The sequence below is a fragment of the Pristiophorus japonicus genome, chromosome 11 (genome assembly GCF_044704955.1).
Source record: "Pristiophorus japonicus isolate sPriJap1 chromosome 11, sPriJap1.hap1, whole genome shotgun sequence".
Taxonomy (NCBI): domain Eukaryota; kingdom Metazoa; phylum Chordata; class Chondrichthyes; family Pristiophoridae; genus Pristiophorus; species Pristiophorus japonicus.
In genome coordinates, this window is record NC_091987.1 from 15,288,317 (window position 1) to 15,360,405 (window position 72,089).

The following is a 72,089-nucleotide window of genomic DNA, read 5'->3' on the forward strand; positions in this document are numbered from 1 at the left end:
GGATCAACTGGGCTTGTATTCACTGGAGTTCAGAAGAATGAGAGGGGATCTCATAGAAACGTTTAAAATTCTGACGGGTTTCGACAGGTTCGATGCAGGAAGAATGTTCCCAATGTTGGGGAAGTCCAGAACCAGGGGTCACAGTCTAAGGCTAAGGGGTATGCCATTTAGGACCGAGATGAGGAGAAACTTCTTCACCCAGAGAGTGGTGAACCTGTGGAATTCTCTACCACAGAAAGTTGTTGAGGCCAATTCACTAAATATATTCAAAAAGGAGTTAGATGTAGTCCTTATTACTAGGGGGATCAAGGGGTATGGCGAGAAAGCAGGAATGGGGTATTGAAGTTGCATGTTCAGACATGAATTCATTGAATGGCGGTGCAGGCTCGAAGGGCCGAATGGCCTACTCCTGCACCTATTTTCTATGTCTATGTTTCTATTACACTTTGACCCTTTAGAATTTTGCTGTACAGTGGCCCTTTTTGTTTTTTGCCTTGGGTTTCTCTGCCCTCCACTTTTACTCATCATCTCCTTTCTGTCTTTTGCTTTTGTCTCCATTTTGTTTCCCTCTGTCTCCCTGCATTGGTTCCCATCCCCCTGCCATATTAGTTTAACTCCTCCACAACAGCAGTAGCAAACACTCCCCCTCGGACATTGGTTCCGGTCCTGCCCACTGGCGAGTTATGTCGCCGAGCTAAGACGCCTTACAGGACATTGCGAATTTGAAGGACATTTGGAGCACATGCTCGGAGACTTGGCATTGGCCACGAAACCATACTTCACTAACTTTTGACTTCGAGACCCCAACCTTGAGTAAGGCCATAGTGATAGCCGAGGCGTTCATTGCCACCAGTGACAATACGAAGCAAATCTCACAGCACACAAGTGCTGCTACAAGTACTGTGAACAAAGTGATGTTGTTTTTGAATTGTAACGTACAGGGCAGGTCACACATACCTGCAGCTACACATCCGCAGATGTCTCAGGGGCCACCATCAAGAGTGATGAATGCAAGGCCATTAACACCTTGTTGGCACTGCAGTGGTGATCATCGTTTCCATTCATGCCGATTCAAAGAGTACATTTGCAAGGGCTGTGGAACAATGGGACACCTCTAACGAGTGTGTAGGCGAGCTGCAAAGCCCGTTAAACCTGCAAACCACCATGTTGCAGAGGAGGACAGATCCACGGAGGATCACGACGAACCAGAGCCTCAGAACGAGGAGGCAGAGGTACATGGGGTACACACATTCACCACGAATTTTCCCCTGATAATGCTGAATCTTGAACTAAATGGACTCCCAGTGTCAATGGAGCTGGACACGGTGCGAGCCAGTTCATCATGAGCAAAAAGACTTTCGAAAGGTTGTGGTGCAACAAGGCCTCAAGGCCAGTCTTAACTCCAGTTTGCACGAAACTAAAAACTTACACAAAAGAACTGATTCCTGTAATCGGCAGTGCTATCGTAAAGGTCTCCTACGATGGAGCGGTGCACAAGCTACCACTCTGGGTGGTATCGGGGAATGGTCCCACACTGCTCGGCAGGAGCTGGCTGGGAAAGATACGCTGGAACTGGGCCGATGTCTGAACGCTGTCGCCCACTGACGACACTTCGTGTGCCTAGGTCTTAAACAAATTTCCTTCGCTGTTCGAACCAGGCATCGGAAAATTCCAAGGAGCAAAAGTGCAGATTCACCTAATTCCGGGGGCGCGACCCATCCATCACAAGGCGAGAGCAGTGCCGTACATGATGAGAGAAAGGATAGAGATCAAGCTAGACCGGCTGCAAAGAGAGGGCATCATTTCCCCGATCGAGTTCAACAAGTGGAACATGGAAAGTTTACTGAAGTCGGTCCCGCACACCGTGGTCTTCCAGGATGACATCTTGGTCACAGGTCGGAACACAGTCAAGCATCTGCAGAACCTGGAGGAGGTTCTTAGTCGACTCAACTGTGTGGGGCTCAGGTTAAAATGCTCAAAGTGCGTTTTCCTGGCGTCTGAAGTGGAGTTCCTGGGAAGGAGGATTGCGGCAGATGGCATCAGGTCCACCAACATGAAGATGGAGGCAATCGAGAACGCATCGAGGCCAAAAAACGTGACGGAGCTGTGGTCGTTTCTGGGACTCCTGAATTACTTTGGTAACATCTTACCAAGTCTCAGCACACTGTTAGAACCACTACATGTCTTACTACAAAAAGGGGACGAATGGGTTTGGGGCAAAAGCCCAGAAAATGCCTTTGTAAAAGCGAGAAAATTGTTATGCTCAAACAAATTGCTTGTATTGTATGATCCATGTAAGCGTTTGGTACTAGCATGTGATACGTCGTCATATGGCGTCGGGTGTGTATTGCAACAAGCTAATGATTTCGGGAAACTGCAATCAGTTGCTTACGCATCCAGGAGTCTGTCTACGGCTGAGCGAGCCTACAGCATGATTGAGAAAGAAGCATTAACGTGTATCTATGGGGTTAAAAAAATTCATCGATACCTGTTTGGGCTAAAATTTGAATATATCCCTGTTCTCCGAGAGTAAAGGGATAAATACCAATGCATCGACCCGCATCCAGAGATGGGAGCTCACGTTGTCCGCATACAACTACGCCATCCGCCACAGGCCAGGCACAGAAAACTGCGCCGATGCTCTCAATAGATTGCCATTGCCCACCACGGGGGTGGAAATGGCTCAGCCTGCAGATCTAGCCATGGTTATGGAAGCATTTGAGAGTGAGCAGTCACCCGTCACTGCCCAGCAAATCAAAACCTGGGCAAGCCAGGACCCCTTATTATCTCTAGTCAAAAGCTGTGTGCTTCATGGAAGCTGGTCCAGTGTCCCAGTGGAAATGCAGGAAGAGATAAAGCCGTTCCAGTGGCGTAAAGATGAAATGTCTATACAGGCAGACTGCCTTCTGTGGGGCAATCGAGTAGTGGTCCCCAAGAAGGGCAGAGACACCCTCATGAATGATCTCCACAGTACGCACCCAGGCATCGTAACGATGAAAGCGATAGTCAGATCTCACGGGTGGTGGCCTGGTATCAATGCGGACTTAAAGTCCTGCATTCACAGATGTAATACATGCTCGCAGTTAAGCAATGTACCCAGGGAGGCGCTGCTAAGTTTATAGTCTTGGCCCTCCAAACTGTGGTCTAGGGTACATGTCGACTATGCAGGCCCGTTCTTGGGTAAAATGTTCCTTGTGGTTGTAGACGCGTACTCCAAGTGGATTGAATGTGAGATAATGTCGGCTAGCACGTCCGCTGCCACTACTGAAAGCCTGCGGGCCATGTTTGCCACACATGGCCTACCCGATGTCCTGGTGAGCGACATCGGGCCATGTTTTACCAATGCTGAGTTCAAAGAATTCATGACCCATAACAGGATCAAACATGTCACAGCTGCCCCGTTTAAACCAGCATCCAATGGTCAGGCAGAGAGAGCAGTGCAACCATCCAGCAAGGCTTGAAGAGGTCACTGCAGACTCGCTTATCCCGAGTCCTGCTTTGCTACCGCACGAGACCCCACTCACTCACTGGGATCCCACCTGCTGAACTGATCATGAAATGAGCACTTAAGACAAGGCTCTCGTAAGTTCACCCTGATCTACATGAACAGGTAGATAGCAGGCGGCTTCAACAAAGTGCATACCATGATAGCGCAAATGTGTCAAGTGAGATTGAAATCAATGATCCTATATTTGTATTAAATTATGGACAAGGTCCCAAGTGGCTTCCCGGCACTGTCGTGGCCAAAGATGGGAGCAGTGTGTTTTGAGTCAAACTTTCAAATGGACTCGTTGACCAGAAACAATTGGACCAAATCAAATTCAGATTCACGGACTATCCTGAGCAACCCACCTTGGACTCTATCTTTTTTAATCCCCCAACATACACACCAGTGGCTACCGACACCACGGTTGACCATGAAGCAGAACACATCATCCACAGCAGCCCTGCAGGGCCCAACACACCAGGCAGCCCAGCAAGGTCAGCTGCACAGCAGCCCAGCGAGGGCCCAACAAATGATTCAACAACACCAGCTTTCACACCGAGATGATCAACCAGGGCAAGAAGGGCCCCAGATTGACTCACATTGTAAACACTATTGACTTTGGCAGGGGGGGCGGGGAGTGTTGTTATATATGTAAACTTGTATTTACTCTGTACAGCCACCAGAGGGCTCATCCCCTGGAGTCCCAAGGGATCCCATAATCCCTTGGGAGCACAGGTATTTAAGGAAGCTTCACAGGTTGGAGAGACACTCTGGAGACCTGCAATAAAAGACTAAGGTCACACTTTACTTTGAGCTCATAGTGTTCAGTCTGACTCTTTCTCATACACTACAATATGCTCACCCTGATTGCCCGTTGTTTTGCTTGCAGCTTCTTTCTGTACGTCTCACTCCTGGTTCCATACTGCCGACGCAGTATTCAAGTACCAGTTTGAGTCAAGGTCCATTGGTGAGGGTTGAAGAGCAGCGTTCAGCTTCTGGGGGTGTTTCATTGAAATGAAGAGAGCTTTGAACTTGAGCTTGAACTTCAACTTGCACGAGCTTCCACTTGAGCTTTTTCCTGAGCTGGAGATTGTTGCAAAGCAGCTCCTTATATCCTCACAACCCATCACCTTTCCTCCCGCCAACATTGACCGATGGAGTGACTTAGGTGATCTGTCTGGACCCACCCCCCGTGCCCTGGAGTGGCTTGTAGCCTTTGAAATCTTTGTGAAAAATTATATTTCGTTTTCCCGCTCCCAGGCCTTGCATCTGGAGAGACAATGGGTGCTGATTACTGGACGTCTGTCGTTTCCTGTGTTGATGGCCCCTATTAGCAATTAATGGGTTTCGATCTCAAACCAAGCTTGCTTAACTGGTTTATCTCCTGGCCCCCCATTCATCAAGATGCATGGTGCGACCCTGGACAACGTGGACCATTTCCCAGCCTATCAGTGTGAAATGTCTGTTTGCATATCAATGCAGTGATTGTGACCATTTTTTAAAAAGGGGACATGTCCGACTGCGGCAACTACAGGGGAATCTCCCTGCTATCAGCCACTGGGAAAGTTGTCGCTCGAATTCTCCTTAATCGTCTTCTCCCTGTGGCCGAGGAGCGCCTCCCGGAATCACAATGCGGATTTCGTCCCCTACGGGGTACAACAGATATGATCTTTGCAGCGCGACAGTTGCAGGAAAAATGCAGGGAGCAGCGCCAGCCCTTTTACATGGCCTTTTTCGATTTTACAAAGGCCTTTGCCACTGTCAACCGTCAGGGTCTATGGAGCGTCCTCCTCCGTTTCAGATGCCCCCAAAAGTTTGTCAACATCCTTTGTCTGCTTCACGATGACATGCAGGCCGTGATCCTTACCAGCGGATCCATTACAGACCCAATCCACGTCTGAACCGGGGTCAAACAGGACTGTGTTATCGCTCCAACCCCCTTCTCAATCTTCCTCGCTGCCATGATCCACCTCACAATCAACAATCTTCCTGCTGGAATGGAACTAAACTACAGAACCAGTGGGAAGCTGTTTAATCTATGCTGCCTCCAGGCCAGGTCCAAGATCACCCCAACCTCTGTCGTTGAGCTGCAGTATGTGGACGATGCCTGCGTCTGTGCACATTCAGAGGCTGAACTCCAGGATATAGTCACTGTATTCACTGAGGCTTATGAATGCATTGGGCCTTACGTTTAACATCCGTAAGACAAAGGTCCTCCACCAGCCTGTCACCGCCGCACAGCACTGCCCTCCAATCATCAAGATCCACGGCGCGGCCCTGGACAACGTGGACCATTTCCCAATCTCGGAAGCCTCTTATCAACAAAGGCAGACATTGATGTGGAGATTCAGCATTGCCTCCAGTGTGCCAGTGCAGCCTTCGGCTGTCTGAGGAAAAGAGTGTTTGAAGACCAGGCCCTCAAATCTATCACCAAGCTCATGGTCTACAGGGCTGTAGTAATACCCGTCCTCCTGAGGCATGGACGATGTATAGAGGGCACCTCAAGTCGTTGGAGATATATCACCAACGATATTTCCGCAAGATCCTGCAAATTCCCTGGGAGGACAGGCGCACCAACATCAGTGACCTCGACCAGGCTAACATCCCCAGTATTGAAGCACTGACCACACTCGATCAGCTTCGCTGGGCAGGCCACATAGTACGCATGCCAGATACGAGACTCCCTAAGCAAATGCTTTATGCGGAGTTCCTTCATGGTAAACGAGCCAAAGGAGGACAACGGAAATGTTATAAGGACACCCTCAAAGACTCCCTGGTAAAGTGCGACATCACCACTGACACCTGGGAGACCCTGGCCGCAGACCACCCGAGGTGGAGAAAGTGCATCTGGGAGGCCGTTGAGCTCTTCGAGTCTCAACGCAAAGAGCATGAAGAGGCCAAGCGCAGGCAGCGGAAGGAGCGCACGGCAAACCAGCCCCACCAACCCCTTCCCCCGACGAATGTCTGTCCCACCTGTGACAGGGTCTGTGGCTCTCGTATCGGACTGTTCAGCCATCAAAGGACTCACTTTGGGAGTGGAAGCAGGTCCTCCTCGATTCCGAGGGACTGCCTATAATGCACCTTAGTGCCACCACCACAAACTTGCCAAACAGTACAGTTCTTTCTTGGAGGTTTTGCATTTGAGAATTCAAAGTATTGTTCATAAAAATGGCCAGAGAGCTGCAGAATGCAGTGCAGGGTTACCAGAATGTTACCCAGACTCCAAGGATTAAGTTACGAGGAGAGATTACACAAATTAGGGTCGTATTCCCAAAGATTTAGAAGATTACCGAGTGATCGGGTCAAAGTTTTCAAGATATTAAGGGGAATAGATAGGGTAGATAACAACTATTTCCGCTGATTGGAGATTCTCAGACTAGGGGGCATCCTCTAAAAATTAGAGCCAGACCTTTCAGGAGTGAAATTAGGAAACACTTCTACACACAAAGGGTTCTAGAATTTTGGAACTCTCAGTTTGGCAGTGTCAGCTGTGGCTCAGTGGGTAAGCACACTCACTTCTGAGTTTGAAGGTTGTGGGTTCAATGTCCCACTCCAGGGAATTGAGTACATAAATCTAGGCTGACACTCCAGTGCAGTGCTGAGGGAGTACTGTACTGTCAGAGGAGCCATCATTTGGATGAGATGTTAAACCGAGGCCCTGTCTGCCCTCTCAGATGGATGTAAAAGATCCCATGGCACTATTTCAAAGAAGAGCAACAGGAGTTATCCCTGGTGTCCTGGGCTAATATGTCAGTTTAATCATAGGCAGTCTCTCGAAACGAGGATGACTTACTTCCACACCAAAAAAGGATGAGTTCACAGGTGTTTCAATGAAGGACCCGAACTACATCCTCAAGATGCCTGTGTGTGGATTTTTTTTAACGTGTGGTGGCCGTTGTACACCAGCCACCACGCGGGCTTGACAGAGCTAGGTCTTGGTCCATGGCAAGGATTATCCAAGATGGCTGGAGACCTGCTCTGTTGCATGGACCTATCGCAGTGTGGGCTGGCCCATGCTGCCCCTGGCCCTGAACTCACACCTTTCCTGGGCCCCGATCATGTCCCTCCACAGTCTCGCCCCGACCTCGCCGCTCCTGCTGTATCTGCCCACGCTCCAATCACCGACCTGGACCTTGATAATGTCACTCTTCACTTAATCAACCCTTAATCAACATAACAAAAACAGATTATCTGGTCATTATCACATTGCTGTTTGTGGGAGTTTGCTGTGTGCAAGTTGGCTGCTGCATTTCCCACATTACAACAGTGACTATGCTCCAAAAGTACTTCATTGGCTGTAAAACGCTTAGAGACATCCAGAGGTCGTGAATAACACTATATAAATCCAAGTCTTCCTTTTTTTCTTTCGCAAACGACAATTGATGATAAATGAATTGTTAATTTTAAATCAGAGATTGTTAACCAAAGGTATTAAGGGATATGGGCCAATGATGGGTATATGGAGTTAAGTCACAGATCAGCAATGATCTCATTGAATGCCGGTATTGGCTCGAGGGCCTACTCCTGTTCCTATGTTCCTATATTTATCGTTGTAGATTTTATTAATGATAGCATCATAGATGACATTCAGTGTGTGAAAAGGGTGGTCACACCCCAAGAAATGAATGTCTGGTATGTTAAAACTTGTTTACTCTTTTGCCTCTAGCTTTGTGTTCGTATACCATTTGTAGTTAGACGTAATGGAGCCCTGTATGTAGGTTCAAGAAGGCGGCTCACCAGCACCTTCTGAAGGGCAATTGGGGATGGGCAATAAATGCTGGACCTGCCAGCAATATTCCGTGAATGAATAAATTAAAAAATACTGGAGGCCTGATATTTGCTGCCTTTGTTTATTTATCAGAGTGACTATTTTTACCGTCCGTTTTCTGTGCTTCTACCCCTGCATCCTCTGGACTCCATCAGTGACGCCTCCCGCACGAAACCAGAACCGGAAGTAGGGCCCCGCAATTGGCCACATTGTTCCTCTGAGCCTGCGGGAGGCGGGCGGCGAGGAGAGAGGTGGGCGGGGTGGGGAGAGAGGCAGGCGGGGCGGGAAAAGAGGCGGGCGGGATGGGAAAAGAGGTGGGCGGGGCGGGGAGAGAGGTGGGTGGGGCGGGGAGAGAGGTGGGTGGGGCAGGGATAGAGATGGGTGGGGCGGGGAGAGAGATGGTGGGGAGAGAAATGGGCGGGGCAGAGAGAGAGGTGGGTGGGGAGAGAGGTGGGCGGAGCGGAGAGAGAGGCGGGTGGGGCGGGGAGAGAGGCGGGCGGGAGAGGGGTGGGTGGTGAGAGAGGTGGGTGGGGTGGGGAGAGCGCTGGTGGGGAGAGAAATGGGCGGGGCGGAGAGAGAGGTGGGTGGGGCGGAGAGAGAGGTGGGTGGGGAGAGAGGTGGGCGGGGTGGGGAGAGAGGTGGGTGGGGCGGGGAGAGAGGCGGGCGGGGCGGGGAGAGAGGTGGGTGGGGCGGGGAGAGAGGCGGGCGGGAGAGGGGTGGGTGGTGAGAGAGGTGGGTGGGGTGGGGAGAGCGCTGGTGGGGAGAGAAATGGGCGGGGCGGAGAGAGAGGTGGGTGGGGCGGAGAGAGAGGTGGGTGGGGAGAGAGGTGGGCGGGGTGGGTAGAGCCAGTGGGGATAGAGACGGGCGGGGCGGGCAGAGAGGTGGGTGGGGTGGGGAGAGAGGAGGCGGGCAGCGGGAAGTGAGGTGGGTGGGGAGGGGAGAGAGGCGGGCAGGGTGGGGAGAGAGGTGGGTGGGGTGGAGAGGGAGGTGGGCGGGGTGGGGAGGGAGATGGGTGCCAGGGAAAGAGGCCGCCGGCGGGGAGCGAGGCGGGAGGTTGGGAGAGAGATGGGCGGGGCAGAGAGAGGCAGCGGGCATTGGGGAAAGTTCGGTGCGTGTGTTACAAGGGACATTGTTGGAGTGGATGAAATCCAGAAGTCACGACACTGTCACTATTCACTTCATACCCAATAAACCTGTTAACATTCCGTGACCCACACACAATGCCCCATCTATGGCTACTTCGGCTGGGGAAGGTGTACACGCGCTGGGGTAAGGGACTTTGGCTGGGGGAGGCATGTACTTGGGCTGGGGTAAGGGACTTCGGCTGGAACTTGGGAGGCTTTTGCTGAGTTGGTGGAGATCTACCCTCTCTAGCTTCTGAAGTCAGAATGGATTGAATTACATTTTGCAAAGTCAGTCAGAACTTTGGCTGGTCGGTTCCAGTTACACATTCCAGAGAAACTTCTGGGTGTGGCTTATCCTCCAAGGGGACCAATCAACAATCAGGTCATGTGATAATGGAGAGCCAATCAGAGACAATGCGGTCATTTTGACAGTACAAATAACTACGTCCTTTATTTATTGAGTACAGTTGAAAAATGTCTGCCCCAAGGTGGCAGACCTGTGGTTTAAATTGCAGCTAGAAGCATTACAGAGCAGAATTTATTCTTGGATTCACTGTGTGATACACAATAAAATGGATTATAAGCAATGGAAGGAACTATATCAAGACTGGGGCAAATTAATGGTTACCATGACAGCCTCTCACTGTAACAAGCTCCAGTGTTGACGTCGCAATCTTGAAGGAGGTTTGTTGTAGGCCTCAGACCCAGATAGAGTCACATTGTCCACCAGATGTCATTCAGTCTACCAGCTGTGTGCAACCAGTTTAGGTAGATTTTGCCTGTGCCAACTGTTAGTTAACCAGTTTGAACATAATTACTAGCAGCAGATGTCCTTTCAATGAGGGGTCGTCACCCCACCAGTGGTACTCTCACTGACCCACTGCTCTGTGCTCAGTTGTTAATTGTCTCGAGAGGTGCACTTTACTGCCACAGACAGAACGATCCGATTGCTTGTGAGAATTGTGCTGACGCAAACGGATTTACAATTCATACCCAACGTGAGTCGGGTCCCTCTCTCCCTCCCCCAACAATCTTACCCCTTCCTCCCTTGAAGGTGGCGACTTGAGCTCGAGCCAATTGCACGAGCTCTGGCTGTTGCCCCATGTGAGAGGGCAACAATGACAGTTCCTCCTGATTGGCCGTAGACCCTGGGGGCCACGATTTCTTCACAGGCAGCGAGATTGGAGCGGCCAGGGTCGAAAGAGATTGGAAAACGTGCTCCTGACTCAAGCCCCACCCTGTGGGCTTCCCAGCCAATTAAGACGAAACCGGTCTGATCCTGTCATTTGATGACGTGTCATCAGCCGGTTTTCATAAAGGGACCACGCCCACATTTACTTTGACAGTTGTGCTGTCAGTGTTCTGCAGTATTAAGTTGCGGCAAACACTGACCAGCACTGCACAGAGGGGCACGGCTGCACCCAGACTCTCACAGCACGCAGGAGGTTCTCTTCCCTTCCCATGGGCGGAAGGGACCTCCCCAGGACATCAACACAGCCTGGTTACACATAGTACAGGAGGACAGAAGCAAGGATGTTGTCAGGAAGGTCAGGCTGCAGTAGCCCAAACCTTTCAATGATCTCAGTCGATCACGAAACCTTGCTGCAAAACCACACTTAACCTCATCCTACTGTGCCATTCATCAAATCCCCATCACACTGCCTTCCCTACCCTACTCCTGCACATCCTTTCTCACACCAATTTACCTTGCACCTCCACCCATCCCTCTCTCTCAATCTACTTTATCGGTTCCCCATTTCACTAGCCACCCCTCACACTCATCCTCATCCTTGTCCAATTTTACCAACTAACAAAATGCAAGGCACTTGCGTGTTTTTGCCAATGCTTCTGTATAGTTAATGTTGATGTGTTGTCAAACATTGAAATCTTTATTTTCAGCATTTTGCGTTCTTGGACAGATTTGTGAGCACCTTTGGAAGTGGTTTCATGAGTTGCAGTGAATGGTGAGACAAGGGTACCCTGCGCAATGGTGATGAGTGTGAAAGGAATGGCTTGGGCATTGCAGGGATGGTTTATGGTCCTGGTGAGGGGTGGTGCCAACCAGACGCATCATGTGGCAGCCAGGGTGTACAGCATCAAGTGAAGTAAATCTGGCCATGGTGAGGCCATTCCTGGTCTCCCAGGCAGCAATGTGGTTGGGTGCTGATGCTGTGTCCTGTGCAGCATCAGGTGATTGCGGAGAAGGTTGGTGGTTATGTTGGTGATTCTGGTGTATTTAGTGATGTTGTTGGGGCTGATCATGGTGGGGTTCTGAGGACCAAGGTGAGATTTTGTCAAGGACACCGATGCTGCTGGAATAGATGGCAGCTGAGGTTGAGATGACAGAAGCGATCTGTCAATGGTGAGAGAAGTTACTCCAAGGAATGACAGTGAAGAGAGAGTTTCCTGCAAACACTTCCCAATTGCATACAGCTCAAAAGTTTCTTCCAAATCCTGAAGGCTTCATCTTCTGACATTGGAACGTGAACGACTGTAAAATGGTAGCTTTTATATCACTTCTGCAGCTGTCAACTTGCCACTGAGTACCCGACTCCACTTACCTAGTGTGTTCCTCGAGGGTTGGCAAACCCCTCAAAAAGTTGGTCAAATTGTAAGTGCCTGCTTTTAACCCTCTTAACTAGCATTAAAGTAATTTTTAATGATGTTAATTACCTGTCCCACCGCTTGGTGTCGGGTCTGCGATCTGAACGCTGACCTGAGGTCAGAAACTCAAACGGAGGCGGGTTCAGAGCGGAATACCGACCCGCTGTCAATCAAGGCCATTCATTCATTCATTCATGCATTCATTCATTCATTCATTCATTCATGCATTCATTCATTTGGAGGCTTGCCTCCAAACCCGCACTCGCAGGTCTAGGAAGATTCCAGCCTGGATGTTGGCAGAATATTCGACTGTGGGAAACCTCAACCGATCCTCGGTTCAGCCAGGAATTATCACGGGGCCTCTCTCTATAGTTAAACAGAGAATTGGGGGAAGTCCTGTTTACATGTTTCATCTGGGGGTTTCTGTCAAAGTTAGGCTGACCAATGAAGAGAGCCCCCAGGGAAATTCCCAGCGCTAACGTACACATGTCGAGTTCCGTAGCATTGATCACTGGATGGTGAACAGGGGTGGGAAGTGTGGCTCTCTAGCTCAGGGACACTGAAGTACTACCATTAGCCAATAGTAGTAGTACCACTGAGCCACACCTGACCAAGACAGTTAACGTCGCACGGATGAAAGGAGAGAAGCGAGGACCTTCCTGGCCAGGATCTCTCAATCCCACATGGGGCACTACATCTCCACACTGCCATAGGAAGATGTGTAGATCACATCTACATCAGAGAGCAATGTTTCTGTTACTGGACTAATCAGTTCCTTCAAGATGGTGAATATATGACAGTGGGTTCCAATCATTCACCTACCAAATGCAGAGAAAGTGATTACAAAACTTTACCAATTTAAGATCTCTGGAAAATGCAGGTTTACCTTTCACTCTCCTTACTGGGCTTTTAGCAATATCAAGCTAACGAGTAAAAGCAACACATTCTATGATTTAGGTGCAGCAAGGGGGGCTGGGTCCAAAGAATGGGCTCGTTCACCCGTTACAAGTTGCATTCACGCAGAAAATTGGCAAGGTTTCTGCTCTTGCATTTTTTCTTCCAGCCATACCTGCAAAAGAAAAGAGAGTCAGACATAAGAGAACATTGGCAATGACTAGAGAGATTCAGAAAACATCCATATTTCTTTAGTGGTATCAGCGGGGTGGGGGATGCTAAGGGCATTTTATGCCCAAGGTTTGTGCCTCCTCTCCTGAAGGGATTGAACCAGGCTTGGGGTGAAGTTCTGTTGATGCTGACAGATCTTCAGCACTTCACTCAAGCAATCCCGTGAGAATCTGATTAAGTGTACATATCTGAAACATCATGTCTTTTCCACTGATGCTGACTCTCCTGTTACCCGTTTCAAGTGTTTTCTATTTATTTCAGATTTTCTTAACTTTTTTTTAATAAACCAGTCAGTTTTTATTGTTCATCTGTCTTCTTCGCTTTGGATGTGTCCTGTCCTTGTACTTCAGCTGCATTTCGCAAGAAAAAAAAGTGATCTGTAAAGTCACTGCTGGAGTTAGCACATTTTTAAGAATTGTGGGTGAACCAAGTCAGTGAGTGTGAGGGGTCATTTCACTATGAGTCGATCTCTGCTCATGACGGCAGAACTGCCCTTACTTGGTTCAATTTTTATCTATCGAATCGTTGCCCAAGAATCACCTGCAATGGCTTCTCTTCACACTCCCACACCGTTACCTCTGGAGGCCCAAAAGATCTGTCTTTGGCCCCCTCCTATTTCTCATCTACCTGCTGCCCCTCAGTGGCATCATCCAAAACTGCGACATCAGGTTCCACATGTACGCTGACGACACCTAGCTCTACCTCACCACCACCTCTCTGGACATCTCCACTGTCTCTGATTTTTCACAATGCTCGTCAGATATCCAATATTAGCTGAGCAGAAATTTCCTCCAAATATTAGGAAGACTGAAACCATTGTCTTTTGTCCCCGTCACAAACTGCGTTCCCTGGCCACTGACTCCACCCCTCTCCCTGGTCACTATCTGAGGCTGAACCATACCCTTCGCAACCTTGGTGTCATATTTGACCCTGAGATAAGCTTCCGACCACATATTCGTACCATTACTAAGACCGCCTATTTCCACCTCCGGAACATCACCCGACTCCGCCCCTGCCTCAACTCATTTGCTGCCGAAAAGTTCATCCATGCCTTTGTTACTTCTAGACTTGACTATTCCAGTGCTCTCCTGGCCGGCCTCCCATCTTCCACTCTACATAAACTTGTGCTCATCCAAAACTCTGCTGCCTGTATCTTAAATCACCCTGAGCCTTGTTCGCCCATCACCCCAGTGCTTGCTGACAATGACAGTCTCCAGCCCTACAACCCTCCAAGATCTCTGCGCTCCTCCAATTCTGGCCTCTTGCCCACCCTCGATTTTAATTGTTTCACCACTGGTGACTGTGCCTTCAGCTGCCTAGGCCCTAAGCTCTGGAATTCCCTCCCTAAACCTCTGCTTCTTCACCTCTCTCCCTCCTTCTTTAAAACACTCCTTAAAAGCTACCTCTTTCACCAAGCTTTTGGTCATCTGTCCTGATATCGCCTTCTGTGGCTCAGTGTCAAAAATTATATTTATATCACTCTTGTTAAGCGCCTTGGGACATTTTACGATTTAAATGTGTTTATTTAAATGTAAGTTGTTGTTGTTATAAGACTCAACACTCCAGTAACTGCAGGTGAAGAATTCACTATCGACAGACCAGTTTGAATCAGATAAGTGAGAGCCAGCGCTAAATTGGGAAAGCAAATAGGCTGAGCAACGTTGTCTGTATCACAGTAATTGGACCACACATTGAATGCTCCAATGCTCTCCCACCATGTTCCACCCTACATAAACTTCATCTCATCTAAAACTCTACAATATCCTACCCCATACCAAGTCCCACTCTAATATCACACATATCCTCTGATCCACATTGGCTTCCAGTGCCAACGCCTCAAATTTAACGTTGTTGTCCAGGATCTCACCCATCCCTATCTCAATAACCTCCTCCAGTGCAACATCGGCACACTGTCCGAACACTCCATTTCACTGACTGCACAATCTGTGCCCACTATTGGCGGCTGTGCCTTCAGCCAACTTGGCCACAGATCCAAAATTCTCATATCCATATCCCATCCAGCTCTCCATTTCATTCTCCACCTTCAAGACCTCACTTCATACCCATTTCTTTGACCAAGCTTGTGGTTGTTGTGTTCCTAACACAGGTGAGACTGCACATAGGGAGGTTAAAATAACAGTGACCTCAGTCTTTATTAAGACACTCCAGAGTGAATAACAGGCCTTAGGGGCCGGCTTTTATACAGTGCTCCCAAGGGATGCTGGGATCCCTTGGGACTTCAGGGGATGCGCTCCCTGGTGGCGGAACATGAGAGTGCATGCTTTACAGATACACAACATCACTCCCCACCCCCCACCCCCAAAGTCAAAGTGAAAACTATTTACAAGGTGAGGCGGTCGGGAGCCTTTCTTTCCCTGGTGGACCACCTCGGTACAAATGTCTGTTGTGGTGTGTTGGCTGTGCCCTCGCTGGGCTGGCGTGTTGTTAGCCCTGCAGGCTGATGGGTGAGCCTGGCCTTGCTGGGCTGTTGGGCATGATGGGTTCGATTTCCTGGTCCGGCGTGATGTCGTTGATCCTTTGGGTGTGTGTTGTGGGCTCGAAAAAGGTGGTGTCTGATGTAGGTTGTTCAGGGCAGTCTGTGAACCGCAGCCTCGTTTGATCCAGGTGCTTTCTGCAAATTTGTCCATTGTCTAGTTTGACTACAAACAGCCTACTCCCTTCTTTAGCTCTTACCATGCCCATGATCCACTTGGGACCATGTCCATATTTTAGCACACATACAGGGTCATTCAGATCAATTTCCTGTGACACAGTGGCGCGATCATTGTTTACATTTCGTTGCTGCCGCCTGCTCTCTACCTGATCATGCAGGTTGGGGTGAACCAGCGAGAGTCTGGTTTTAAGTGTCCTTTTCATGAGTAGCTCAGCCGGGGGCACCCCTGTGAGCGAGTGAGGTCTCGTGCGATAGCTGAGCAGTACGCGGGACAGGCGGGTTTGGAATGAGCCTTCTGTGACTCGTTTGAGGCTCTGTTTTATTGTTTGTACTGCCCGCTCTGCCTGCCCATTGGAGGCTGGTTTAAACGGGACCGAGGTGACATGTTTGATCCCACTGGTGAAACATGGCCCGTTGTCACTGACCAGTATGACAGGTAGGCTGTGGGTGACAAACATGGCCCTCAGGCTTTCAATGGTGGCGGTGGCTCCCGACATTATTTCACATTCAATCCATTTTGAAAAAGCATCCACCACCACCAGGATCATTTTACTGAGAAATGGACCCGCATAGTTGACATGGATCCTCGACCATGGTCTGGAGGGCCAGGACCACAAACTCAGTGGTGCCTCTCTGGGCGCATAGCTCAACTGAGCACACACGCTGCATTGCCTAACACAGGACTCTAAGTCAGAGTCGATACCAGGCCACCACACGTGGGATCTGGCTATCGCTTTCATCATTACTATACCCGGGTGTGTGCTGTGGAGATCCGAGATGAATGTCTCCCTGCCCTTTTTTGGTAGCACTACATGGTTACCCCACAACAGGCAGTCTGCCTGAATGGACAGCTCATCCTTTCGCTGCTGGAACGGCTTGATTAGCTCTTGCATTTCAACGGGGATGCTGGCCCAGCTCCCATGCAGTACACAGTTTTTTACTGGGGACAGCAGAGGATCTTGGCTGGTCCAAGTCCTAATCTGGCGGGCCGTGACAGGTGATTTATCATTTTCAAATGCTTCCATGACCATCAACAAGTCTGCGGGCTGTGCCACTATCAACAAGTTTGTAGGCTGTGCCATTTCCACCCCCGTGGTGGGCAATGGTAGCCGACTGAGAGCATCCGCACAGTTCTTGGTGCCTGGCCTGTGGTGGATGGTATAGTTATACATTGATAGTGCGAGTGCCCACCTTTGTATGCAGGCTGAGGCATCAGTATTTATCCCCTTGATTTCAGCGAACAGGGATATGAGGGGCTTGTGATCGGTTTCCAGCTCAAATTTGAGGCCAAACAGGTACTGATGCATTTTCTTTACTCCGAACACACATGCTAATGCCTCTTTCTCAATCATGCTGTAGGCCCTCTCAGCCTTAGACAAGCACCTAGAGGCATAGACGACAGGTTGCAACTTCCCCGCAATGTTAGCTTGTTGTAATACACACCCGACTCTGTACGACGACGCATCACATGCTAGCACAAGTCTTTTACACGGGTTATACAATGCAAGCAGCTTGTTGGAGCATAAAATGTTTCTGGCTTTCTCAAAAGCAATTACTTGTTTTTTTTCCCCATACCCAGTTCTCACCTTTGCGCAATAACACATGTAGGGGCTCTAAAAGGGTGCTTAACCCCAGTAGGAAGTTACCAAAATAGTTGAGCAGTCCCAGGAACGACCGCAGCTCCGTGACGTTCTATGGCCTGGGCGCGTTCCTGATAGCCTCTGTCTTGGCGTCTGTGGGCCGAATGCCATCCGCTGTGATCTTTCACCCCAAAAGCTCCACTTCTGTTGCCATGAAGACGCATTTCGACCTCTTCAGCCGCAGCCCTACGCGATCCAGTCGCTGGAGGACCTCCTCCAGGTTTTGTAGGTGCTCGACGGTGTCCCGACCCATGACCAACATGTCCTCCTGAAAAACCACCATGCGTGGTACTGACTTGAGTAGGCTCTCCATGTTTCTCTGGAAGATCGCTGCAGCTGACCGAAATGGGCATCTGTTGTAGATGAACAGTCCCTTGGGCGTGTTGATGCAGGTGAGGCCCTTCGAAGACTCCTCCAGCTCCTGCGTCATGTAGGCCGAAGTCAGGTCCAGCTTGGTGAACGTCTTGCCTCCTGCCAGTGTCGCAAATAGGTCATCTGCCTTAGGTAACGGGTATTGGTCCTGTAGCAAGAAACGATTAATAGTTATTTTATAATCGCCACAAATCCTGACCGTGCCATCACTTTTGAGTACTAGAACAATCGGGCTGACCCACTCACTGAACTCCACTGGGGAGATGATGCCCTCGCATTGCAGCCTGTCCAGCTCGATTTCCACTCTCTCCCTTATCATGTGAGGTATCGCTCGTGCCTTGTGGTGAATGGGTCGTGCCTCTGGGACCAAGTGGATCCGCACCTTCACCCTGGAAAAGTTTCCAATGCTTGGCTCAAAAAGGGAAAGAAATTTATTTAGAACCTGGGTACATGAGGTCTCATCGACATGTGATTGCGCTCAGATGTCACCCCAGTTTCAGCGGATTTTTCCCAGCCAGCTCCTTCCAAGCAGTGTGGGGCCATCGCCCGGGACAATCCAGAGTGGCAGTTCGTGCACCGTGCCCTCGTAGGTGACCTTGACCATGGCGCTGCCCAGGACAGTGATAAGCTCTTTGGTGTACGTTCTCAGTTTCGTGTGGATGGGGCTCAGGGCTGGTCTGAGTGCCTTGTTGCACCACAGTCTCTCAAACATCTTTTTACTCATGGTGGATTGGCTAGCACCAGTGTCCAATAACATGGCTATGGGTAAGACATTCAAGTTTACGTTTAGCATTATAGGTGGACATTTCATCAAAAATATGTGCACCCCGTGTACTTCAGCATCTGCCTCCTCTCTCTGAGGCTCGAAATTGCTTTGATCCACGTTGGACCGATCTTCCTCTGCCACGTGGTGGTTAGCAGGTTTTGCAGCACTTGCAGCTTGTCTGCAAGCTCGTTGGAGGTGCCCCATTGTTCCACAGCTCTTGCAAACATACCCTTTGAAGCAGCATGAATAGGCTGAATGGAAGCCTCCACAATGCCAACAAGGTGTGAATTGCCTTGCATTCATCCTTTGTTGCGGATTCTGAATCATCTGGGTTACCTGAGGCCTGCTGGCAGTTGCAGACTCATGATTTCTGCCCTGTACATTTCTGCTCGCAAACACAGTTCCAGTTAATTTATGAACATTGCTAGCACTTGTGTGCTGATAGATTTGTTTGGTGTTATCACTGGTGGACATAAACGCTTGTGCTATCGCAATGGCCTTGCTGAGGGTCGGTGTCTCTACAGTCTAAAGTTTTTGTAGGATGGTCTCGTGGCCAATGCCCAGTACAAAAAAGTCTCTGAGCATTTGCTCCAGGTAGCCATCAAACTCACATTGTCCTGCAAGTCGCCTTAGCTCGGCGACGTAGCTCACCACTTCCTGACCTTCAGATTGCTGGTACGTGTAGAACCGATACCTCGCCATCAGCACGCTCTCCCTCGGGTTAAGATGCTCTTGAACCAGTGTACACAGCTCCTCATATGATTTATCTGTGGGTTTCACCGAAGCCAGAAGATTCTTCATGAGGCTGTAGGTCGGTGCCCCGCAGACCGTGAGGAGGACCGCTCTCCTTTTTGCAGCACTTCCTTCTTCGTCCGGCTCGTTGGCTACAAAGTACTGGTCTAGCCGTTCAACATAGGCTTCCCAGTCCTCACCCTCCGAGAACTTCTCCAGGATGCCCACAGTTTGCTGCATCTTTGTGTTGGATTCATGTACTCGCCACCAGTTGTTGTGTTCCTAACACAGATGAGACTGCACACAGGGAGGTTAAAGTAACAGTGACCTCAGTCTTTATTAAGACACTCCAGAGTGAGGAACAGGCCTTAGGGGCCGGCTTATATACAGTGCTCCCAAGGGATGCTGGGATCCCTTGGGACTTTCAGGGGATGCGCTCCCTGGTGGCGGAACATGGGAGTGCGTGCTTTACAGATACACAACAGTGGTCATCCCTCCTAATACCTCCCTCTTTGTTTCAAAGTTCACTATTATCTATTGCCTCTGCAGGACATTTGCAGCTGGTGTAAGGTTCTGTCTGTGGTCCCCAATAATCAATCAATAACCCATTGCTATCAATACTCAATAACCTAGAAATCCAAGTCTATTTTTTCTTTTTATTGCCACCACCCCCCTTGGGTATAGCTGAGTTCCTGCTCGCTTGACAGCTGGGATGACGGGGGCAGGGGCGATGTGGAATCTCATTGGCTCCACCTCTGGAGAGGTTGGTTGTGGCGTGCACCTATTTTGTAATATTCAGGGATGGTTAATCCTGAACATGAGCAGCCTTCATCCTTTTGCCCTGTTTCCTTTTTTTGACGTGAATTAATCACTCACTGCAAGAAGTAGTGCTCTCAAGAACCGGCTGAGAACTGAAAGCAAGCATGGCAAGCAAGGCATTCGATAAGGTGGCAGATAAAAGCTTACTGCACAAGGTAAAAGCACACGGAGTTGGGGGTAATACATTCGCATGGATGGAGGATTGGCTAACTAACAAAAAACAGACAGTCGGGATAAATGGGTCATTTTCCGGTTGGGAAACAGTGACTAGTGGGGTGTCACAGGGATCAGTGCTGGGTCCTCAACTATTTACAATCTATATTAATGACTTGTATGAAGGGACCGAGTGTAATGTAGCCAAGTTTGCTGATGATACAAAGCTGGGTGGGAAAGCAAATTGTGCGGAGGACACAAAAAATCTGCAAAGGGGTATAGACAGGCTAAGTGAGTGCGCAAAAAATTGGCAGTTGGAGTATAATGTGGGAAAATGTGAGGTTATAAACTTTGGCAGAAATAATAGAAAAGCAAATTATAATTTAAATGGAGAAAAATTGCAAAGTGTTGCAGTACAGAGAGACTGGGGGGTCCTTGTGCATGAAACACAAAAAGTAAGTATGCAGGTACAGCAAGCAATCAGGAAGGCAAATGGAATGTTAGCCTTTATTGCAAGGGGGATATAGTATAAAAGCAGAGAAGCCCTGCTACAACGGTACAGGGCATTGGTGAGGCCACACCTAGAGTACCGCGTACAGTTTTGGTCTCCTTATTTAAGGAAGGATATACCTGCATTGGAGGCTGTTCAGAGAAGGTTCACTAGGTTGATTCGGGAGATGAGGGAGTTGACTTATGAGGATAGGTTGAGTAGGTTGGGCCTATTTGAGTTCAGAAGAATGAGAGGTGATCTTATTGAAACTTAAAAGATAATGAGGGGGCTCGACAAGGTGGATGCAGAGTGGATATTTCCACTCATAGGGGAAACTAAAACTAGAAACATAGAAACATAGAAACATAGAAAATAGGTGCAGGAGTAGGCCATTCGGCCCTTCGAGCCTGCACCACCATTCAATAAGATCATGGCTGATCATTCCCTCAGTACCCCTTTCCTCTTTTCTCTCCAGACCATTTGATCCCTTTAGCCGTAAGGGCCATACCTAACTCCCTCTTGAATATATCCAATGAACTGGCATCAACAGGGAATTCCACAGGTTAACAACTCTCTGAGTGAAGAAGTTTCTCCTCAACTCAGTCCTAAATGGCTTGCCCCTTATGGACTGCATCCCAGAGTACTTAAGGAGGTGGCCTTGGAAATAGCGGATGCATTGACAGTCATTTTCCAACATTCCATAGACTCTGGATCAGTTCCTATGGAGTGGAGGGTAACCAATGTAACCCCCTTTTTAAAAAAGGAGGGAGAGAGAAAACAGTGAATTATAGACCGGTCAGCCTGACATCGGTAGTGGGTAAAATGATGGAATCAATTATTAAGGATGTCATAGCAGCGCATTTGGTAAGAGGTGACATGATAGGTCCAAGTCAACATGGATTTGTGAAAGGGAAATTATGCTTGACTAATCTTCTTGAATTTTTTGAGGATGTTTTCAGTAGAGTGGACAAGGGAGAACTAGTTGATGTGGTGTATTTGGACTTTCAGAAGGCTTTCGACAAGGTCCCACACATGTGATTAATGTGCAAAGTTAAAGCACATGGGATTGGGGGTAGTGTGCTGATGTGGATTGAGAACTGGTTGTCAGACAGGAAGCAAAAAGTAGGAGTAAATGGGTACTTTTCAGAATGGTAGGCAGTGAATAGTGGGGTACCGCAAGGTTCTGTGTTGGGGCCCCAGCTGTTTACATTGTACATTAATGATTTAGATGAGGGGATTAAATGTAGTATCTCCAAATTTGCGGATGACACTAAGTTGGGTGGCAGTGTGAGCTGCGAGGAGGATGCTATGAGGCTGCAGAGTGACTTGGATAGGTTACCTGAGTGGGCAAATGCATGGCAGATGAAATATAATGTGGATAAATGTGAGGTTATCCACTTTGGTGGTAAAAACAGAGAGACAGACTATTATCTGAATGGTGACAGATTAGGAAAAGGGGAGGTGCAACGAGACCTGGGTGTCATGGTACATCAGTCATTGAAGGTTGGCATGCAGGTACAGCAGGCGGTTAAGAAAGCAAATGGCATGTTGGCTTTCATAGCGAGGGGATTTGAGTACAGGGGCAGGGAGGTGTTGCTACAGTTGTACAGGGCCTTGGTGAGGCCACACCTGGAGTATTGTGTGCAGTTTTGGTCTCCTAACTTGAGGAAGGACAATCTTGCTATTGAGGGAGTGCAGCGAAGGTTCACCAGATTGATTCCCGGGATGGCGGGACTGACATTTCAAGAAAGACTGGATCAACTGGGCTTGTATTCACTGGAGTTCAGAAGAATGAGAGGGGATCTCATAAAAACGTTTAAAATTCTGACGGGTTTAGACAGGTTAGATGCAGGAAGAATGTTCCCAATGTTGGGGAAGTCCAGAACCAGGGGTCACAGTCTAAGGATAAGGGGTAAGCCATTTAGGACCGAGATGAGGAGAAACTTCTTCACCCAGAGAGTGGTGAATCTGTGGAATTCTCTACCACAGAAAGTTGTTGAGGCCAATTCACTAAATATATTCAAAAAGGAGTTCGATGTAGTCCTTACTACTAGGGGGATCAAGGGGTATGGCGAGAAAGCAGGAATGGGGTACTGAAGTTGCATGTTCAGCCATGAACTCATTGAATGGCGGTGCAGGCTCGAAAGGCTGAATGGCCTGCTCCTGCACCTATTTTCTATGTTTCTATGTTTCTATGTATCCTAAGACTGTGTCCCCTGGTTCTGGACTTCCCCAACATCAGGAACATTCTACCCGCATCTAACCTGCCCCGTTCCTGTCAGAATCTTATATGTTTCCACGAGATCCCCTCTCATCCTTCTAAACTCCAATGTATAAAGGCCCAGTTGATCCAGTCTCTCCTCATATGTCAGTCCAGCCATCCCGGGAATCAGTCTGGTGAACCTTCGCTGCACTCCCTCAACAAGAACGACCTTCCTCAGATTAGGAGACTAAAACTGAACACAATATTCCAGGTGAGGCCTCACCAAGGCCCTGTACAACTGCAGTAAGACCTCTCTGCAGTTGTACAGGGCCTTGGTGAGGCCTCATACCATTTGCCTTCTTCACCACCTTCTGTACCTGTCTGCCAACTTTCAAAGACTGATGAACCATGACACCCAGGTCTCGTTGCACCTCCCCTTTTCCTAATCTGCCGTCATTCAGATAATATTCTGCCTTCGCGTTTTTTCCCCCAAAGTTGATAACCTCACATTTATTTACATTATACTGCATCTGCCATGCACTTGCCCAGTCACCTAACCTGTCCAAGTCACCCTGCAGCCTCTTAGGGTCCCCCTCACAGCTCACACCGCCACCCAGTTTCGTGTTATCTGCAAACTTGGAGATATTACACTCACTTCCTTAATCCAAATCGTTAATGTATATTGTAAAGAGCTGGGGTCCCAGCACTGAGCCCTGCGGCACTCCATTAGTCACTGCCTGCCATTCTGAAAAGGACCCGTTTATTCCGACTCTCTGCTTCCTGTCTGCCAACCAGTTCTCGATCCACGCCAGTATATTACCCCAAATATCATGTGCTTTAATTTTGCACACCAATCTCTTGTGTGGGACCTTGTCAAAAGGGAACATAGAATAAGAGGCCTCCCATTTAAAACTGAGATGAGGAGAAATCTCTTCTCTCAGACGGTTGTAAATCTGTGGAATTCTCTACCCCAGAGAGCTGTGGAGGCTAGATCATTGAATATATTTAAGATGGAGATAGACAGATTTTTGAGCGATAAGGGAGTGAAGGGTTATTTATGGGGAGCGGGCAGGGAAGTGGAGCCGAGTCCATGATCGGATCAGCCATGATCTTATTGAATGGCGGAGCAGGCTCGAGGGGCCAAATGGCCTACTCCTGCTCCTATTTCTTATGTTCTTATGTTCTTAAGTCATGGGGCTACGTTTAGATACCAAGCCCTTAAGGCACTGATCAGTGAATGAGCCAATCAAGCTAGGCTTCCCCATCAACAATGTTTGGGGGATGTTCAATGGAGAAAGATGGCTGATTGCTCAATGGTGGAATTATAGTTGTGGCTCTTATAGACAGTTCTTAGAGCAAGGCTGCGGTGTGTTTCGACACAAACATTCAGGGCTCCATTACTTATTAATGCAAATGGTATTTGAACACAAACCTAGAGGCAAAAGAGTAAACAAGTTTTAACGTACCAGGCATTCATTCCTTGGGGTGTCACCATCCTTTTCGCACACTGAATGTCATCTGTGATGTTATCATTGATAAAATCTACAAAGAAAAATAAAATGTGATATTAAAATCAATCAGTTGAATGTTCATGTGTGAAGTGTGTTATGTTGTTAGATGCTCTGATAATGACTCCATGGGCCAATGTATTGTACTTGAACTATAGTGACCTTAGTCCATTTAATATAACTCCAGAGTGAGATCACACATGGTGGCCTGCCTTTTATACTAAGCCTGGCACACCTGTACAGGTAACCTACAAGTCTCCCACTGCAGTGCTCTCTGGTGACACACCTTCGTGACCATACAGCTGGTGTACAAGTTTCGCAGAGTAGTGCCCTCTGGTGGCACATCATATGTAATAGTACAGGCCGTAACTTGTCTAGATACATGACAAAGTGTATGTTGAGTTTTGTCTCCTGTGTTTTTTAGTTTGGCAAAGTTTCTTCTGTCTTTAAGAATTATTGTGTCTGTGCCCTAGATTTCCAGCAATATACTGAATATGTCATTTCTGGGATTATTTGTTTTCTCTGCTCTGTTTCACAGTTGTACAACACAATTGCTGATCTATAATGATGCTCCATCGGACAGAACTAGGTTCAGTTGAGGGAGTCGCTTTCAGTGGGTATCAGTCTTAACAAGATCAGCAGTGAATCAACGTGAGTATCTTGGTTACAAATCGTGCCAAACCAGTAAGTGACTCAGTATGTGAACCAGAACTTATTTAAATGATTTATTCCTTACAGATAATCATTTAATGGCATTCTCTCAACATTGTCCATTCTAAATTTAAATTCAGTGGATACCTCTTACTGGATTTATATCCCTCATCTCGGTGACTCTTCAAGTGTTTCGTCATAGAATCATACAGAATTATTCAGCCCATTGTGCCTGTGCCATCACTTTTAAAGAGCTATCTAATTAGTCCCACATCCTTGCTCTTTCCCCATAGCCCTGCAAATGTTTTATTTTCAAATATATCTCCAATTCCTTTTTTAAAGTTACTATTGAATCTGCTTCTACCATCCTTTCAGGGAGCAAATTCCAGATTGTAGCTACTTCTCCCAAAATTCCCTTTGTGACTCCCAGTTGCACTTATCTTCCATCCAAAATACTGCAGTAAAGAACCAGATGCAACTGTTACGCATACTGGTGATTACCAATTGATATGGGAACTCAGGTGCAGAGGGAGTTCAGGAACCAGTGGTGTTTGGTAGAAATTGGTCACCATCACGCCGATTCTCTGGGCGAAAAGCAGGGGACCAGAAATGACCCATTTCGCAGGGCTGTGCTCTGCACTCCAGGGACACCTAAAAACATCCAGCGGGTGCGATTGAAGAAGGCGGCCCAACATTACCTTCTCACGGGCAACTTGGGATGGAGGCCTTGTCAGCGATGCCCACATCCCGAGAATTAACAAAAAATAAATCACATTTTATTCCGAGTGGCAGTTTCAGCTGGTATTCGCTGAGTTTCCTGAACACGAGCGCCCCATCACCCAAGTTAATTATACAAATGACCCTGATCCGACGCAAAGGCAGGGGGCTGGGCAGAAGGCCTGCTGAAGATCCAACGTGACGGCGAGGGTAATCCAAGCCCATGGCAGCAGCAGATCAACTTGAGAAGGACTCTCTAAAACATTACTGCCGGGGGTGGTGGGGGGGTGGGGGTGGGTGGGAGGGCGGTGCTGTGTGGCGGGGTCAGTTTGGTGGAGGACCTTTCTCTTACGGATGTTTAGTGTAAGGCTTATGCTTTCGTACGCCTCGGTGAAGATGTTGACGATGGTTTGGAGTTCGGCCTCTGAATGTACGCAGATGCAAGCGTCGTCCGAGTACTGTAGCTCGACGACAGAGGATGGGACGGTCTTGGATCTAGCCTGGAGACCGACGAAGGTTGAACAGGTTTCCATTGGTCCTTTAGTTTAGTTCCACTCCAGCGGGGAGCTTGTTGAGAGTGAGATGTAGCCTTACAGCGAGGAGGATCGAGAAGAGGGTTGGGGCGATGACGCAACCCTGCTTGACCCAGATCCGGATGTGGATTGGGTCTGTGATGGATCCATTGATCAGGATCATGGCTTGCATGTCGTCGTAGAATTGGCGAAGGATGATGCAAGATCCTGCAAATCCACTGGGAGGACAGGCACACCAACGTCAGTGTTCTTGCTTAGGCCAACATCCCCAGCATCATATTGATTGGGCGAACCAAACTGGTAGCAATGCGGTGGAGGAGGATTTCCTGGAGTGTATTAGGGATGGTTTTCTTGACCAATATGTTGAGGAACCAACTAGAGAGCTGGCCATCCTAGACTGGGTGATGTGTAATGAGAAGGGACTAATTAGCAATCTTGTTGTGCGAGGCTACTTGGGGAAGAGTGACCATAATATGGTAGAATTCTTTATTAAGATGGAGAGTGACAAAGTTAATTCAGAAACTAGAGTCCTGAACTTCAGGAAAGCTAACTTCGATGGTATGAGGCGTGAATTGGCTAGAATAGACGGGCAAATGATACTTAAAAGGTTGTCGGTGGATAGGCAATGGCAAACATTTATAAATCACATGGATGAACTTCAACAATTGTACATCCCTGTCTGGATTAAAAATAAAACAGGGAAGGTGGCTCAACCATGGCTAACAAGAGAAATTAAGGATCATGTTAGATCCAAGGAAGAGGCATATAAATTGGCCAGAAAAAGCAGCAAACCTGAGGACTGGGAGAAATTTAGAATTCAGCAGAGGAGGACAAAGGGTTTAATTAGGCGGAGGGGAAATAGAGTACGAGAGGAAGCTTGCCGGGAACATAAAAACTGACTGCAAAAGTTTCTATAGATATGTGAAGAGAAAAAGATTAGTGAAGACAAATGTAGGTCCCTTACAGTTGGACTCAGGTGAATTTATAATGGGAAACGAAGAAATGGCAGACCAATTGAACAAATATTTTGGTTCTGTCTTCACGAAGGAAGACACAAATAACCTTCCAAATGTACGAGGGGAGCGACGGTCTAGTGAGAAGGAGGAACTGAAGAATATCCTTATTAGGCGGGAAATTGTGTCGGGGAAATTGATGGAATTGAAGGTCGATAAATCCCCGGGGCCTGATAGCCTGCATCCCAGAGTACTTAAGGAAGCGGCCCTAGAAATAGTGGATGCATTGGTGATCATTTTCCAACAGTCCATCGACTCTGGATCAGTTCCTATGGACTGGAGGGTAGCTAATGTAACATCACTTTTTAAAAAAGGAGTGAGAGAGAAAACGGGTAATTATAGAACGGTTAGCCTGACATCAGTAGTGGGGAAAATGTTGGAATCAGTTATTAAGGATGAAATAGCAGCGCATTTGGAAAGCAGTGACAGGATCGGACCAAGTCAGCATGGATTTATGCTTGACAAATCTTCTGGAGTTTTTTGAGGATGTAACCAGTAGAGTGGTCAAGGGAGAACCAGTGGATGTGGTGTATTTGGACTTTCAAAATGCCTTTGACAAGGTCCCACATAAGAGATTGGTGTGCAAAATCAAAGCACATGGCATTGGGGGTAATGTACTGGCATGGATAGAGAATTGGTTGGCAGACAGAAAGCAGAGAGTCGGGATAAACGGGTCCTTTTCAGAATGGGGCAATGACTAGTGGAGTGCCGCAGGGCTCAGTGCTGGGACCCCAGCTCTTTGCAATATACATTAATGATTTGGATAAAGAAATTGAGTGTAATATCTCCAAGTTTGCAGATGACACCAAACTGGGTGGCGGTGTGAGCTGTGAGGAGGATGCTAAGAGGCTGCAGGTTAATTTGGACAGGTTAGGTGAGTGGGCAAATGCATGGCAGATGCAGTATAATGTGGATAAATGTGAGGTTATCCACTTTTTTGGCAAAAACACGAAGGTGTCTGAATGGCGGCAGATTAGGAAAAGGGGAGGTGCAACGAGACCTGGGTGTCATGGTTCATCAGTCATTGAAAGTTGGCATGCAGGTACAACAGGCGGTGAAGAAGGCAAATGGCATGTTGGCCTTCATAGCTAGGAAATTTGAGTATAGGAGCAGGGAGGTCTTACTGCAGTTGTACAGGGCCTTGATGAGGCCTCACCTGGAATATTGTGTTCAGTTTTGGTCTCCTAATCTGAGGAAGGACGTTCTTGCTATTGAGGGAGTGCAGCGAAGGTTCACCAGACTGATTCCAGGGATTGCTGGACTGACATATGAGGAGAGACTGGATCAACTGGGCCTTTATTCACTTGAGTTTAGAAGAATGAGAGGGTATCTCATAGAAGCGTATAAGATTCTGACTAGATTGGACAGGTTAGATTCAGGAAGAATGCTCCTGATGTTGGGGAAGTCCAGAACCAGGGGACACAGTCTTAGGATAAGGGGTAAGCCATTTAGGACTGAGATGAGGAGAAACTTCTTCACTCAGAGAGTTGTTAACCTGTGGAATTCCCTGCCGCAGAGAGTTGTTGATATTGGATATATTCAAGAGGGAGTTAGATATGGCTCTTACGGCTAAAGGGATCAAGGGGTATGGAGAGAAAGCAGGAAAGGGATACTGAGGGAATGATCAGCCATGATCTTATTGAATGGTGGTGCAGGCTCGAAGGGCTGAATGGCCTACTCCTGCACCTATTTTCTATGTTTCTATGTTTCTATGTTTCAAAGCACTAACCACACTCGACCAGCTCCATTGGGCGGGCCACATCATCCCTAAGCAAGTGCTCTACTCAGAACTTCTACACGGCAAGCGAGCCCCAGGTGGGCATAGGAAACATTTCAAGGCCACCCTCAAAGCCTCCTTGATAAAGTACAACATCCGTACCAGCCCCTTGGGAATGGTGCCACCCAAGACCACTCAAAATGGAGGAAGAGCATCCGGGAGGGTGCTGAGCACCTCGAGTCTCATCACTGAGAGCATGCAGAAAACAAGCGCAGGCAGCAGAAGGAGCGTGCGGCAAACCAGGCTCCCCATCCACTCTTTGCTTCAAGCACTATCTGCCCTACCTGTTACAGAGATTGTAATAACCGCATTGGACTGTACAGGCACCTGAGAACTCATTTTAGAGTGGAAGCAAGTCTTCCTCGACTTCGAGGGACTGCCTATGATGATGATGCTGCCATGGGGACAGCAAAAGAGGTGTTTTGATTTTGATTGGTAGCTGGACGAGAACTAATGTACATCTCGCTCATTCACTGCAGCGGTATTAATCAAATTTAATGTGAGGAATGAATGGGTTGGAATCCACAATGTTCACCCATGATGCCTGAAACATGGGCCCCACAAATTTGGCAGTGGAACCAATACTTGCGCAAAATGGGTACAGCCCATCCCATTGCTACATAAGAACAGAAGAAGATAAGAAATAGGAGCAGGGGTGGGCCACACGATCCTTCCAGCTTGCTCCTCATTCACGAAGATCCTGGCTGATCTTCTGCATCAACTCCACTTTCCCGCCCGATCCCCATCTCCCCTGATTCCCTTAGTGCCCAAAAATCTATCGATGTCAGCCCTGAATATACTCATCTACTGACCCCCCCCCCGGGGTGGGGAATGCCAAAGAGTCACAACCCTCTGAGTAAAGAAATTCCTCCTCCTCTCAGTCCTACATCGGTAAGGTTTGCGCCTGATTGTATGCCCTAAAGTCGGGTGCAAAGCCAACCATTTTCTACCACGATATTTACGGGGATGTTGAGTAGATTCACTATTGGCAATCAATGCCTCTTTGTTAGTTGTCCTCACATCACATATCGTTAAATCAGTTTGACGTTTAGTAACCTTGGTCCAATCTAACAAAATTGGTTTCTCTTTATTCGAGGCTGACACTCCAGCGCCGTGCTAAGGGAGTGCTGCACAGTCAGAGGTGCTGTTTTTCAGATGAGATGTTAAACCGAGGCCCTGTCTATTTTTGCATTATTTTGAAGAAGAGCAGGGGAGTTATCCCTGGTGTCCTGACCAATATTTATCTTTCAATCAACAAAACAAAAAAACAGATTATCTGGTCATTATCACATTGATGTGTATGGGAGCTTGCTGAGTGCAAAAAGTAATTCATTGGCTGTAAAGTGCCTTTGAGACATCCAGTGGCCATGAAAGGCACTAAAGAAATGCAAGTCTTTCCTTCTTTTCATTCTTGTTTGTTCCAGAATTTTATTTCAGGAGCTTATCAAAAAGGGGAGGCATACTTCCAGATTAGAGCAGACTCATTTATAGATTACACATTGTATGATTACCAACAAGATGAAGACATTTTTCATTCTCAGTGTGCTGCTCAAGTCGCCTGTTTTCAGGTATTTGCAAAATGCGAGATGGCGAGACATTTGAAGTTCTATTGGACGGACATCTTGGCTACAGTCTGGCAAACTGTGAGTTTTATCTTTCTCTGCACTAGTAGATTGTAGTTGAATATCCTCGTCTGACTAGACTCTAACCATGCTGGCCTTTTTTAGTGATTCCTTTCCATTATATTCAGTGTGAAGTGCACCATTTGTAGATTCGCTCGGTGGTTTTACTTGTTACGCTCACTGCTTGGTGTGAGCTGAAACGCACTGACCAGCCGGTCCTAGTTTCAGCACAGGGATGATGCACCCAGGGAGGGAGAAGTAGAGCAAGCAAGGTACCTGCCAATGGTGGCTGCCAGCGACTTCTTGCTAGAAAGTGCAAACATCCAGCGGGAAAACTGTCTGCCCTGCAATGACTCAGAAATGTTGAAGCTTTCCTTCTACATCATCTACATAGGACTAAAACCAACAAATCCCCAGGCCCTGATGGCCTCCATCCTCGGGTTCTAAAAGAGGTGGCTGCACAGATAGTGGATGCATTGGTTATGATCTTCCAAAATTCCCTAAATTCTGGAAAGGTCCCGATGGATTGGAAGGTAGCAAAGGTAACCCCGCTATTCAAGAACATAAGAACATAAGAAATAGGAGCAGGAGTCGGCCATTTTTCCCCTCGAGCCTGCTCTGCCATTCAATATGATCATGGCTGATCTGATCATGGACTCAGCTCCATTTTCCTGCTCACTCCACATAACCCTTCACTCCCTTATCATTCAAAAATCTGTCTATCTCCGCCTTAAATATATTCAATGACCCAGCCTCCACAGCTCTCTGGGGCAGAGAATTCCACAGATTTACACCCCTCTGAGAGAAGAAATTCCTCCTCATCTCAGTTTTCTATGGGCGGCCCCTTATTCTGAGACTATGCTCCCTAGTTCTAGATTCCCCCACGAGTGGAAACATTCTCTTTGCATCTACCTTGTCGAGCCCCCGCAGTATCTTATCGAGGAAAGGAGGGATAGAGAAAACAGGGAACTACAGGCCATTGAGCCTGACATCAGTCGTCGGGAAAATGCTGGAATCCATTATGAAGGAAGTGGTAACAGAGCACTTAGAAAATCATAATATCATTAGGCAGAGTCAACATGGCTTTATGAAAGGGAAATTATGTTTGACAAATTTATTATCGATTTTTGAGGATGTAATTAGCAGGGTAGATAAAGGGAACCAGTGGATGTAGTATAATTGGATTTTCAAAAAGGCATTCAATAAGGTGCCACGTAAAAGGTTGTTAACATAGAAACATAGAAAACATAGAAAATAGGTACAGGAGTAGGCCATTCGGCCCTTCGAGCCTGCACCACCATTCATTGTGATCATGGCTGATCATTCCTTCAGTACCCCTTTCCTGCTTTCTCTCCATACCCCTTGATCCCCTTAACCGTAAGAGCCATATCTAACTCCCTCTTGAATATATCCAATGAACTGGCATCAACAACTCTCTGCGGTAGGGAATTCCACAAGTTAACAACTCTCTGAGTGAAGAAGTTTCTCTTCATCTCAATCCTAAATGGCTTACCCCTTATCCTAAGACTATGTCCCCTGGTTCTGGACTTCCCCAACATCAACATCGGGAACATTCTTCCCGCATCTAACCTGTCCAGACCCGTCAGAATCTTATATGGTTCTATGAGATCCCCTCTCATCCTTCTAAACTCCAGTGAATAAAGGCCCAGTTGATCCAGTCTCTCCTCATAGCCCAGCCATCCCTGGAATCAGTCTGGTGAACCATCGCTGCACTCCCTCAATAGAAGAACATCCTTCGTCAGACTAGGAGACCAAAACTGAACACAATATTCCAGGTGAGGTCTCACTAAGGCCCTGTACAACTGCAGTAAGACCTCCCTGCTTCTATATTCAAATCCCCTAGCTATGAAGGCCAACATACCATTTGCCTTCTTTACTGCCTGCTGTACCTGCGTGCACACTTTCAGTGACTGATGAACCATGACACCCAGGTCTCGTTGCACCTCCCCTTTTCCTAATCTGCCGCCATTCAGATAATATTCTGCCTTCGTGTTTTTGCCCCCAAAATAGATAACCTCACATTCATCCACATTATACTGCATCTGCCATGCATTTGCCCACTCATCTAACCTGTCCAAGTCACCCTGCAGCCTCTTAGCGTCCTCCTCACAGCTCACACCGCCACCCAGTTTAGTGTCATCTGCAAACTTGGAGATATTACACTCTATTCCTTCATCCAAATCGTTAATGTATATTGTAAAGAGCTGGGGTCCCAGCACTGAGCCCTGCGGCACTCCACTAGTCACTGTCTGCCATTTTGAAAAGGACCCGTTTATCCCGACTCTCTGCTTCCTGTCTGCCAACCAGTTCCCTATCCACATCAGTATATTACCCCCAATACCATGTGCTTTGATTTTGCACCCCAATCTCTTGTGCGGGACCTTGTCAAAAGCCTTCTGAAAGTCCAAATACACCACATCCACTGGTTCTCCCTTGTCCACTCTGCTAGTTACATCCTCAAAAAATTCCAGAAGATTCGTCAAGCATGATTTCCCTTTCATAAATCCATGCTGACTTGATCCGATCCTGTCACCGCTGCTATTTCGTCCTTCATGATCGATTCCAACATTTTCACCATGACTGATGTCAAGCTAACCGTTCTATAATTACCCGGTTTCTCTCTCCCTCCTTTTTTAAAAAGTGACGTTACATTCGCTACCCTCCAGTCCATGGGAACTGATCCAGATTCGATAGACTGTTGGAAAATGATCACCAATGCATCCACTATTTCTAGGGCCACTTCCTTGAGCACTCTGGGATGCAGATTATCAGGCCCCGGGGATTTGTCGGCCTTCAATCCCATCAATTTCCCGAACACAATTTTCCGCCTAATAAAGATATCCTTCAGTTCCTCCTTCTCACTAGGCCCACTGTCCCCTAGTACCTTCGGAAGGTTATTTGTATCTTCCTTCGGGAAGATAGAACCAAAGTATTGGTTTAATTGGTCTGCCATTTCTTTGTTCCCCATTATAATTTCACCTGAATCCGACTGCAAGGGACCTACGTTTGTCTTTACTAATCTTTTTCTCTTCACATATTTATAGAAGCTTTTGCAATCAGTTTTTATATTCTCTGCAAGCTTCCTCTTGTACTCTATTTTCCCCCTCCTAATTAAACCCTTAGTCTTCCTCTGTTGAATTCTAAATTTCTCCCAGTCCTCAGGTTTGTTGCTTTTTCTAGCCAATTTATATGCCACTTCCTTGGCTTTAACACTATCCTTACTTTCCTTTGTTAGCCATAGTTGAGCCACCTTCCCAGTTTTATTTTTACTCCAGACAGGGATGTACATTTGCTGAAGTTCATCCATATGATCTTTAAATGTTTGCCATTGCTTATCCACCATCAACTCTTTTAGTATCGTTTGCCAGACTATTCTAGCCAATTCACGCCTCATACTGTCGAAGTTACCTTTCCTTAAGTTCAGGACCCTAGTTTCCAAATTAACTTTGTTACTCTCCATCTTAATAAGAAATTCTACCATATTATGGTCACTTTTCCCCAAGGGGCCTCGCACAACAAGATTGCGAATTAGTCCCTTCTCATTACACAATACCCAGTATAGGATGGCCAGCTCCCTGGTTGGTTCTTCGACATATTGGTCTAGAAAACCATCCCTAATACACTCCAGGAAATCCTCCTCCACCGCATTGCTACCAGTTAGGTTAGCCCAATCAATATGTAGGTTAAAGTCGCCCATGATTACTGCTGTACCTTTATTGCACACATCCCTTATTTCTTGTTTGATGCTGTCCCCAACCTCACTACTACTGTTTGGTGGTCTATACACAACACCCACTAGCGTTTTCTGCCCTTTGGAATTCCGCAACTCTACCCATACCGATTCCACATCATCTAGGCTAATGTCCTTCCTTACAATTGCATTGATTTCATCTTTAACCAGCAACGCCACCCCACCTCCTTTTCCTTTCTGTCGATCCTTCCTAAATGCTGAATACCCTTGGATGTTGAGTTCCCAGCCTTGGTCACCCTGGAGCCATGTCTCCGTGATGCCAATCACATCGTATCCGTTAACTGCTATCTGCGCAGTTAATTCATCCACTTTATTCCGAATACTCCTCTCATTGAGGCACAGAGCCTTCAGGCTTGTTTTTTTAAACACACTTTGCCCCTTTAGAATTTTGTTGTAATGTGGCCCTTTTTGTTTTTTGCCTTGGGTACCTCTGCCCTCCACTTTTACTATTCTCCTTTCTATCTTTTGCTTCTGCCTCCTTTTTATTTCCCTCTGTCTCCCTGCATAGTTTCCCATCCCCCTGCCATATTAGCTTAACTCCTCCCCAACAGCACTAGCAAATACTCCCCCTAGGATATTGGTTCCGGTCCTGCCCAGGTGCAGACCGTCCGGTTTGTACTGGCCCCACCTCCCCCAGAACCGGTTTCAATGTTCCAGGAATTTGAATCCCTCCCTTTTGCACCACTCCTCAAGCCATGTATTCATCTGAGCTATCCTGCGATTCCTATTCTGACTAGCATGTGGCACTGATAGCAATCCTGAGATTACTTCTTTTGAGGTCCTACTTTTTAATTTCGCTCCTAGCTCCCTAAATTCGCCTCGTAGGACCTCATTCCGTTTTTTACCTATATCGTTGGTACCTATATGCACCACGGCACCTGGCTGTTCACCCTCCATTTTCAGAATGTCCTGCACCCGCTCCGAGACATCCTTGACCCTTGCACCAGGGAGGCAACATACCGTCCTGGAGTCTCGGTTGCGGCCGCAGAAACGCCTATCTATTCCCCTTACACTTGAATCCCCTATCACTATCGCTCTCCCACTCTTTTTCCTGCCCTCCTGTGCAGCAGAGCCAGCCATGGTACCATGAACTTGGCTGCTGCTGCCCTCCCCTGATGAGTCATCCCCCTCAACAGTACCAAAGCGGTGTATCTGTTTTGCAGGGGGATGACTGCAGGGGATCCCTGCACTACCTTCCTTGCACTGCTCTTCCTGCTGGTCACCCATTTACTATCTGGCTGTGTACCCTTTACCTGCGGTAAGACCAATTCACTAAACGTGCTATTCACGTCATTCTCAGCATCGTGCATGCTCCACAGTGAATCCACCTGCAGCTCCAGTTCCGCAACGCGGTTCCTCAAGAGCTGGAGGCGCTTACACTTCCCGCACACGTAGTCGTCAGGGTCACCGGAGGCGTCCCTGATTTCCCACATAGTACAGGAGGAGCATAACACGTGTCCGAGCTTTCCTGCAATGACTTAACCCTTAGATACACTTAAATTGGCAACAACAATGCTAAATGTTACTTACTGATAGAGAAAAGAAAAAAAAAACTACTTACCAATCACCAGCCAATCACTTAGCCCCTTGGCTGTGACGTCACCTTTCTATTTCTTTCCACTTCTTTTTTGCCTTCTCCCTGTTGCTGCACAAGCTGGGCCTTTATAGGCCTCTCCGATGCCCGGACTCACGCCTCAGTGATGCATCTCCCGACTGCTGAATCCGCGGCCTTTATAGGCCTCTCGCTGACCCCGGACTCACGCCTCAGTGATGCACCTCCCGACTGCTGAACTCGCGGCCTTTATAGGCCTCTCGCTGACCCTGGACTCACGCCTCAGCGACGCACCTCCAGACTGCTGAACTCGCAGCCTTTGTAACTGAGCCTTTTTCAGGTTGGCAGGCTGAAACTAGTGGGGTGCCACAAGGATTAGTGCTGGGGCCTCAGCTAATTACAATTTATATTAATGATTTAAATCAAGGGACAGATCATAATGGATCCAAGTTTGCTGATGATACAAAGCTAGGTGGGAATGTAAGTTGTGAGGAGAACACCATGTGGCTTCAAAGAGATGTCGACAGGTTAAGTGATTTAACAATAAGGTTGCAGTTGGAGTCTAATGTGGGAAAATGTGAGGTTATTCACTTTGGCAGACAGAATAGAAAAGCAGAATATTTTTTAACTACTCAATGTTGGTGTTTAGCAAAATTTAGCTGTCTGTACAGGAAACACAGAGAGTTAGCTTACAGGTACAGCAAGCAATTAGGAAGGCAAATGGCATGTTGGCCTTTATTGCTAAGGAGTTAGAGTACAAGAGTAAGGAAGTCTTGCTACAATTGTGCAGGGCTTTGGTGAGACCACACATGGAGTACTGTGGACAGTTTTGGTCTCGTTATCTAAGGAAGGATATAGTTGTCTTAGAGGCGATTCAATGAAGGTTCGCTAGACTAATAATCCCTGGCATGAGAGGGTAGTCCTATGAGGAGATATTGAGTGGAGTAGGCCTATACTCTTTGCAATTTAGAAGAATGAGACCTCATTGAAAGATCTAAGATTCTGAGGAGGATTGACAGGATACATGCTGAGAGGTCATTCCCCCTGGCTATAGAGTCCAGAACCAGGGAGCACAGTCTCAGGATAAGGGGTCAGCCATTTAAGACTGAAACAATGAGGAATTTCTTCACTTGGTGGGCTGTGAATCTTTGGAATTCTCTGCCCCAAAGGGCTGTGGATGCTCAGTCATTGTGTACATTCAAGGATGAGCTAGTTATATTTTTGGAATCGAGGGATATGGGGATCAGGCAGGAAAGTGCAGTTGAGGTCGAAGATCAACAATGATCTTATTGAATGGTGGAGCAGGCTCGAGGGGCCGTATGGCCGACTCCTGGTCCTAATTCTTATGATCTTATGTTCTTATCTGTAAAGCCACCCTTTAATATGTCTAATCTACTTCTCCCAAACTAGTTTAGAACATAACACCAGACATCGTCTTGAGATAACTGCCCTGGAGATTCTGCTTTTTAATTTAATAACAAATTCTGCCATCTCTCTTTTCAAGCCTAACCTTCTTACGGTTGGTTCCAGCATTAATCAGGACTTAAAGATGATCAGTTTGCTCACTCTTGCTTTCCAGAAACTTCTCCACCGTTCTGTTGTCACCTCCATCCTTCATTTATGTCGTTGTCACCGCCCCCCACCACAGTGCCCCCTGTGGCACACCATTGTAACTATACATTAAATGTACCTGGACAATACATAACACCAAGCAAAAGGAGAGATGAGGCGGGTTTGATTAGTCCAATGCTCTCTTCTAACCAACTTACTATCCTTCAGCCTGCATAGACTTTAGTTCACCTGAAATACTGCTGGCTGCATCACATTCTGCATTGTGCTTGCCTATCATCTCTTACTGGCCTACAGGGGCTCCCAGTCTCCCAGTGTATCAAATCTCTCCGTGGCCTCACCACTCTCTATTTCCGCAAACTCCTCCAGCCCTACAAACACCCTTAACTCTCTGTCCTCTGACTCCAGCCTTCTGTGCATTCCCTATACCCCACCAATGGCAGCCATGCCTTCCGCTGCCTCCACTCCGTGCTCTGGAATTCCCTCCCCACATCTTCACCTCCATCTCTCCTTTAAGGCCCTTCAAACCCGCCTCATCTCTCCTTTTGCTCGGTGTCTGTTTATCCAAATGCATTTGTTAAGTGCCGTGGAATATTGTTTCTATATTAAAGACACTGCGAGTTATTGTAGCCAAAGGGTGAAAACAGGCGCTAAATAGATGCAGTGCTAATAAGACAGGTCAGTTTGAAGGTCTGGATTTACAATTTTGGCCCCAGTTGCTGATTACCATAATGTGAACTTGCCCGGAGGTGCTAAACCGACACCTGCAGGTTTAACCCTCAGGGCTGATTAGACGCAGTTTCCGTGGGGCAGTAAATGTGGGCTCCTGGCACCCACTTCCACTGAAGGTGTGGGGTGCTCTGGCTCACACACTGCAGCACGTTGCAGGATGGCTCAGGGACTGAGGGAGAGGGCACACAGGGTCTTGGACACAGCACTGGAGGTCCTGGTGGAGGAGGCCCAGAGGAGGAGGAGTGTCCTGTGCCCGCAGGGGCAAGGACCCTACTTTGCCCTCCTGTCCCTCTCTCCTGCAGCTCTGCCCGGCCTCATGTCCTCCTCCCATTCCTCGTCCAGACCAAGGGGGCCCCCTAGCATGATGCCCATGACCAAGCACTCCCTTCCTCCTGGTGACTCCTACAATGTGTCCAATAAGGTAAAGTCCTCAGAGAATTTCTGGAATAAACGTTACTCCAGTGTCGGTGAAGTCTTGACAAATTGTCCCAAAAAGTCTTCTGATGTGTTTCAGAGGTTCTCTTTACAGCTCCAGCAGCATTGTCCATGAAATGGTGAGTATCCCTTTAAGTGGTAAGTATCCCTTTAAGTTGTGCTAGAAATTATCATCATCATCAACATCATCATAAGCAGTCCCTCGGAATCGAGGAAGACTTGCTTCCACTCTTAAAATGAGTCCAATACGAGAACCACAGTCCCTGTCATAGGTGGGACAGACAGTGGTTGAAGGAAAGGGTGGGTGGAACAGGTTTGTCGCACGCTCCTTCCGCTGCCTGCACTTGATTTCTGCATGCTCTCGGCGACGAGACTCGAGGTGCTCAGCGCCCTCCCGGATGCTCTTCTTCCACTTAGGACGACCTTTGGCCAGGGACTCCCAGGTGTCAGTGGGGATGTTGAACTTTTTCAGGGAGGCTTTGAGGGTGCCCTTGTAACATTTCCTCTGCCCACCTTTGGTTCGTTTGCTGTGAAGGAGCTCCGCATAGAGCACTTGTGTTGGGAGTCTCATGTCTGGCATGCGAACGATGTGGCCTGCCCAGCGGAGTTGATCAAGTGTGGTCAGTGCTTCAATGCCGTGTTTGCTCCCAAACAGCTGGTCGCTGTTAGGAGAGAGCATTAGTTGAAGCACTAGCCAGCAAAATGTGTGCAGCCTGTTTAATGAGCACTAGCAGGCATTTTAAGCGGCAATCAGATGTTTAACAAGCCTCCGGGGGGCCGTTCCTAGCGCTGGCTTCAACTCATTCACCAAGGTGGCATCTTGCGCTAAACGTGGGTTAATCTGCTGTTTCAACTTAAGACCCCAACTTGGCCATTTCATTAGCACCTAAAGTATTCAGCAAAAATCGCCCCCATGATATAAACACAAGTTGTTGTTGTTGTTAATGTGCCTTATCATCAACACTAGATCAATGGGGCCCTCATTCAGGGACTATCGAATCCTTTAGTGTCACATAACTACCACTATTCTTTCCTGTAGCCTATCACTTCCTCCCCTCACGTAGCCGCTTGCTCCATGGGGCACTGGAGGACCTTGTGACACCTTGTCAGCGTATTCACTTGTCCCGTCACACTGCTACCACTGAGCCATTGCTGACACCTATGGTGCTGGGTTGGGAACCCGAGAGTAGATCATTTAACCCTACCCCCTTCAAAGAGATGTGTTCTGTGCATAACCTGAACCTATAATCCCAGGCCTTTCTAATTCTGCAAGAAGTAACCTCATGTGTGAGCAACTGCCTGAGAAATGCCTCCAGTATAGACATGCAAAGCCTCTCGCCCCCAGACAGCAAAGCCCCTCTGGAAGTGAATGGGGACAGTCAATAATTAAACCCTACCCCTTCAAAGAGATGTGCTTTGTGTACCCAGTGAATCACCACCTGGGTCTTACTATCTCAGCCAGCATACAGTTTATACATGAACACTTAACTGATTGATTTTAATATCGCATCGTATTTTTCTTTGTAGAATTTATCAATAACAAACTTGCAGATAGAATTCTGCATTCGAAAAGGGTGGTGAAAATCCAAAGAAGGATTAGCAAGTATGTTAAACCTAGCTTACATTTTTCCCTCTAAGTTTATGTTCGAATAGCATAAAGTAATGGAGCCATGTATATTGGTTCTGCACACACTGCAGCCTTCTCTAAAAACTGTCTATAAGAGCTCAGCTGCAATGCACTAGAACAATTAGCCACCTTTCTCCATTGAACATCCACCAAATATTGTTGGAGAGAAGCCGAGCTAGATTGGATCATTCACTGTTCAATGCCTTAAGGTCTAACTGTGACCCCATGGCTTGCCATGCTTGCTTTCAGTTCTTATCCCGGTTCTTGATAGCTCTACTTCTTACAGTGAGCAATTAATTCATGTCAGGCTTGGGTTGAGAAGTGGCAAGTAACATGCGGGGCCACACAAGTGCCTGTCAGTGATTATCTCCAACAATACAGAGTCTAGCCACCTTCCCATGACATTTAACGGGATTACCATCCCCCACTATCAACATCCTGGGGGTCACCATTGACAAAAAACGTAACTGGACCATCCACATAAATACTGTGGCTACAAGAGCAGGTCAGAGGCTGGGTATTCTGTGGCGAGTGTCTCACCACCTGTCTGCCCAAAGCCGTTCCACCATCTACAAGGCACAAGTCAGAAGTGTGATGGAATACTCTCCACTTGCCTGGATAAGCGCAGCTCCAACAACACTCAAGCAGCTCGACATCATCCAGGACAAAGCAGCCCGCTTGATCTGCATCCCATCCACCACCTTAAACATTCACTCCCTCCACCACCGGCGCACCGTGGCTGCAGTGTGCACCATCGACAAGATGCACTGCAGCAACTCGCCAAGGCTTCTTCGGCAGCACCTCCCAAACACGCGACATCTCCACCTAGAAGGACAAGGGCAGCAGGTGTATGGGAACACCATCACCTCCAAGTTCCCCTCTAAGTCACACACCATCCTGACTTGCAAATATATCGGCCGTTCCTTCATCGTCTCTGGGTCAAAATCCAGGAACTCCCTCCCTAAGCAGTGACAGGATCGGTCCAAGTCAGCATGGATTTATGAAAGGGAAATCATGCTTGACAAATCTTCTGGAATTTTTTGAGGATGTAACTAGTAGAGTGGACAAGACAGAACCAGTGGATGTGGTGTATTTGGACTTTCAGAAAGCTTTTGACAAGGTCCCACACAAGAGGTTGGTGTGCAAAATTAAAGCACATGGTATTGGGGGTAATATACTGACGTGGATAGACAACTGGTTGGCAGATAGGAAGCAGAGAGTCGGGATAAACGGGTCCTTTTCAGAATGGCAGGCAGTGACTAGTGGGGTGCTGCAGGGCTCAGTGCTGGGACCCCAGCTATTTACAATATACATCAATGATTCAGATGAAGTAATTGAGTGTAATATCTCCAAGTTTGCAGATGACACTAAGCTGGGTGGCGGTGTGAGCTGTGAGGAAGATGCTAAGAGGCTGCAGGGTGACTTGGACAGGTTAGGTGAGTGGGCAAATACATGGCAGATGCAGTATAATGTGGATAAATGTGAGGTTATCCACTTTGGTGGCAAAAACACGAAGGCAGAATATTATCTGAATGGCGGCAGATTAGGAAAAGGGGAGGTGCAACGAGACCTGGGTGTCATGGTCCATCAGTCATTGAAAGTTGGCATGCAGGTGCAGCAGGTGGTGAAGAAGGCAAATGGCATGTTGCCCTTCATAGCTAGGGGATTTGAGTCTCGGAGCAGAGAGGCCTTACTGCAGTTCTACAGGGCCTTGGTGAGGCCTCACCTGGAATATTATGTTCAGCTTTGGTCTCCCAATCTGAGTAAGGATGTTCTTGCTATTGAGGGAGTGCAGCGAAGGTTCACCAGACTGATTCCCGGGATGACAGGACTGACTTATGAGGAGAGGCTGGGTCAACTGGGCCTTTATTCACTGGAGTTTAGAAGAATGAGAGGGGATCTCATAGAAACATATAAAATTCTGACGGGACTGGACAGGATAGATGCAGGAAGAATGTTCTCGATGTTGAGGAAGTCCAGAACCAGGGGTCACAGTCTGAGGATAAGGGGTAAGCCATTTAAGACCGAGATGAGGAGAAACTTCTTCACTCAGAGTTATGAACCTGTGGAATTCCCTACCGCAGAGAGTTGTTGAGGCCAGTTCGTTAGATATATTCAAGAGGGAGTTAGATATGGCCCTTATGGCTAAAGGGATCAAGGGGTATGGAGAGAAAGCAGGAAAGGGGTACTGAGGTGAATGATCAGCCATGATCTTATTGAATGGTGGTGCAGGCTCGAGGGGCCAAATGGCCTACTACTGCATCTATTTTCTATGTTTCTACATTTTCTAACAGCACTGTGGGAGTGTCTTCACAACAAGGACTGCAGCAATTCAAGAAGGCGGCTCACCACCACCTTTCTGAGAGTAATTAGGGATGGACAATAAATGCTGGCCTTGCCATGCATATGCTCACACCCCCAGAATGCAGAATAAAAAGACACATTGCACAGTTTTCAACCATGTGACGGATCACACACACACACACACATACACTAATACATACAAATACACTTGCTGCTACACTCACTCAGCATCATCACTCTTCCTCTTCCAGGACAAGGTAGCACATAACAGACACCAGCAGGCTTGATGAATGCAAGGCCATTAACACCTTGTTGGCACTGCGGGGGTGATCATCATTTCCATTCATGCCGATTCAAAGAGTACATTTGCAAAGGCTGTGGAACAATGGGACACCTCCAACGAATGTGCAGGCAAGCTGCAAAGCCTGTTAAACCTGCAAATCACCATGTTGCAGAGGAGGACAAATCCATGGAGGATCACGATGAACCAGAGCCTCGGATCGAAGAGGCAGAGGTACATGGGGTGCACACATTCACCACGAATTGTTCCCCAATAATATTGAATGTTGAACTAAATGGACTCCCGATGTCAATGGAGCTGGACACGGGCGCAAGTCAGTCCATCATGGACAAAAAGACTTTCGAAAGGTTGTGATGCAACAAGGCCTCATGGCCAGTCTTAACTCCAGTTTGCACGAAACTAAGAACGAACACAAAATAACTGATTCCTGTAATTGGCAGTGCTACCGGAAGGAGCTGGCTGGGAAAGATACGCTGGAACTGGGACGACATCGGACGCTATCGCCCGCTGACGACACTTCGTGTGCCCAGGTCTTAAACAAATTTCCTTCGCTGTTTGAACCAGGCATCAGGAAATTCCAAGGAGCAAAAGTGTAGATCCTCCTAATACCGGTGGTGCGACCCATCCATCACAAGGCGAGAGCAGTATCGTACATGATGAGAGAAAAGCTAGAGATCGAGCTAGACCGGCTACAAAGAAAGGGCATCATTTCACCGATCGAGTTCAGCGAGTGGGCCAGTCCTATTGTCCCAGTCCTCAAGGGAGACGGCACCGTCAGAATCTGTGGCGATTACAAAGTAACTACCCACTACCAAAGGCCGACGACCTCTTTGCAATGCTGGCGGGAAGAAAGACGTTCACGAAGCTAGATCTGACTTCAGCCTACATGACGCAGGAACTGGAGGAATCACCGAATGCCCTCACCTGCATCAACACGCACAAAGGTCTTTTTGTTTATAACAGATGCTCGTTTGGAATCCGATCAGTGGCGGCGATATTCCAGAGAAACATGGAAAGCTTACTGAAGTCGGTCCCGCACACCGTGGTCTTCCAGGATGACATTTTAGTCACAGGTCGGAACACAGTCGAACACCTACAGAACCTGGAGAAGGTTCTTAGTTGATTCAACCACGTGGGGCTCAGGTTAAAACACCCGAAGTGCATTTTCCAGGCACCTGAAGTGGAGTTCTTGGGAAGGAGGATTGCGGCGGACGGCATTAGGCCCACCAACGCGAAGATGGAGGCCATCGAGAACGCACCGAGGCCACAGAACGTGATGGAGCTGCGGTCGTTTCTGGGACTCTTGAACTACTTTGGTAACTTCTTACCGGGTCTCAGCACACTGCTAGAACCACTACATGTCTTACTATGAAAGGGGGATGAATGGGTTTGGGGCAAAAGCCAAGAAAAAGCCTTTGTAAAAGTGAAAAAATTGTTATGCTCAAACAAATTGCTTGTGTTGTATGATCCATGTAAGCGTTTGGTACTAGCATGTGATGCGTCGTCATATGGCGTCGGTTGTGTATTGCAACAAGCTAATGATTTTGGCAAACTGCAACTGGTTGCATATGCATCCAGGCATCTGTCTAAGGCTGAGAGAGTCTGCAGCATGATTGAAAAAGAAGAGTTAGCATGTGTCTATGAGGTAAAGAAAATGCAGCAATACCTGTTTGGGCTAAAATCCAAATTGGAAACTGACCATAAGCCACTTATATCCCGTTTAAACCAGCATCAATGGTCAGGCAGAGAGTAGTGCAAACCATCAAGCACGGCTTGAAGAGGGTAACTGAAGGCTCACTGCAGACTCGCCTATCCCGAGTCCTGCTCAGTTACCGCACGAGACCCCACTCACTTACTGGGATCCCACCTGCTGAACTGCTCATGAAAAGAGCACTTAAGACAAGGCTCTCATTAGTTCATCCTGATCTACATGAACAGGTAGCGAGCAGGCGGTTTCAACAAAGTGCAAATTATGATAGAGCATATGTGTCACGCGAGATTGAAATCAATGATCCTGTATTTGTATTAAATTATGGACAAGGTCCCAAGTGGCTTCCCGGCACTGTCGTGGCCAAAGAGGGGAGCAGGGTGTTTCAGGTCAAACTTTCAAATGGACTCATTCACCGGAAACACTTGGACCAAATCAAACTCAGATTCATGGACTATCCTGAGCAACCCACCTTGGGCCCTACCTTTTTTGATCCCTCAACATACACACCAGTGGCAACCGACACCACGGTTGACCACGAAGCAGAACCCATCATCCACAGCAGCCCTGCAGGGCCCAACACACCAGGCAGCCCAGCAAGGCCAGCTGCACAGCAGCCCAGCGAGGGCCCAACAAATGATTCAACAACACCAGCTTTCACACTGAGACGATCAACCAGGGCAAGAAGGGCCGCAAATCGGGGACGAAAGTGCAGACCCATCCACCACAAGGCACGGGCGGTACCGTATATGATGCGTGAGAAAGTGGAAATTGAGCTGGACAGGCTGCAGCGAGAAGGCATCATCACGCCGGTGGAATTCAACAAGTGGACCAGTTTGATTGTCCCGGTAATTAAAGGTGACGGCACGGTCAGAATTTGTGGGGACTATAAAGTAGCGATTAACCGTTTTTCGCTACAGGAGCAGTACCCAAGGCAGATGATCTACTTGTGACCCTGGCAGGAGGGAAGATGTTCACCAAGTTGGACCTGATCTCGGTCTACATGACGCAGGAGCTGGAGGAATCTACGAAAGGCCTCACCTGCATCAACACGCACAAAGGTCTGTTCAGCCCCTCGAGCCTGCTCCATTATTCAATGAGATCATGGCTGACCTGCGACCTAACTCCATATCCTTTGGCCCATATCCATTAATACCTTTGGTTAACAATCTCCGATGTAAAATTAACAATTGATCTAGCATCAATTGTCGTTTGCGGAAGAGAGTTCTGAAAGTCTCTAAGAGGGCTGGATTTTCGGCTTTTGAGATTGCGGAGCGGTAATGGCGGTGGGGCAGTCCTGATACCGCCTGAAAAAAGTTTGCGCCCTCGTCTGCAAAATTCGGCAAAAAATCTCTTTCCATGATCAGGGGTGCAAAATCAAGCATTACACAAGGACCCCAGCTGAAAATCGTGGCGTTAAAAAAAGTTTTGTTGATTTAAGGAACTTTATTGTTGCTCAATGCCCTGCAACATAACGTTGTATATTGTTTGGTTTTTTTTTGGTGGGTTTTTGTTACTTTGTTGCAGTAAAATTTATGATTCATCCTTTGCCATTGGTGTCTTGTGCATCATTTCAACGTTCACCGGAGATGTGTCTTTATGGGGGCACATAGTGTGTCCAGTATTAGCTCCATCCCTCAGTTTTCTCCATTACGAGCTGGCTGCATCTCCTCGCTGCCTCCCCCGTGGATGGGGTGGCTATCCAATGGGGGCTTTGCCAGGCTCCTCTGCGTCATCCTCCTCCTCCTGAGGTGGGCCTGCAATCCCCACTGGCAATGCCTGGCCCCTCACGGTGGCCAAGTTGTGCAACATGTAGCACACCACAATGAATTTGGATACCTATTAAGGGGAGTATTGAAGGCCGCCTCCAGAGCAGTCCATGCCATCAGTCTGTCTGTAGAAAATGGCATATCTCTGTTAGCACTTCCTTTCGAGGGCGCAGCCTTGTCACACACTGATCCTCAGGAAGCTGGAGGTATAAGCGTTGATGCCTGTAAAACCCATAGGGGGTCAAGCCTCCTCCCTAGACGTCTTCGGCCTCTCCTCAGCTGTGGGCCGACATGGCTAAAAGCCCTTCTTCTAGCTTCACGTCGCCTGGCTGTAGCATGCAGCATGATGTGCTGTTGAACTAGTATTGCCCCCATTAAATTCTCTCACTGAAATTGTAAGGGCTGTAATGGCAAATAAAAGTGCTGTTTGTATGTCGGAGCTTCACATAGCATGCTGTGCACAACCGTTGCAGTCAATGTGACCTGCGATATAGGGGCTTCACCCCTCCATTTAAATACGCCGCCAATACGGCCTGCTGCACCCTGGGAACGCCTGGTTTTTCAGACGTTTCCTGGGGCGGGTGTTAAATGAGGTGTTTGGACCGAATTTTGCATCCGGGGCAGTAGCAGAGCATTGCACGAAGATTGACATCATGATCTCAGTGAAACGAGAGGGCGAGGCACTAAGTTTTTATGCCGCCATAAATGCCAGTTGGGCGGTAAAATCTGTACGCCCGCCATTACACGAAAAACCATTTACCGCCTCTTCAGGGCGCTAACTCAGGCACAAGCAACCCAAACATCCAGCCCTCTGTGTGTAGAAATGTTTCCTAATTTTTAGACTGCTCCCTGGTCCTAGACTCCCCAACCAGCAGAAATCGTTTCTCTCTATCTACCCTATCTGTTTCCCTTCATATCTTGAAAACTTCAAGCAGATCACCCTTCTACCTTCTAAATTCAAGGGAATACAACATTAATTTGTATAATCTCGTAATTTAACCTTAGAGTCCGGGTATCATTCTGGTAAACCTAGGCTGCAATCCCTCCGAAGACAATGGCCCAGAAATTCCTCTGGGGGTCATCCCACGGGCAATTGCCTCCTCGCTGGATATTTTTTACGAAAGTACCTGGTGGTCTCGGCGGCACCCTGATTTCCAATGGGGAGGCCTTCTCCTCCCGTACTGCAATGTGTGCTCCCGTGCAGAGTGTTGTGTCTTTAGGTGCTCTAATAATGACTCCATGAGGCAACGTGTTGTACTTGAACTGTCGAGACCTTAGTCCTTTATTGATAACTCCAGAGTGAGGATCACACCTGGTGGCCTGCCTTTTATACTAGGCCTGGCACACCTGTACAGGTAACCTACAAGTCTCCCACTGCGGTGCCCTCTGGTGGCACACCTTGTAATAGTACAAACAGTAACCATGTAGGATACATGACACAGAGGGTCCCAACGCAGAAGATGCAGTTACGTGAGACTGCTAGGCCAATCAGGTTCCCATTAATAGCACTGAGACTCGCGTAACTACAATTTTTCAGTGCTATTAATGGGAACAAAACCAAACACACAAAATAATAAAAAATAAAAAACAGACCACACATATTTAAAAGTAATTGAAATTAAAATTATTATGTCTTATAAAAATAAAATATTTTCCCAATTTTTAAAAAAGTTTTTTTAATTATGGTTAAAAATAAACTTACCATAGTGGGGAATGTTTTTAACAATAAACTATGTATTTATAATTTTATTTTACAATTGTTTTGTGTGTTTTAAAACACTTGTGCCTGTAAAAGTAGGCTATGCGCCTGCTTTTTCAGCTGCAAGATTTTTGAGGACATTTGCTGGGCAAGCTATGGGTAAATAGCCCGCACAGATGACCTCGCTCCCGATCTGGCTACGATCTGTCAAGCTCCACAGATCGGAAAGTCCGGTTGACAGGGCATGCGCATTGCGCGCAGAAAACCGGCTTTTCCGATGCCTTCCCGGGTCCGTAGAAACCTCGTACCGGCTGGGGACGTCGGAAATTCTGCCCCAATATATCCTTTCTAAGAGGTGTTATGGCCTGAGAACAACTAATACAAGGACTAGGAAAGAATGGAAACTGAGTCGAAATTACGAATTAACGGACAGGCAAAGATCAGCTAGACCATCAAGCCTGTCAAGATGGCCAGAGTATCATAATTAAATTTGCCCTCCCTCCTTCCACCACCTCCCCCACCCCCATTTAAACTCCTCAGAGAGGCAAAAACACAGAGAAAAATAAACAGGACCAATAAGGGGAAGAAATACTCTGGGGAAATCAGCACCGCCCCCCCCCCTCCCCATCCCACTCCACCTCATACAATCGAAAACAGTCGAGGCGATCACGGAGAGAGTTTTAACAATGTGTTGAATCACTTACCATCACAGCTCTTCCCACACACATTCTTTGAATTCTTTGAGTTCTTTAAGTTCTCAGTCCGTCCATCGTCACACCACCTGATGCTGCTGATCTGGAAGAGCCCATAGTCCGATGACACGGTCCTCCCATCTCTCCTGTTGCGTCCAACCACCCTTGTGTTGTAACTGCTTTCATGTTGAACCAAACACATCCCTAAAACAAAGGCAAAATTGCATCCGTGTGTTAGACATTTCCTCTGATGTCCTCTCCTCCCCCAGCCCCTTCCCAATGCCCACCACCCTGCCCAGCACATGCCCCTAGTCAGTCTCGGTTGGTTCCATTTATAATTACAATTGCTCTTTTTTTAACCTGAGAAATTTAAATGATGGGGCAGGGCTGGGTTGAAAAAAATCCTTTCCACTGTAAAGGAAACCCAAAGTTGCATGGAACTTGCATTTTGTGGGAGTTCCTGCAAACCATGTCACACGCCCAGAACTGGAGGTGTCCAGCTCACAGTGACCAAGCTTGGGAAACAATTGGAATTCCCCAGTACAAACCTACGACAACAACAACTTGTATTTATATAGCGCCTTTAACTTAGTGAAACTTCCCAAGGCGCTTCACAGGAGTGTTTGAGATTTTTCTTTTAATTGACACTGAGCCGCATAAGGAGATTAGGGCAGGTGACCAAAAGCTTGGTCAAAGAGGTAGGTTTTAAGGAGCGCCTTGAAAGAGGAAAGAGAGGGAGAGAGATGGAGAGGTTTAGGGAGGGAGTTCCAGAGCTTGGGGCCTAAGTAACAGAAGGCATGGCCACCAATGGTTGAGCGATTATAATCAAGGATGCTCAAGAGGGCAGAATTAGAGGAGCGCAGTCATCTCCGAAGTTATGGGGCTGGAGGAGATTACAGATAGGGAGGGGGCGAGGCCATGGGGGGATTTGAAAACAAGGATGATAATTTTGAAATCGAGGTGTTGCTTAACCGGGAGGTCAGCGAGCACAGGGGGTGATGGGTGAGCAGGACTTGGTGCGAGTTAGGACACGGGCAGTTGAGTTTTGGATCATCTCTAGTTTACGTAGGGTAGAATGTGGGAGGCCAGCCAGGAGAGTGTTGGAATAATCAAGTCCAGAGGTAACAAATGCATGGATGAGGGCTTCAGCAGCGGATGAGCTGAGGTACGGCTGGAGACGGGCGATGTTACGGAGGTGGAAACAGGCGGTCTTAGTTATGCTGGGGATATTGGTCGGAAACTAGGGCCACCTGGTCAGTGTGTCTCAGCTCATAAGCTTAACAAATAAAACCACCGAGAGAATCTACAAATGGTGCATTTCACACTGAATATAATGGAAAGGAATCAGTACAAAAGGCCAGCAAGGTTAGAGTCTGGTGAGGTGAGGACATTCAGCTACAATCTACTAGTGCAGAGAAGATGAAACTCACAGTTTGCCAGACTGTAGCCACGATATCCGTCCAATCCACTGTCACGTATGACACGGGCGAGCTCGCATTTCTCATAGACATAAGGACTTGCGACTGCCAGCAGGGCACTGAGAATGAAAAAGGACTTCATTCTGTTGGTCACGGCACAAGATGCAGTCTTTATACTGGAAATAGGTCTTTGGCTTCTCTCTTTTGCAATTGGGTCAGAAATCTGGGCCCCATCAGCCAGCCACCTCCCCGCCCCTCCCCTCAAATCCCTGTCTTTACCACACGCAGAAAACAACCTTACAGAAACGCAACTGATTTCTGACTGGTCCCTGGATTTTGGCTCTGATTCGTCAAAAACTAGAGATTTCCAGGAATTTTTATTTTCACTTCCTGTCCGGTCAGGGAGATCTCCCATCCTACTTTCTCTGAAAATGACTGCTTAGTTATCAGAAGATAACGAAGACCCATTTGGCCCATGGAATCTCAAACCTCTAATTCCCCCAACACTCACTTCCAACTGCATGAAGAAGGCCAGTGTTTCTCTACTGGGCAGTTTGGCAACAACAACAATTTGCATTAATTTGGAGCCTTTAACTTAGTAAAACATCACAAGGCACTTCACAATAATTGACAAAGCATGACACATTGGGACAGGTGACCAAAAGCTTGGTCAAAGAATTAAGTTTTTAAAGAGCATTTTAAAGGAGAGGAGAGAGTTGGAGAGGAGGAGAGGTTTCGCGAGGGAATTGCAGGACTTAGGACCTAGGCGGCTCAAAGCACGTCCGCCAATGGTGAGGTAAAGGTAGTTGGCTAGAACAATTGCACAAGAGGCCAGAATTGGAGGAACACAGAGTTATTGGAGGGATGCAGGGCTGGAGGAGATTACAGAGATAGGGAAGGGTGAGGCCATGAAGAGAGTTGAGGAGAATTTGCTGAGAATTTTAAAATCAAGGCATTGGTGGACCAGAAGCCAGTGTAGGCAATTGTGGAAGGTGCAGTCTTTAGGTGGGTCTGCTCCAATATACTAGGGGCTATTTCCCCAAAAAATTGGTGATGTTCCAGCCTTAGTGATGTGTCAGCCTTCATGATTGCTGGAACATGGCCCATTTTTTGGATCGCGACTTTTGGCTCTGCGATAGCCAAGCGATGTGAAATGGGCCCAGCGATAGCCCAGCGATGTGAAATGGGCCCAGCGATAGCCCAACGATGTGAAATAGGCTCAGCGATAGCCAAGCGATGTGAAATGGGCCCAGCGATAGCCCAGCGATGTGAAATGGGCCCAGCGATAGCCCAGCGATGTGAAATGGGCCCAGCGATAGCCCAGCGATGTGAAATGGGCCCAGCGATAGCCCAACGATGTGAAATGGGCCCAGCGATAGCCCAACGATGTGAAGTGGGCCCAGCGATAGCCCAGCGATGTGAAGTGGGCCCAGTCATAGCCCAGCGATGTGAAATGGGCCCAGCGATAGCCCAGCGATGTGAAATGGGCCCAGCGATAGCCCAGCGATGTGAAATGGGCCCAGCGATAGCCCAGCGATGTGAAGTGGGCCCAGCGATAGCCCAACGATGTGAAATGGGCCCAGCGATAGCCCAGCGATGTGAAATGGGCCCAGCGATAGCCCAGCGATGTGAAATGGGCCCAGCGATAGCCCAACGATGTGAAATGGGCCCAGCAATAGCCCAGCGATGTGAAATGGGCCCAGCGATAGCCCAACGATGTGAAGTGGGCCCAGCGATAGCCCAGCGATGTGAAGTGGGCCCAGTCATAGCCCAGCGATGTGAAATGGGCCCAGCGATAGCCCAGCGATGTGAAGTGGGCCCAGCGATAGCCCAACGATGTGAAGTGGGCCCAGCGATAGCCCAACGATGTGAAGTGGGCCCAGCGATAGCCCAGCGATGTGAAATGGGCCCAGCGATAGCCCAACGATGTGAAGTGGGCCCAGCGATAGCCCAGCGATGTGAAATGGGCCCAGCGATAGCCCAACGATGTGAAGTGGGCCCAGCGATAGCCCAACGATGTGGAATGGGCCCAGCGATAGCCAAGCGATGTGAAATGGGCCCAGCGATAGCCCAGCGATGTGGAATGGGCCCAGCGATAGCCCAACGATGTGAAGTGGGCCCAGCGATAGCCCAGCGATGTGGAATGGGCCCAGCGATAGCCCAACGATGTGAAGTGGGCCCAGCGATAGCCCAGCGATGTGGAATGGGCCCAGCGATAGCCCAACGATGTGAAATGGGCCCAGCGATAGCCCAACGATGTGAAATGGGCCCAGCGATAGCCCAACGATGTGAAATGGGCCCAGCGATAGCCCAACGATGTGAAATGGGCCCAGCGATAGCCCAACGATGTGAAATGGGCTGAGCAATAGCCAAGCGATGTGAAATGGGCCCAGTGATAGCCCAACGATGTGGAAGGCAAAGCTTCCCCAGCAATGGCCTTCTACGCATGCGTTTTCTTTTGGGTAAACAGGGTTTTTCGTAGTTCTGGAGGTCAGGGGTCATCCACACATGCGCAGAAGGCAAAGGGAGGGGGAGGAGAGAGAGAGAGAGGAGTTAGCGAGGAGAGGAGAGCGGGAAAGAGAAAAAGAAAGAGAGAGAGAGAGAGAGAGAAAGAAAGAGAGAGAAAGGTGTCTGACAGTGATCATAGTTTAAGAGATGTGGAGGGGATGAGGAAGAGGGCCAAACCCTTTTCAGGCGAGGCCAACGAGGCCCTCGTTCAGGAGTTGCACTCCCGGTGGGCCCAATTAACCCGGGATGGACATGGAAAACCCCCACCCCGGGCGTATCGCCAGATATGGGGCAAGATCGCTGACGTCGTCTCCTCGGCGTCCCACGAGGCCAGGGGATCTGACAGGTGCCAGAAGCGCTGAAACAGCCTTGTCGCTTCAGCAAGAGTAAGTAGCATTTTATATTGTGCCCTTTTTAAGTCTCTCTGGCTGCTGTCACTTAAAGTGTGTGGCGTGCTGAGAGATACCACAGATGTCGCCAGCTGAAGCCCGAAAGGAGCAGGGTGCGTAGAAGGATAGTGCCGCAGTAACCTTTACCTCAACGGGCAATGCAGTCCTGATGGTGCTGGTAGGCGGCAGATCCGCCTTGATGAGCTGACATATCTCATCGATGACCTCCTTTAGGAAGCGCAGCCTCCTAAGGCACGTGTTATCAGACAAGTTGAGGTAAGATTACTTTTCCCTGTAAGTTTGTCGGCTGTTCAGTCTCCTCCTCCACCCCCGCATTAGTCTGTGACCTCTTCGATTGGCCCCTTCACTAAACCCTTCACTAAACTCTTCACTTAACTCAACCTCAGGCGCCAGCAATTGAGCAGGTACAAGTAATGGTAGAGCAGCTACAGGCCCCATCACTATCACTATTATCACTATCACTATTGTTATGTATTTAACCCTTGGCAATCTGTATCACGCCACTACCAGAGTGCCTACCTGTTGGAGCCCTTGGGAGCATTGTATATAAGCAGACCAGCCACGCGATACCTGCACTTTGAAGTCTTATTAAAGGAGCTAAGGTCACACTTACTCATTGCTCACAGTACCCAGTTTCATCCTTTATTATGAGCGTATCAATTGGCGACGAGATAATGAACAACCGCGCAAAAATGCAAAAACAGTTGGTATCCTGGAGAAGTTCTCAGAAGGGGATGATTGAGAGGCTTTCATGGAGGGACTTGTCCAATACTTCATGGCCAATGAGCCGGAAGGGGACGAGAACGCTGCCAAATGAAGGGCGATCCTCCTTACTGTCTGTGGGGCAACAACATATGGCCTCGTGAAGAATCTTCTAGCTCCGGTGAAACCAACAACCAAATCCTATGCAGAATTGTGTACGCTGGTCCGGGAGCACCTAAATCCTAAAGAAAGCGTTTTGATGGCGAGGTATCGGTTCTACACATGTCAACGGTCGGAGGGCCAGGAAGTAGCGAGCTACATCGCCGAACTAAGGCGCCTCGCAGGACATTGCGAATTTGATGAATTCCTAGAACAAATGTTGAGAGACATTTTTGTGCTTGGCATTAGACATGAGGTTATCCTTCGCAAACGACTGACTGTTGAAATTGCTAATCTGAGCAAAGCCATAATGATAGCCCAGGCATTTATGTCCACCAGCGACAACACCAAACAAATTTCGCAGCATAAAGAGATTTCGGCCAATACTGTGCATAAAGTAACGTCTTTTTCGAGCAGGAATATACATGACAGAATGTACATGCCGGCTGCTGCACGACCTCAGATGACCCAGAGTCCACCATCAATCGTTAATGCGAGGCAGTTAACACCCAGTTGGTGTTGTGGGGGTGATCATCGGGCCCATCAATGCCGCTTCAAGCACTATGCGTGCAACGACTGTAGAACAATGGGACACCTCCAGCGAATGTGCAGGCGGGCTGCAAACCTTGCAAACCCTGCAAACCACCATGTTGTAGATCGATCCACTGTGGATCAGACTGAATTGGAGACTCGAACCGAGGAGGCAGAAGTGTACGGGATATCCACCAATAATATTGAAAGTTGAACTGAACGGAATTCCAGTATCCATGGAACTGGACACAGGTGCGAGTCAGTCCATAATGAGCAAAAAGGCCTTCGATAGGTTGTGGTGCAACAAGGCACACAGGCCCAAGCTCAGCCCCATTCACACCAAGCTAAGAACTCACACAAAGGAACTGATCCCTGTAATTGGCAGTGCAGAAGTCAAAGTCTCCTATGATGGAGCAGTGCACAAACTCCCACTGTGGATTGTACCAGGGGATGGCCCCACACTGTTTGGCAGAAACTGGCTGGGAAAAATCCGCTGGAACTGGGACGACATCCGAGCGCTTTCGTCTGTCGACGACGCCTCATGTGCCCAGGTTTTGAGCAGATTTCCATTGTTGTTCGAGCCAGGCATTGGAAGCTACTCGGGGACGAAAGTGCAGACCCATCCACCACAAGGCACAGGCGGTACCGTATATGATGCGTGAGAAAGTGGAAATTGAGCTGGACAGACTGCAGCGAGAAGGCATCATCACGCCGGTGGAATTCAACAAGTGGACCAGTTTAATTGTCTCGGTAATTAAAGGTGACGGCACGGTCAGAATTTGTGGGGACTATAAAGTAACGATTAACCGTTTTTCGCTACAGGAGCAGTACCCAAGGCAGATGATCTACTTGCGACCCTGGCAGGAGGAAAGACGTTCACCAAGTTGGACCTGACCTCGGTCTACATGACGCAGGAGCTGGAGGAATCTTCGAAAGGCCACACCTGCATCAACACGCACAAAGGTCTGTTCATCTATAACAGGTGCCCGTTCGCGATTCGGTCGCCCCCGGCAATCTTCCAACGGAACATGGAGAGCCTGCCAAAGTCGGTCTCTCGCACCATGGTTTTCCAGGACGACATACTTGTTACAGGTCGGGACACCATTGAGCACTTGAAGAATCTGGAAGAGGTTCTTAGTCGGTTGGATTGTGTGGGACTCAGGTTGAAACGCTCGAAGTGTATTTTCCTGGCGCCGGAGGTCGAGTTCTTGGGAAGAAGAATCACAGCAGACGGCATCAGACCCACTGACGCCAAGACGGAGGCCATCAAGAACGCGCCGAGACCACAGAACATGATGGAGCTGCGGTCCTCCTTGGGACTCCTCAACTACTTCGGTAATTTCCTACCCGGTTAAGCACCTTGCTAGAAATCTTACTTGTGCTACTGAGCAAGGGAGACAACTGGGTATGGGGGAAATCAAAAGAGGTTGCCTTTGAGAAAGCCAGAAATCTGTTGTGTTCAAACAAACTGCTTGTCCTGTATAACCCATGTAAACGATTAGTGCTAGCTTGCGATGCGTCGTCATATGGGGTCGGGTGTGTGTTACAACAGGCTAACGAATCGGGGATTTTGCAACCAGTCGCTTATGCATTCAGGAGTCTGTCCAAGGCCGAAAGGGCCTGCAGCATGACTGAAAAAGAGGCTCTGGCATGCATTTATAGGGTGAACAAAATGCACCAGTACTTGTTTGGCATCAAGTTTGAGCTTGAAACTGACCACGAGCCGCTCATATCGCTATTCTCTGAGAGCAAAGGGATTAACACCAATGCCTCTGCCCACATCCAAAAATGGGCGCTCACGCTGTCGGCATACAACTATGTAATCCACCACAGACCGGGCACAGAGAACTGCGCTGATGCTCTCAGTCGGCTACCATTGCCCACCACCGGGGTGGAAATGGCACAGCCTGCGGACTTGCTCAAGGTAATGGATGCATTCGAAAACGAAAAGTCAACCGTTATGGCCCATCAGATCAGGACCTGGACCAGCCAGGATCCTTTACTGTCCTTGGTAAAAAAACTGTGTTCTCCATGGGAACTGGTCCAGCATCCCAGCGGAAATGCAGGAGGCGATTAAGCCGTTCCACAGGCGCAAAGACGAAATGCCCTTGCAGGCGGACTGTCTGTTGTGGGGCAATCACGTGGTCTTGCCCAAGAAAGGCAGAGAAACATTCATTTGTGAACTGCACAGCACCCACCCAGGCATTGTAATGATGAAAGCCATAGCCAGATCCCATGTGTGGTGGCCTGGCATTGACTCAGATTTAGAGTCATGCCTGCGCCAGTGCAACACTTGCTCTCAGCTGAGCAATGCACCCAGAGAGGCACCGCTAAGTTTGTGGTCGAGGATCCACGTGGGCTATGCAGGCCCATTTCTAGACAAAATGTTCTTGGTTGTCATGGATGCTTATTCAAAATGGATTGAATGTATAATAATGTCTGTCAGCACGTCCACCGTCACCATTGAAAGCCTACGAGCCATGTTTGCCACACATGACCTGCCTGATGTCCTAGTCAGCGACAATGGCCCGTGTTTCACCAGTGCTAAATTCAAGGAATTCATACCTGCAATGGGATCAAGCACGTCACATCTGCCCCGTTCAAGCCCGCATCCAACGGCCAGGCAATCTGGGCAGTTCAGACCATCAAGCAAAGCTTGAAACATGTGTCGGAAGGCTCCCTGCAGACCCGGCTGTCCCGAGTGCTGCTCAGCTACCGCACCAGACCCCACTCGCTCACTGGGGTTCCCCCAGCTGAGCTGCTCATGAAAAGGGCGCTCAAAACAAGGCTCTCGTTTGTCTACCCTGATCTCCATGATCATGTGGAGGGCAGGCGACATCAACAAAGTGTGTACCATGACCGCGCAAATTTGTCATAGAAACAGAAACATAGAAAATAGGTGCAGGAGTAGGCCATTCTCCCCTTCGAGCCTGCACCACCATTCAATAAGATCATGGCTGAGCATTCCCTCAGTACCCCTTTCCTGCTTTCTCTCCATACCCCTTGATCCCCTTAGCCGTAAGGGCCATATCTAACTCCCTCTTGAATATATCCAATGAACTGGCATCAACAACTCTCTGCGGAAGGGAATTCCACAGGTTAACAACTCTCTGAGTGAAGAAGTTTCTCCTCATCTCAGTCCTAAATGGCCTACCCCTTATCCTAAGACTATGTCCCCTGGTTCTGGACCTCCCCAACATCGGGAACATTCTTCCCGCATCTAACCTGTCCAGTCCCGTCAGAATCTTATACGTTTCTATGAGATCCCCTCTCATCCTTCTAAACTCCAGTGAATAAAGGCCCAGTTGATCCAGTCTCTCCTCATATGACAGTCCAGCCATTCCTGGAATTAGTCTGGTGAACCTTCGCTGCACTCCCTCAATAGCAAGAACATCCTTCCTCAGATTAGGAGACCAAAACTGAACACAATATGCCAGGTGAGGCCTCACGAAGGCCAAGTACACGATATTGAGGACAATGATCCTGTGTTTGTACTCAATTATGGACATGGTCCCAAAAAGAAGGGAGTAGGGTGTTTCAAGTCAAATTGGCTAATGGATAAACGTGCAGAAAACATTTGGACCAAATTAAATTGCGGTTCACCAACAGCTACGAACAACCTGAAGAAGACACCACCAACTTTGACCCTCCAAGTCACACACAAGTGGCAACCGACATCGAAGCCGAACTCACATCCCCAGCAGCCCGGCAAGGCTGGCTTCCCAGCAGCCCAGTGAAGACCTAACCAACTCACCCACACCCGCATTTGTACCGAGACGATCGACAAGGGAGCGAAAAGCCCCAGATTGTCTCACCCTGTAAATAAGTGTACTATTAACTTTACGAGGGAGTGATGTTATGTATTTAACTCTTGGCAACCTGTTTCACGCCACCACCAGAGGTCCACCAGCAGAGGGCCAGCATCCCTTGGGAGCACGGTATATAAGCAGACCACCCACGAGGTACCTGCACTCTGGAGTCTTATTAAAGGAGCTAAAGTCACACTTACTCATTGTTCACAGTACTCAGTTTCATCCTTTATTATGAGCGTATCAACTATCACTATTTTTAAAAATGCCCTTTGTACTAAAATAAAAATAAACTTAAATATAAATATAAATATAAGTATAAAAGTGAGAGGATCTATCAGTAAAACCATCATCATCATAGGCAGTCCCTCGGAATCGAGGAAGACTTGCTTCCACTCTTATCATGAGTTCTTGGGTGACTGAACAGTCCAATACGAGAACCACAGTCTCTGTCACAGGTGGGACAGACAGTGCTTGAAGGGAAGGGTGGGTGAGGAGTCTGGTTTGCCGCACGCTCCTTCCGCTGCCTGCGCTTGATTTCTGCATGCTTTCGGCGACGAGACTCGAGGTGCTCAGCACCTTCCCGGATGCACTTCCTCCTCTTAGGGCGGTCTTTGGCCAGGAACTCCCAGGTGTCGGTGGGGATGTCGCACTTTATCAGGGAGGTTTTGAGGGTGCCCTTGTAACGTTTCCGCTGCCCACCTTTGGCTCGTTGCCGTGGACGAGTTCCGAGTAGAGCGCTTGCTTTGGAAGTCTCGTGTCTGGCATGCGAACTATGTGGCCTGCCCAGCGGAACTGATCAAGTGTGGTCAGTGCTTCAACGCTGGGGATGAGGACGCTAATATTGGTGCGTCTGTCCTCCCAGGGGATTTGTAGGATCTTGCGGAGACATCGCTGGTGGTATTTCTCCGGCGACTTGAGGTGTCTACTGTACATGGTCCACGTCTCTGAGCCATACAGGAGGGCGTGTATTACTATGGCCCTGTAGACCATGAGCTTGATGACAGTTTTGAGGGCCTAGTCTTCAAACACTCTTTTCCTCAGGTGAACGAAGGCTGCACTGGCGCACTGGAGGCGGTGTTGGATCTCGTTGTCAATGTCTGCTCTTGTTGATAGGAGGCTCCCGAGAAAAGGGAAGTGGTCCACGTTGTCCAGGGCCACGCCATGGATCTTGATGTCTGTGGGGGGCAGTGCTGTGCAGCGAAGACAGGCTGGTGGAGGACCTTTGTCTTACTGATGTTTAGCGTAAGGCCCATCTTTCATACGCTTCGGTAAATATGTCGACTATGTCCTGGAGTTCAGCCTCTGTTTGTGCACAGATGCAGGCGTCATCCCCGTACTGTAGCTCGACGACAGAGGTTGGAGTGGTCTTGGACCTGGCCTAGAGACGGCGAAAGTTGAACAACTTCCCACTGGTTCTGTAGTTTAGTTCCACTCCAGCGGGGAGCTTGTCAACTGTGAGGTGGGGCATGGCAGTGAGGAAGATTGAGAAGAGGGTTGGGGCGATGACATAGCCTTGTTTGACCACGGTCCGGACATGGATTAGGTCTGTAATGGATCCGTTGGTAAGGATCACGGCCTGTATGTCGTTGTGGAGCAGGCGGAGGATGGTGACGTACTTTTGGGGCATCCGAAACTGAGGAGGACGCTCCATAAACCCTCGTGGTTGACAGTGTCAAAGGCATTTGTAAGGTCGAAGAAGACCATGTATAAGGGCTAGCGCTGCTCCCTGCATTTTTCCTGCAGCTGTCACGCTGCAAAAATCAGGTCCGTTGTGCCCCGGAGGGGACGAAATCCGCACTGTGACTCCGGGAGGAGCTCCTCGGCCACAGGGAGAAGACGGTTGAGGAGGACTCGAGCGACGACTTTCCCCGGGGCTGATAGCAGGGAGATTCCTCTGTAGTTGCCGCAGTCGGACTTGTCCCCTTTTTTAAAGATGTTCACGATCACTGCATCTCTAAGATCTCCCGGCATGCTCTCCTCCCTCCAGATGAGAGAGTTGAGGTTGTGTATTCGCACCAGCAGTGCCTCTCCACCATACTTCAGTGCCTCAGCAGGGATTCCATCCGCTCCCGTAGCCTTGTTGTTTTTTAGCTGTCTTATGGCTTTTTCTACCTCGTGCAGTGTTGGGGTCTCACTGAGGTGGTGGTGGGTAGCATGCTGCAGAATGGAGTCGAGAACACTCGAGTCAAAGGCAGTCTCGATTGAGGAGATCTTCGAAGTGCTCCTTCCAGCGGGCCCTGACTGCTTCGGTGTCCTTGATGAATGTTTCCCCGTTCTTGGCCAGCAGCGGGGTGGGGCCTTGGGTGTTTGGACCGTAGGTGGCCTTGACTGTGATGAAGAATCCTCGCACATCATGGCTGTTGACCAGCTGCTGTATCTCCTGTGCTTTCTCCATCCACCACCTGTTCTTTAGGTCCCTGTTTTTTTGTTGGTCCTTAGCCTTTAGCCGTCTGTAATGCTGCTTTGCTGCTCCTGAGTTGGGTTGCTGTTTAAGGCTCAGAAATGCCCTGCGCTTGCAATCTATTAACTCTTGGATCTCCTTATCATTCTCATCAAACCAGTCCTGGTGTTTCCTGGTTGAGTGACCGAGCGTCTCTTTGCAGGCACTGGTTACGGAGGCCTGGAAGGCAGATCAAGAGCTGTGGGCATTCTGCGCCTCGGGGTCATCAAGGCATGCCAGGTTAGCTGTGAGGCGCTGGTTGTATAGGGCTCTCTTAGTTGGGTCCTTAAGTGTCCCGACATTGACTTTTTTGCGCCATTGCTTCTGTTGCCGCCTTCGCTTTGGGGCTATATTGATGTCAATGATGGATCGGATTAGGCGGTGGTCCATCCAGCAGTCGTCAGCTCCTGTCATGGCGCGGATGATGCGGACATCCTTGTGATCACTGGCTCGGATGATAACATAGTCGAACAGGTGCCAGTATTTGGAGCGAGGGTGTTGCCACGATGCCTTGTATTTGTCCCATGTCAGAACAAGATGTTGGTGATGACAAGTTCATGCTCCAGACATTTTGACAGAAGTAGGGTACCACCTCTCTGCCAATCACGCCTCCCCAGAGGTCTGTGTCCTTGCCGACCCTGGCATTGAAGCCCCCGAGGAGGATCAGTTTGTTGCCCGCGGGGACACAGGTCAGGGATTTTTCGAGGTTGGAGCAAAATCCCTCTTTGGCCTCATCTGTTGCATCAAGTGTTGGGGCGAAAGCACTGATGACTGTGGTGCACTGGTTCCGGGATAGGGTGAGTCGAAGCATCATGAGGAATTCGTTAGCCCCGCAGGGAAGTCTTTGAGGTGGTCGACCAGCTCGTTTTTGATGGCGAAATGCTTCAATGCTGGGGATGTTGGCCTGGACAAGGACGCTAACGTTGGTGCGTCTGTCCTCCCAGGGGATTTGTAGGATCTTGCAGAGACATCGTTGGTGGTATTTCTCCAGCGACTTGACCCTTAAAAGACCGTTAAATAACTCACAAATTATAATCCCCTTGTTTAAGCAGCCTCCTCTCTTCCTCCGATGTTCAAAATGGCATCTGTGAGGAAGGCCAGGGAAAAGCAACTATTCTCCAGTGATGTCCTCGGCGAGCGACTAGCCCCGCGATGTGTGGGCGATGTGCCGAAAGTTGCGTTAGGCGATTTGTGGGCGATCACCTCAGCGATCCCCTCGGTGATGTGAGCTGAAAGTTGGGCGATCAATTTTCCAGCAATGTTCCAGCTCAACTTTTCACTTTTGAAGCAAAGTGGGCGATCGCAGGCCTTTTTGGGTAATATATGGGCACTAGCCCAGCAATGTGAGGTGGAAAGTCTAGCCCTTTGGGTTTAACCCTTTTGCAGAGCTCCTCAAATGAGCCAAGTACCTGGTGATTTGCTACTCCCAACTCTCGCCCCCAGTGCCTGTTGTCAATAAAAAAAATGATAAAGAAACACACTGATCTCTAATTTCTTTAAATGCTTTTTTTTGAATCGGTAAAGTTTGTTTTCTCTGTACTTTGACTTCCACCGGAGTTCCTTGGAGTGCCGTCAAGAGCAAGTTATTTCTAAGAAATGTTGTTCTCTTTCTCTCTTCTCAAGGACATGTGCCATCCCTATTTTCTTGGAACGACAGCCGCACATTGCGACCGCTTAGTTATCGAAAGATAAGGAAAGGTACAGAGGAACAGGAGGCGATTCAGTCTGTTGAAACTCAAGCCTCTAAGGCCCCAACTCGCCCAACAAGTGGACCTTGTTATCTCTAGACTTGACTATTGCAATGCACTCCTGGCTGGCCTCCCACATTCTACCCTACGTAAACTTGAGATCATCTGAAACTCAGCAGTCCGTGTCCTAACTCGCACCAAGTCCCACTCACCCATCACCCCAGTGTTCACTTACATTGGCTCCCGGTTAAGCAACTTCTCGATTTTAAAATTCTCATCCTTATTTACAAATCCCTCCATGGCTTCGCCCCTCCCTATCTCTGTAATCTCTTTCAGCCTCACAACTCCCTCAAGATCTCTGCGCTCCTCAAATTCGGCTCTCTTGAGCATCCCAGATTATAACTGCTCAACCATTGGCGGCCGTGCCTTCTGCTGCCTGGGCCCGAAGCTCTGGAACACCCTCCCAAAACCTCCGCCTCTCTGCCTCGCTTTCCTTCTTGAAGACGCTCCTTAAAACCTACCCCTTATCTGCCATAATTTTCCTTCCTTTATTCGACTAGTCGGGCGGGATTCTCCATGTCTACAATTGCCAGCCCGTGGTGCGATTGAATTTTTGCCTCATCCCTCCAAAGTCTGCCTTACGTAAACTTAAAACCTTGATTCGTGGCTCACCCTTCTCCCTCACAAACCTAATACTGAATTCTATCATAGTAGGTTAACTGTTAGCTATGTGTTCTTTCATCGTTAGATTATTGACTAATTCATGTCTCTGAATCGAACATGACCTGTTCCCTTGCTGATTCAAGAACATATTGTTCCAGAAGGCCATCTCCAATGCACTCAAGACATTCCCTGCCTTTGGGAACACAATGCGCTGTTTCTCCCAGTCTATGTGAAAATTAAAGTCTCCCGTTATAACCACTCTGTTTTTGCAACAAGCTTCTCTGATCTCCACCTCTACTTTAACCCTGCTATCTGGAGCTCTGCCACCAAAGTCTTGCATCTCTTTCTATTCTTCAATCCACCCAGAGAATTTCTACTTCCTGCTATCGCCTCTTTCTAATGCTATAATAGTGTCCTTTATTGCTACTCCTCCTCTTCCAATATAATCTGGAATACTTATCTCCCAGTTATGTCCAGCTTGTAGCCAGGTCTCAGTGATGGTCACTACGTCATGTCCTTTAAGCTGAATTTGCTCTTCTAATTTGCGAGTTTCATTTCTTATGCTACGAGATTTAGTGCACAGAACTTTTAATTGAGCAACAGACCCTACTCTGCCCTTTTGCCCTGATTCTGCTTCTCTCACGTATTTTAACTTTTTTTTCATTTGTTCCGGGATGTGGGCGTTGCTGGCAAGGCCGGCATTTATTGCCCATCCCCTGAGAAAAGTTCCTTTATGGCTTCCAGCTTTGCATTGGAGGACATGGACCCAGAACTCAGGAAGCTCAGATATAAATATAGAACCACCCTGTTTTGCAGATTGTGTTTGCAACAGTATAAACCTGATATACTTCAACGGGCCAGAGGTCCCGAGTGCCAATGTTGGAAATTGTTCTGTGTAACAACTATTGTACAGTCCAGTGAATGTCCCCTGCTTTACTAATGGGGGAGATCTATCTCACTGTTCAGCAACACGTTGTACTACTGTAATGTTTAAACATCGAGCTGCTAGGGCTAGGACATGGTATTCCATCCTGTGCGGGACATTGAGTTAATGATAAGATGTAGAACATCCAAGGTGGCACAAGGTGCTTCACCCCGTGCTTTGAAGCACCGTTGCTCACTGTGTACTGCGGAGTAGGTCTACTGTACAATAACTTCCCCTGGCTCTCCCCACTCGCTCTTTGCAGTTGTGAGGGGTGGGAGAGATCATGTTGCAGGAATGAAGGAGGAGGCGTTATAACCCCTCCCATTCGTTTTTAGGTGGGGAAAACACTGCCAGACTTATCCACAGAGACAAGGCTGTGAGACATCCTGTTCACTGAATCTGCTTTAAGAAACCTTTGGCTTCCCTCAAGCAGCGGTGAGTCAGTACAACTATCCTTAATCTTTACCTGGGCTGCAGGTTGCAAAGGAAATCCCCACGCGATTATTGTCGATGCATCTTGTTTGTTCATTTTAAAGAAATCTACACCTGAAAATGTTAATTGCTTTGCATGATCAGAATTCAGAACCTTGCTTTTTTTAATACATTCACGGGATATGGGCATCGCTGGCAAGGCCGACATTTATTGCCCATCCCTAATTGCCCCTTGAGAAGGTGGTGGTGAGCCGCCTTCTTGAACCGCTGCAGTCCGTGTGATGAAGGTGCTCCCACAGTGCTGTTAGGGAGGGAGTTCCAGGATTGTGGCCCAGCAACAATGAAGGAACGGCCGATATATTTCCAAGCCAGGATGTGTGTAACTTGGAGGGGAACTTGGAGGTGGTGGTGTTCCCATGTGCCTGCTGCCCCTTGTCCTTTTAGGGTGTAGAGGTCGCGGGTTTGGGAGGTGCTGCCGAAGAACCCTTGGCAAGTTGCTGCAGTGCATCTTGTAGATGGTACACACTGCAGCCACGATGCGCCGGTGGTGGAGGGAGTGAATGTTTAAGGTGGTGGATGGGGTGCCAATCAAGTGGGCTGATTTGTCCTGATTGGCATTGAACTTCTTGAGTGTTGTTGGAGCTGCACTCACCCAGGCAAGTGGAGAGTATGCCATCACACTCCTGACTTGTGCCTTGTAGATGGTGGAAAGGCTTTGGGGAGTCAGGAGGTGAGACACTCGCCGCAGAATACCCAGCCTCTGACCTGCTCTTGTTACCTCAGTATTTATGTAACTGGTCCAGTTATGTTTCTGGTCAATGGTGAGCCCCAGAATGTTGATGGTGGGGGATTCGGCGATAGTAATCCCATTGAATATCAAGGGGCGGTGGTTAGACTCTCCCTTGTTGGGAATGATCATTGCCTGGCACTTGTGTGGCACGAATGTTACTTGCCACTTAGCAGCCCAAGCCTGAATGTTGTCCAGGTCCTGCTGCATGTGGGCATGGGCTGCTTTATTATCTGAGGAATTGTGAATGTAACTGTAATCATTAGCGAACATCCCCATTTCTGACCTTATGATGGAGGGAAGGTCATTGATGAAACAGCTGAAGATGTTTGGGCCTCGGACACTGCCCTGGGGAACTCCTGCAGTGATGTCCTAGGGCTGTGATGATTGACCTCCAACAACCACAACCATCTTCCTTTGTACTCGGTATGACTCCAGCCAGTGGAAAGTTTACCCCCTGATTCTCATTGACTTCAGTTTTACTAGGGCTCCTTGATGCCACACTCGGTCAAATTCTGCCTTCATGTCAAGGGCAGTCACTCTCACCTCTGGAATTCAGCTCTTCTGTCCATTTTTGGATCAAGGCTGTAATGAGGTCTGGAGCCAAGTTATCCTGATGGAACCCAAACTGAGCATCGATGAGCAAATTATTGGTGAGTAAGTGCCGCTTGATAGCACTGCTGACAATACTGTCCATCACTGCTGATGATAGAGAGTACAGTGACGGGGTGGTAATTTGCCGGATTAGATTTGTCCTGCTTTTTGTCGACAGGACATCCTGGGCAGTTTCCCACAGTGTCGGGTAGATGCCAGTGTTGTAGTTGTACTGGAACAGCTTGGCTAGAGGCACAGCTAGTTTTGGAGCACAAGTCTTCAGCACGACATCCTGGATGTTGTTGGGGCCCAGAGTCCTTTGCTGTATCTGCGAAGCTGGCTCCAAGTCTATCCTTGTCATGTGGAATGCTGTCTCTTGCAATATATCTCCGCAAGATCCTGCAAATCCCCTGGGAGGACAGACGCACAAACGTTAGCGTCCTCAACCAGGCCAACATCCCCAGCATTGAAGCACTGACCACACTTGATCAGCTCCGCTGTGCAGGCCACATCGTTCGCATGCCGGACACGAGACTCCCAAAGCAAGCGCACTACTCGGAACTCCTTCACGGCAAACGGGCCCAAGGTGGGCAGAGGAAACGTTTCAGGGACACCATCAAAGCCTCCCTGAAAAAGTGCAACATCCCCACCGACACCTGGGAGTCCCTGGCCAAAGACCGTCCTAATTGGAGGAAGTGTATCCGGGAGGGCGCTGAGCACCTCGAGTCTCATAACCGAGAGCATGCAGAAAACAAGTGCAGGCAGCAGAAGGAGCGTGCGGCAAACCAGTCCCACCCACTCTTTCCCTTAACGACTGTCTGTCCCACCTGTGGCAGGGACTGTGGTTCTTGTATTGGATTGTTCAGCCACCTAAGGACTCATTTCTGAGGCAGGGACCGTGGTTCTTGTATTGGACTGTTCAGCCACCTAAGGACTCATTTCCGAGGAACTGCCTATGATGATGATGATGATAATTGCAATATGTGTACCTGTAAAGGGCATTGAATGACTGCAGAGCCCGACAGGTTAAAGTCCTCTAGCTCAGTGGATAGCACGCTCACCTCCAGAGATTTGAGCGCATAATCTCAGCTGACACCCCTGGTGCATTATTGAGGGACTGCTGCATTTTCGGAGGTGCCGTCTTTCAGATGAGATGGTAAACTGAGGCCTCATCTGCCCTCTCAAGTGGACGTAAATGTTCCCATGACACTATCTGGTCATTATCACACTGCTGTTTTTGGTAGCTTGCTGTGCGCAAATAAGCTGCTGCATTTTCTACATTATAACAGTGACTACACTTCATTGGCTGTAAAACGCTTTGGGATGTCCTGAGGTCATGAAAGGCGCTCTAGAAAGTCAAGCTTTTTCTTGTTTTTTTCTTTAATAACTGATGGAAACACTGAAGATAGTTGGGCCAAGGACAATTCCTTGAGGTACTCTAGCAACGATGTCCTGGGGCTGCGAAGACCAGCCTCCAACAACCATGACTATCGCTCCGGAAATAGATGGTAATTATTCCAGAGTGTGAGGCATTGACAATCATTATAAGGGATTCGCTATAAATTCATTATAAAGAATTAATACATAATTTATAACAAATATACATTCCTTTAAGCCACAAAAACTCCACAGAATTAAAAAAAGAAGGACCAAGAAATTGATAAAGAAAGAGAAAATAGAATGAGAGTAAACTAGTGAGAGACATAAAAACAGACTGTAAAAGCTTCTATAGGTATGTAAAAAGGAAAAGATTAGTGAAAATAAATGTGAGTCCCTTACAGGCTGAGACAGGAGAAATTATAATGGGGAATAAGGAAATGGCAGAGAAATGAAACAAATACTGTGTGTCTGTCTTCACGGAAGACAACGCAAAAAACCTACCGAAAATAGTGGAGAATGAGGAACTGAAAAAAATCAATATTAGTAAAAAAATAGTACTGGAGAAATTAATGGGACTGAAAGCCGATAAATCCCCTGGACCTGATGGCCCACATCCTAGGGTTTTGAAAGAGGTGGCTATAGAGATAGTAGATGCATTGGTTGCCATCTTCCAAAATTCCAAAGTGTCTAGAACGGTCCCCGTGGATTGGAAGGCAGCAAATGTAACCTTGCTATTTAAGAAAGGCAGGAGAAAGAAAGCAGGGAACTATAGATTCAGTAGTAATGAAAATGCTAGAATCTATTGTTAAGGACATGGTAACAGGGGACTTAAAAAATAATAACAGGATTGGGCAGATTCAAAACGGATTTATGAAAAGGAAATGTTTGACAAATCTGTTAGAGTATTTTGAGGTTGTAACAAGCAGAATAGATAAGAGGGAACCAGTGGATGTGGTGTATTTGGATTTTCAGAAGGCATTCGATAAGGTGTCACACAAGAGGTTATTAAACAAAATTAAGGCTCATGGGATTGGGGGTAATATACCAGCACGGATTGGGGATTGGTTAACGGACAGAGAACAGAGAATAGGAATAAATGGGTCATTTTCGGGTTGGCAGACTGTAACTAGTGGGGTACCGCAAGGATCTGTACTTGGGCCTCAGCTATTCACAATCTAAATCAATTATTTGGATAAGGGACCAAATGTAATATATCAAAGTTTGCTGATGATAAAAAACTAGGTGGGAATGTAAGTTGTAAGGAGGAGGCAAAGAGACTTCAAGGGGAAATAGACAACAACAACAACTTGAATTTATATAGCACCTTTATAGTAGTGAAACCTCCCAAGGCACTTCACAGGAGCATAATAAAACAAAATTTGACACCGAGCCCCATAAGGAGAAATTAGCGCAGGTAACCAAAAGCTTGGTCAAAGGGGTAGGTTTTAAGGAGTGTCTTAAAGAAGGAGAGGTAGGGAGACGGAGAGGCAGGGAATTCCAGAGCTTGGGGCCTAGACAACAGCAGACACGGCCACCACTGGTTGAGCGATTATAATCAGGAATTCTCAAGAGGGCAGAATTTGAGAAGCGCAGACATCTCGGGGAGTTGTGGGGCTGAAGGAGATTACAGAGATAGGGAGAAGCAAGGACATGGAGGGATTTGAAAACAAGGATGAGAATTTTGAAATCGAGGCATTACTTAACCAGGAGCCAATGTAGGTCAGCGAGCACAGGGGTAAGAAGTCAATGGGACTTGGTGCGAATTAGGACACGGGCAGCCGAGTTTTGGATCACCTCTAGTTTACGTAGGGTGTTCTGCGGGAGGTTGGCCAGGAGTGTGTTGGAATAGTCAAGTTTAGAGGCAAGAAAGGTGTGGATGAGAGTTTCAGCAGTGGATGAGCTGAGGCAAGGGTGGAGACCGGCGATGTTACGGAGGTGGAAATAGGCGGTCTGAGTTATGCTGCGGTTATGTGGTTCAAAGCTCAATTCAGGCGAAGTGAGTGGGCAAGAACATGGCTAATGGAATACAATGTGGAGAAATGTGAAGTTATCCACTTTGGCAGGAAAAATAGAAAAGCAGAGTATTTTTTAAATGGTGAGAGATTGGGAAATGTTGGTGTTCAGAGGGACCTGGGTGTCCTTGTATACGAATCACTGAAAGTTAACATGCAGGTACAGCAAGCAATTAAGAAAGCAAATGGTATGTAGGCCTTTATTTCAAGAAGATTTGAGTACAAGAGTAAAGGCATCTTACTGCAATTATATAGGGTCCTGGTGAGACCACACCTGGAATATTGTGTATAGTTTTAGTCTCCTTACCTAAGAAAGGATATACTTGCCACAGGAGATTGTCCTATGAGGAGAGATTGAGTAGACTAGTGTTATATTCTCTAGAGTTCAGAAGAATGAGAGGTGATCTCACTGAAACATATACAATTCTTACAGGGCTTGACAAGGTAGATGCAGGGAGGATGTTTCCCTGGCTGGGGAGTCCAGAACCAGGGGTCACAGTCTCAGAATAAAGGGTCAGCCATTTAGGATTGGGATGAAGAGAAATTTTTTCACTCAGAAGGTGGTGAATCTTTGGAATTCTCTACCCCAGAGGGCTGTAAATGCTCAGTCGCTAAGTATATTCAAGACTGAGATTGATAGATCTTTGAATATTAAGGGACTCAAAGGAAGTGGCCCTAGAAATAGTGGATGCATTGGTGATCATTTTCCACAGTCGATCGACCCTGGATCAGTTCCTATGGACTGGAGGGTAGCTAATGTAATACCACTTTTTAAGAAAGGAGGGAGAGAGAAAACGGGGAATTATAGACCGGTTAGCCTGACATCAGTAGTGGAGAAAATGTTGGAATCAATTATTAAAGATGAAATAGTAGCGCATTTCGAAAGCAGTGACAGCATTGGTCCAAGTCAGAATGGATTAGAAACATAGAAACATAGAAAATAGGTGCAGGTGTAGGCCATTTGGCCCTTCAAGCCTGCACCACCATTCAATAAGATCATGGCTGATCATTCACCTCAGTACCCCTTTCCTGCTTTCTCTCCATACCCCTTGATCCCTTTAGCCGTAAGGGCCATATCCAACTCCCTCTTGAATATCTCCAATGAACTGGCATCAACAACTCTCTGCGGTAGGGAATTCCACAGGTTTACAACTCTCTAAATGGCTTACCCCTTATCCTTAGACTGTGACCCCTGGTTCTGAACTCCCCCAACATTGGGAACATTCTTCCTGCATCTAACCTGTCTGAACCCGTCAGAATTTTATACGTTTCAATGAGATCCCCTCTCATTCTTCCAAACTCCAGTGAATACAGGCCCAGTCAATCCAGTCTCTCCTCATATGTCAGTCCTGCCAGCCCGGGAATCAGTCTGGTGAACCTTCGCTGCACTCCCTCAATAGCAAGAACATCCTTCCTCAGATTAAGAGACCAAAACTGAACACAATATTCCAGGTGAGGCCTCACTAAGGCCCTGTACAGCTGCAGCAAGACCTCCCTGCTCCTACACTCAAATTCTCTAGCTATGAAGGCCAACATGCCATTTGCCTTTTTCACCGCCTGCTGCACCTGCATGCCAACCTTCAATGACTGATGTACTATGACACCCAGGTCTCGTTGCACCTCCCCTTTTCCTAATCTGCCGCCATTCAGATAATATTCTGCCTTCATGTTTTTGCCACCAAAGTGGATCACCTCACAGTTATTCACATTATACTGCATATGCTATGCATTTTCCCACTCACTTAACCTATCCAAGTCACCCTGCAGCCTCTTAGCATCCTCCTCACAGCTCACACCACCACCCAGCTTAGTGTCATCTGCAAACTTGGAGATATTACTCTGAATTCCTTCAGCTAAATCATTGATGTATATTGTAAATAGCTGGGGTCCCAGCACTGAGCCCTGCGGCACCCAACTAGTCACTGCAAGCCATTCTGAAAAGGACCCGTTTATCCCGACTCTGCTTCCTGTCTGCCAATCAGTCCTCTATCCATGTCAATACATTACCCCCAATACCATTTGCTTTAATTTTGCACACCAATCTCTTGTGTGGGACCTTGTCAAAAGACCTTTGAAAGTCCAAATACACCACATCCACTGGTTCTCCCTTGTTCACTCTACCAGTTGCATCCTCAAAAAATTACAGAAGATTTGTCAACCATGATTTCCCTTTCATAAATCTATGCTGACTTGAACCTATCCTGTCACTGCTTTCTAAATGCGCTGCTATTTCATCCTGAATAATTGATTCCAACATTTTCCCCACTACTGATGTCAGGCTACCCAGTCTATAATTCCCCGTTTTCTCTCTTCCGGATTTCTTAAAAAGCAGTGTTACATTAGCTACCCTCCTGTCCATAGGAACTGATCCAGAGTCGATGGACTGTTGGAAAATGATCACCAATGCATCCATTATTTCTAGGGCCACTTCCTTAAGTACTCTGAGATGCAGGCTATCAGGCCCTGTGGATTTATAGGCCTTCACTCCAATCAATTTCCCGAACACAATTTCCTGTATAAAAAGGATTTCCTTCAGTTTCTCCTTCACGCTAGACCCTCGGTCTCCTAGTACTTCCGGAACGTTATTTGTGTCTTCCTTCATGAAGACAGAACCAAAGTATTTGTTCAATTGGTCTGCCATTTCTTTGTTCCCCATTATAAATTCACCTGATTCTGACTGCAAGGGACCT

At 48.0% G+C, this 72,089-nt stretch overlaps 1 protein-coding gene across 1 annotated transcript; it reads right to left on the reverse strand.

Annotated features, from left to right (window-relative positions):
* Positions 1-12,998: 12,998 nt before the first annotated feature.
* Positions 12,999-50,498, reverse strand: LOC139275506 (lysozyme C-1-like). The gene is made up of 5 exons (XM_070892676.1): positions 50,369-50,498; positions 48,951-49,142; positions 24,420-24,499; positions 22,477-22,506; positions 12,999-13,052 (listed from the first exon to the last, which is right to left on the reverse strand). The coding sequence occupies exons 1-5, from the start codon at positions 50,496-50,498 to the stop codon at positions 12,999-13,001; spliced, it is 486 nt and encodes a 161-aa protein (XP_070748777.1).
* Between the last annotated feature and the right edge of the window lie 21,591 nt (positions 50,499-72,089).

What these genes read in the sequence shown, in the direction of transcription:
- LOC139275506 (XM_070892676.1), bottom strand. Translation starts at nt 50,498, where the DNA reads ATGAAGTCCTTTTTCATTCTCAGTGCCCTGCTGGCAGTCGCAAGTCCT. An exon ending in GTGTGGGAAGAGCTGTGATG is followed by an intron (nt 24,500 to 48,950) that starts GTAAGTGATTCA and finishes TTTTCTTTGTAG; the next exon opens with ATTTTATCAATGATAACATC. An exon ending in AAGGAATGAATGCCTGGTAC is followed by an intron (nt 22,507 to 24,419) that starts GTTAAAACTTGT and finishes CAGTTGATCCAG; the next exon opens with TCTTTCTTGAAATGTCAGTC.